Raw genomic sequence first — 72,089 nt, forward strand, 5'->3', positions numbered from 1 at the left:
CGTCTTGAGGCATCGTAGGCGGCAGGGTACGGGATCGAAGAGCCAGGGGCATCGAATGGGGGCCGAAGTTGTTGTGAAAGCCCAGCACCCTCCACCAAATTATAAAGACGTTTATTAGCGGGCACTCGGCGACGATAAACGACTGCGACAGTCAAGGCGGGGTGCCGACTCTGAGCGCGAGGAGCGTGCTGTCCCAGAAGAGCGGAAGAGGACGACCCACTAGTAAGCGCTCGAGAGGGCGACCCATTAGAGGCTTCCAACGCTTCGCTACAATAGTAATAATTGTTGGGGTTTTGTGGCCCAAAACCACGATATGATTATGTGAGACGCCGTAGCGAAGGGCTCCGGAAATTTTGACCGCCTGGTATTCTTTACGTGCACCGAGATCGCACAGTACACGGGCATCTAGCATTTTGCCTCCATCGAAATGCGACCACCGCGGCCGGGATCGAACCCACGACCTTCGGGTCAGCAGCCGAGCACCGTAACCGCTACACCACCGCGGCGGACGCAAGGAAAGCGAGGAAGCTGAAGACAGAACAGCCCTGGAAGACGCTCAACTATACCATGCACTCGTTGACGTGGTCCGCAACGTGGACCACGTTGATTGCGCAAAAGCCGGGGTCAATGCTTCCTACAATAGATCTGCCTAGAGAACCTGGCCTCTCATCATTACCGGTGACTTCAACATTGCTTTATCAAGACCCAACAACGCCTGGTTTTTACACTGCGTGAAAGACGGCTTGAATGTGTACGGGACATCAAGAAACTTCACTGCCACGTCCAGGACAGGAGGCGCCATAGATCATTTCATCGTAAGAGGCATACGATTTTCACCAGCTGTGCTATACCTCGCACTTCGCTACACTTAGAGCCCTCTTAGCCGCGATCACGAACGGATCCGATTAACAAGTCCGGTCGAGCTGCTGGTGCTCACTGATCACGGTGATAATGACCTTGTTCAAGAACTGTCAATTATCTCTTCTGCACATACGCACAGGTTCGTAAAACGTGCGTGCCTTCTCCGTGAAAACGGACAAGTGTAACAACCGGACAAGTATAACAACTCCAACTGTGACTGTAACGCACGTGCAGTGCGCCTGCGCGTGCCACTCGGCTGTCTGTATATCAAGGGAAACTTTCCTGAATGAAGCTTCGTTGCGAGTAACGCCTGTCCTGTTCATCTGTGTTTCTTCTTGCTGCTGTTCGGATTCGCGCTATCCAGTTTTGAAGAATATAAGCACTACATAGCAGCTTACCGAGTCCGGTGTTGGTAACGCCGATTGTGCTGTTGGCATCGTTTCGCAACGTTGTACAACTGGTTATATAATTCATATGCGACACATGAGTGTGTGTATACCATTTCCACATTTCTCTAGCGTCATTCCGTAAAGTTTCGCTCAATGTGAAAAATTACGCCACGGTCACCATTCCGCGCATGCTTTGCATAACACTGATTCCCACGGTACGTGGGATCTACCAAATTTTTTTGGCACTTGTGTGTTTAGAGAAAATGGTCGTTCTATATCGTCGATCATTCTAAGAGTACCATGTGACCATTAGAGACCATTGAGAGTACTGTTGGTCTGCTACGGGAGAGCAACATAGAGATCAAGCCCCCTATCGTGCTGTTTAGAAAAAATTGTGCATACGTTAAAGTAGTACTGGCGGCGAGATCGACCTATAGGTGGCAGCATCGCCTCTGCGTTTGTGTGGATCGTCGGCCGTTCGCTGTGCGTAAGTGTACGGGGCTGCTGTTTCTGTGTCGTCATTCTGCGCTCCGTAAGTGTCGAAAACGTTTCACTTTCCAAGCGGAATTATTGTTCGGTTCCGCAATGCCGAACATAATGCAGAGAGAGCCAGAGATAAGCTTTCATTCTTACCCCGGCAACGCGCAGCAACACCGTGCGTGGCTTGTCAGGCGTCGGAACGGCAAGGCCCTTTGCGATGTTGCGTAGCAAGCACTTCGATCACGGTGGGCTGAAGCGTTTGCTGACGAAAAGTGTTGATGCTCAGTCAAATACTTTAACGCGCTTCTTACTATCAGTTCGTAATATGTTCATTCATGCTTGCTGTGTGCGGAATTTCCGCGCGCTACGTGCGTGAACACTGTTGCAGTCCGCAAAAGGTCGTGGCGGCTTGGCCGGGGCTGACAGTCATGATTTCCTTGCGCTTTTGCGTACTTCCGCAAGTAAATGAATTGATTCTCCAAGTATGCAATGCGGCTTTCATCCTCCGTGCGTCACCTTCGTATTGAACGCAAGGTTTGTCCACGCTAGCTGCGAGTCCTTATAAGCGAGCGTCATTTAGCCTTACCTACTGTTGTTTGCGCGTTTTCCGTCGCGCTCACTCAACTACGAGACGCCTTCTCAGTGTTCCGAAGTAGAAATATGTAAGCGCCGAAACTCGTCCAGTTTGTGCATGAACTAGTGCAGAGTAAAATATACCGTTTCGCGAGCCAGAAATGGACGGGTGATATAAGCGTTGAACGAGTATACGAAAGCGAGCTGATAACCACAGCTCATGCTGATATATTTGTTTTTGTTTTTTTAAATTTTTTAAACGGATCTTCCAGTAATGGTTGAGGACTGATATAGTACCAAAGTTGAAGTTACCGCAGCGCGTATTTGATTAGCATAAGCTGCATCGCAAGGGGCGATTCAACAAATTGCAGTACGGGCCGCGACCAACCATATCCGAACATTGTTTTCTCTTTAGTCAATGTGACGTCAGCTTTTGTTTTTTTGGTCTTTGCTGAGCCCGGAAGGCTGGAGGACAAGCGTATGTGGGTAAATGTGACAACCGTATGTGGTGCGGTCGCATAAACAAATGCTTTTCGCATCGCTACTTAGAAAAGAAAGCGACTGGCTCTGCGAGCTTCCATTACAAAAAGGAAAGAATGAGTTTACAGAAAGTCGACCCAATCGTCCCCGTTGCAGCTTCCATCGCGAAATCTCCAGCAACAAGCACAGGACACACTGCTGCTGGAGCGGCGCCGGGCCACCCGCATCCACACTTCGGGGCTTCGTCCGTTCGCCGCTAGGTGTCGACTTTGTTCGATCTCGCGGCCAATATGCACACCACGACACTGTAACACTACTATGGGAGTGCAGACAGCCCTTCCGGTGGCCGTTTTTGTAATCGCGATGGCTACGCACCGAGCAAGCACGCCGCTTGGAGTGTGTGGTTAGCAAAATTTAATATTACAGATGGTTAACATCAATACCAATTCAACGTGACATTTGCTTTCTAAACAGAACCACCACGAAAGAAAGCGTTAGCGACGAGCTCACGTGTCGTCAGCATAAGGCGGCGAGCCTCGTGCATATCTTCTTAGGCGTTCGTTGGTTCTCTGGTTGATTACACTATTTGGGTGGGATTGTCTCGTTGAAAAACAGACAAGAAGAAGAACCTAGATTGGTAAAATGTCTCTTTTTTTTGTTCGACGTGTGTACTTTAACCTACTAGTGACAATAAGAGCTGAGCCTAGAAAATGTGTTACTTTGAAGCACCGCGCTCTCCTGTCAAGGCACAGCTTTCCAAAGGGTGTGCGCCAAGTGTTCGCACATCGAATATTGAAATTGCATGTATGTATGTATGTATGTATGTATGTATGTATATATGTATGTATGTATGTATGTATGTATGTATGTATGTATGTATGTATGTATGTATGTATGTATGTATGTATGTATGCATGTATGTATGTATGTATGTATGTATGTATGTATGTATGTATGTATGCATGTATGTATGTATGTATGTATGTATGTATGTATGTGTTATGTATGCACGCATATATGTATGTATGTATGTATGTATGTATGTATGTATGTATGTATGTATGTATGTATGTATGTATGTATGTATGTATGTATGTATGTATGTATGTATGTATGTATGTGTTATGTATGCACGCATATATGTATGTATGTATGTATGTATGTATGTATGTATGTATGTATGTAATTGCGTGGGACACAACTTAATGAAACCAACAGACAACGAGGCTAAGGAAGGTATAAGGGGCATTACTTGTATGTTTTAACTGTAGTATAAGAATTATGACATAAATGGAAAGGAATTAAAGTCAATGAAAAATCCACTTGTCCCAGGTAGGGACCGAACCTACAACCTTCTGGTAACACGTCCGATGTGTATGTGTGTGACGTAACGCGCGCTTATCCACCCGCGTCAGTTGGTCCGTCCAGATGCCTCGGATCGAGGGGGCTAGAAAATGCTACACGCGTTTAAGAACAACGATACCCCAATGACATATGGCAATTAAGCCGGTGGGCGTGCAAACACGGACACAAGAGACAAGTCAGGACAACACATACGGTTGTGTTGTGCTGACTTCTCTCTTGTATCCGTGTGTGCATTTTTACCACTTTTTATCATGAATTTCTACAAACTATATTTTTATAACGTAGCTTTCTGACGTTGTAAACATACAACATTGGCGGGGTGTGCATATTACCCTTAAGAATTTTCCGCGTGCAAGGTAGCGCGTTCAGGCGCTTTACGGGGTTTCATTTCGCCACGGAAACATTACCGCACTCGCTGGACGACATGTCCGTTTTTCGCACAGCACCAGTTTAGCGCGATGATCCTCTCGTTGATAGCGCACGATCGAAGCTAAGTCCTACGGTTAAGGATGCATGTTACTTCATCAACGAAGGACGATTAGCTTATTGAATTATTTACTTACCTACTCATTTACATGCCTGCTTCACTCACTCACTCACTCACTCACTCACTCACTCACTCACTCACTCACTCACTCACTCACTCACTCACTCACTCACTCACTCACTCACTCACTCACTCACTCACTCACTCACTCACTCACTCACTCACTCACTCACTCACTCACTCACTCACTCACTCACTCACTCACTCACTCACTCACTCACTCACTCACTCACTCACTCACTCACTCACTCACTCCTGCTAATCCGGAGTGAGTGAGCACTGCTGTTACCACTGCTGTAGCTTCCTGCAACTCATTCATTCACTTTTGATGAAAAAGTCGTAGCGCCAAACGACGCAGCGACAGACAGGTACACGGGACTGCGCACTCACATTTACTTAGCCTATAGGCTAAGTAATTGTAAGTAGGTAAGTAAGGAAGATGATAAATATACTTACCCTCTTACTTACTTACCTACTTACTTACTAGTCATTTTACTTACACACCCACTTACATCACCACTCGTATAAATACACGTTCTGTCACTAGCGTCATCTGCTCCTATTATCACCAATACACAATAATACCGTCGTGTAGGGGGCTCAGGGTGGAGGGGAGGGGAGGAGGGAGGTCACCGGGGCAAATGAATATACAATGCATATTGCATAAGGGCGCCACCCCGGTCAGCTGTATTAATCGATGCCGGTCAGCGTGCGCTTTGCACGACATCAGCGGCCAGATGCCATCGTCCGCGTGCATTTTTGACAAGAACGCGAGCCGTTTGGCTCCGTGCCCCCTCCTCCTCCTCCTTGCCGTTCTTATTACACGAGCTCATAACACTATATCGACGGCTGCAGCTCCGTCGTGCCTATACTGCGGGCCAAGCGGACACCGGTTCGGGGAAACCCAGCGCCCTCGATCTGGGTAGTGCGTCCGACGCAGCGCAGGCATCCGATTCGATTATTCATCTCCTCCACCCTCCCGCGTTTCCGTGTCGTGTTTGATGTCGCGTGTGCCGAACGTACGGCGGTAACTGCCCACCGCTGCGAGCTATCATACGTGTCCATAGACTTATGGCGATTGTCGTGACGTCATCTTTTACCGTAGCGCGTCAACCGCAGGATTGAAGGCATTTCCCAGGAAACATACTTTCGTGACTGAAAGGTGAGTAATTTTCTAGAGATTCAACTTACTCGAGGGAAGGGGCGCTAACACGAACGCATGAAAGAAACGAAAACAAATTAGAGCGCGGGCATTTACTAACAGCGGAGACGTTTAAGGCCTAGGTAAATTCCTGGGGATCCGTCGTCCGCACTTTCTAGCCCAGCGACAAAAGCGAAGCCTGACGAGGGGGAGAGCATGGGTAAAGCTAAGGGGGTGAGAGGGAAGCCTGGAGTAGCGAGCCTGGTAGAGAAAAGGCAGCAATGTGGAGAGGGTGATGCTGGGTAGAGAGGAGGAGAGCAAAGGCGGAGCCACGGTGGGAGAGAAGCAGGTGGCGTGGAGAGGAGGACCTGCGGAAAAGCTGAGGGTCTCACATTCGTTCTGAAGTGTTATTCGTTTGTTCTGGAATGTTCGGCAACGGCCAAGCTGAAACTGATGACACCAGCACCGCTGTTTAATGAGCTTTTGGGGGCGTTAAGTCAGTAGAGGCTGCGCATCTGAGGTCGCGATACTCGGCGGCGGCGCTTCCAACCAATCGTTGCGCCCCTTTGTCTCGTGACGTGGAGGTTGCGCTAGCGCTGTTATCAGCAGTTCGCCTTTGTACTCGCTATGGGACGGACGCGTGTCGTTTGCTCGGAGGAAGAACAGCGGGATTTGAAGGGGCGCCAATGTGCCCAGAAGTGCGAACGGGTGCGAAAAAGAAGTGAAGCCGCTGCAGCAGAACGCGCAGCCGCAGCCGCTGGCTTCCATCTTCAGAGTAGTGGAAGGACTCTGAGGTTTTGTTTGCTCGGAATGGATATAACCGATAACCGATTGCCCGCGTAAATTCGAGCCCAATAGTTTGTTATTTCTATACAAAGACAGACCATGATTTACTTTCCAATAAATGCATATTTAATTACACTCCAATTAGGACTAATTAAGGAAAATGCACAAGTCAACGTATTACCACGTTCTCTTTCATGCAATAGAAGATCAGGGGCCTGAAAATAAAGTGTAAAATTGGCGCATTGACCGAAAGTCCATCATTACTTGTGTCTGAAGGTGATAGAGAGCAAGGTGCTATTTTAGGCAAATCCGAAAGGATCGTTTTCTGCCTCGAACCTACGCCTGTGCGAACTGTTCTAACCAGGGTCTCATATGACGGCCTTCGTTGGCACTGGGCGCGTTTACGTGAATTCCGTAACTGACTAGCAGTACAGGCTTTCGCGTGGTCATGTTCTAGGGGACGCGAGGCGCACTGTTGCGCTAGGAAAGGGTCGATTGCAACTGGTGAGTCGACTCACGCGGTGCCTGCGATAGCATGCATCGCATGCAGGATGAGAAGGAAAGTGCTGTCCGCGTTAGCCCGCCTCCTCTCACCGACGGTACAATGAAAATTAATTGAATGAACTCACTGAAAGAGCGGACGGTTTTCTTGTGAGCAGCTGCGACCGTTGCGGCACATGGCGGAGAAGATTCGAACCCCGCGCTTCTTTGGACGTGGCCTCTAAGATCTGCTTCCGCTTCGGCAGTGCTACAAGACGCAAAATTAACCCAAGGAATACACCAGGACACACTAACGCCGACGTGCGGTTACCGCTGCCAGAACCGAAATTCAGTTATGAGGGTCGCCTCCTACATTTTCGTTATTTTGCTCTCGCAGGAAGACGTCAAGGCTGAGGGCTGGGCTAGTTGGTGTGGACGTGTCCGTAACTCATATTGTTAACGTAACTGATTTCTTATGCTTTGTATAGGAAGCTCTTCTGTATTAGAATTATTGTTAGGTAGCCTTTAGATTTCTCGGAGTGACTTGTTAATTTATTGTTTTTTTGTCGTTGTGCTTTTATGTATATGAAATCTTGCTGCATGCTGCGAACTTCTCCGTATTTGAGCTATCTCTGTCAAACGGGCTTCTGAATGTGAAAAAAAAAAGAAGCTAGACCTTGGTTACATGGTCAAGAAACATTACGATAAAGCACGAAATGCGGAAAAAGAAAGCGAAAAGAAACACGTGCCCGAATGACAAAACTCTATAGAGACCCAATTAGCGTTGTCCACCAAAATATTTATTAGGTAAGGAACGTATGCACTAACCGAGAAGACGAGAGAGCCGATATAAGGCATAATGGGTGTTGTCAATGTTTGTGCCTCTAATTGTTCCGTCTAAGCGAATGAATTTGCCGCATATCATTCTACTACGCCGCGCTTCAATCACGAATCTCGAGCAAGTGGCCGAAATTGCCAGATTATTGTAGATATGAGCCACAAAGGACTTACTTGTGGCGCCTGCTGAATAACCGTAGTAATGTCTGTATTTTATTTTTTGTTATTTTTTGTATTTCAGCTCAGTCGAACATTACCGACAACTGCTTCCGAAAAACGACCTCATGGTCCCCAAGTTAATAAAAGAGCACCTTATTAACCAGCGTGCAAATGCGACGCGACAAATAATATGTCCTTATTTGCAATGTATGAAAAAAAAAAACTATTATCATGACAACGGGAACCGTATGGGGCACGTGTATAGAAAGAAAGCAATATTGATCTGAATGTGGAATGTGAATGTGGAATCGAATGCACGTGGTTCTTCGAGACATTCTTTCTTGACGAGTTAAACGCATCGCATGACCATGTATACCCAGCTGATATCCCTTTTGCACAGACAAACGAAACGGAGTCAACGAGAGAAAGCTATCGAAGACATGGCGCTTGAACAGATGTATGACTCCGCTCTCTACCGCTTTCATTGAAAACACGCGCGCGCACACACCCAAACACACACACACACTTCGAAAATGTAGGCAATTTCCCAGTCATAATGTGCAGGGTACACAATGCTTGATAACCATGCTGGCTATCAATAGTAGGTGACTCCTCGGTATGTCGAGTTGGTTAATTTTTATTTGACTCTCTTGTCTACGAAATACCGAAGCTCAGTCAAGAACCAAAAAAAAAAGAAAGAAAGAAAAGGAGGAGGCACAGCGAGACCGTTAATGACATTTGCACAAGGTGCAGTACACTGTCATATTAGTGTAATCGTGCACTTCTGTAGATAGTCGCTGCTGTAACATATTGCCCATCCAACTTAAGCTGCCACAGCATAAGGAAACAACACACAAAAACGTTTGCTGGTACTAGTTGTTGATCCACACTTCATAGGTGTAACAATACAAACACATAACAAGAAAAACCAAGAAGACAGAGGACAGAGTGATTACTTCTACTAACTAGTTGAAACCAACGCCAGTTCAAGTCAGAAGTCAGTTAGTTGATGTCAGCACTCTGTGTCTTGGTTCTTCTGGTTACATGTTAGCGCAGTTACACTTACGCACTATGAATCACGCAAAAAACATGCCATTCGTTTATGCTTCGACACGTGGTCATGTTCAGTCTCTATGAGCGTACAAAAGTTCCTCGATTATGAGGTCAGTAGTAGGCAAAATAAAGTTATTTCTAAACGTGCAATGCCACGCAATACTTTGTGAGATGCGACACGGAGCACAAAATGTTCCCTCTTGGTGTCGTCCTTATACAGGCCACTCTAAGTGTAATGTTCTGTAGATAAATTCACAGAGGTTTCTGTGCACAGGCCTTCCTAACGAGAACTCCTTGGGCGCCATCTTAATGCGCTCTGGATTGGTTCGACAGCGCACAAGACCGCGTAAACATCCCCTGGACCCCTTCCCTCGTTATTTCCTTGAGCAAAAACAGCCATACTTTTGTGGCTTGTATTTCCTGCTTCTTTCTATTTGCGCTCTAAGTTTTCTTCGAACGCAGTGCCACTCAAACATCAACTTGCGTGATTCGGTGTCCGTTTCAGCGCGTCATATACGTACACAAATGCTGCCAAGCCGTTGCACGCTGGCAAGGTGAGCTTCCCAGTTTGGAAGCGGCATATCTTTGCACAACTTGGATATGTAAATTTAGCTCGCTACTTTAGTCACGATAACATTGACGTAGTAGCCGATACGGCCAGAGTATAGAACTTAGAGCAACATGAGAGATTGAAACCTTGCTCTGCTTCTCGTCCCCTTCTTTGCCCTAAAGCATGAACATGGGGCTGCAGAGACGTCCTCTAACTTTGTTCAATGCAACTATCTCGCGTCGGAAGTTAGAAAACGTTTGTTTTTTTCCTGGGCATCTGTGAACATGCAGAAAAAAGCAAGACTTGTACAGTTGGCGTCATCAGAACGACCAACGCACCTCGAAGGTTGCTTTTGAATGAACAACACAATTCGAAGTTTGCAGGTTCGGTCCCCGCCGGCGGCAAGTTGACTTTTCGTCCACTTTAATTTGTTTGCAGTTATGTCGTAATTACCGCAAATAACGTCCCCTATACTTTCCTCGGCTTGATTGTTTGTTGGCTGTCATTAACGCTGTGTCCAACACCTTCGTATGCAACTCTTACATATGTATTGGCTAAACTACATTCTAAAGAAGGAAAAGAGTTCTTTGACAACCTTTTTTTTTTTGAGACCCTACCTGCCACGTACATGGCTCTCTTTAGAGAGACAGGTGAACTCTCTTTGGAGTTGGAGATCATTTTATTATCTTCAGAGAGTCGTGTGACCCACAAGAGATTTAACGTACTTCTTCAAAGAGAGTCACATGTGGCAAATCAGTCAAAGACAGCAACATGTACTCTTTTTTTTTTCTTTTTCTCAGCCTGCATGTATCACGATTCTTGCCGCTGTGAACCGCTTATCCCTCAGCGATATGCTTTGCGGGTAGCCTGAGCAGCTTAGACGGCAGACCGGTTATCTGAATTAAATATCTTCGGGCAGAGCCATCACAGCGGTAATGGACTTCTCGACGGGCACTTTAGAAGAATGCACGTGTAGTTGTAGTACGTTCGTCTGTGCCTGTACACGCACCAACTATCCTTGTTCTTTCATGTTATTTAGTGGAACGAGCACCGAGTGACAGTCTTGTGTCTCTTCCAAGCACTTCCGATCCAGCACTTACTTCCGGTTTACCGAATATTCATAAAATGTCTTCTGACAGATATAACTGGTTCGAAATAAACGGTTCTGGATCAAGTTAACAGTTATATTGAATACATATAATATCAGAGCGTAAGTTTACTTAAGAGAACGGCCAATATCTCATGCGTGGCACACCTGGGGTGCGGGCCCCGTGAACACCCGATTAAATATTGCGACAACGTCGTGATACGTACCTGCGCTATTATACTCTTTCTATTTTGCCTCGCACGTGGCTTAAATGTTGGCATATCGCATAGGGTTCACTCAGTGTACGCTCTTCGCATTTCATGTTTATTACGCATATGATGTTTGCGACGGCTGATCCGTTTAAATATTTACTACATCTTACCAGGCTAAGCAGGGATTGCAGTTTTGAGTGAAACCCGTGCCTTGTGAGCTTTTCTTATTGGTTCTATATCTAGCATAGGGAACAAGATGAATGACGTGCTACTCCGCAGAATTACAAAAAGTTAGACAAACAAGTCGTCGCGATTCACTCACCGAGAGGAAGACGTTCCACTTTCACGTGGCCTCAGCCTGCGTGTGAACGTTGGCGTGCTTGCGGAGGTAGGCGAGCCTGCGGAACCTCTTGGGACAGACGGGACACGCGTACGGTCCCACTACCTCTTCGTCGGACGCCGAGGAGCCCTGCTGCTGCTGCTGCTTGCAGTCTGCCGATGGCGACGCAGTGCCTCCGGTCTCGTTCCTTGGCCGATGCCAACGGCGATGTGAGGCCAGGTTCGCCGGGCAGTTGAACAGCTTGGCGCAGTCTGGACACCGGTACTCGAGATGCACGATGCGCGAGCACCGGTGCTGGGCGAGCCCGAAGGCGTCGCCGAACCGCTGTCGGCACAGGCGGCACACGTAGGCGCCGATCTTGTTCTCAATCTTGGCCAGCTCGGCACGCGCTTCCTCGCTCACCACGACCGGATTGAGCGCGGCCGGAATGTCGTAGTCGAGCTCTTCGTCGAGCTCCAGGTCGTCCTCGTCGCTGTAAGGTCGGATGAAGGTGCCGGAGACCGGAGACAGCGTGTCCTCGTCGAAGAGGAGTCGCCGCACGGCCGACTTTGCGGCGCCGTTCGTCGCGGTTCCCGCGCCGACGTTGCTTCCCCCGCCGGCTCGGTTGTTGTGCGGCGAAGGCGACGCGCTGCAGGAGCTCTTGTGAGGAGCACCCACGCTTGCGCTCTTCCGCGGGGGACTTCCGTGTAAGAGGGGCGGCGGCCCCGCGGGAGAGAGCTTCTTCCTCTTGGCCGCATCCTGGGACGACGGAGGCGGAGACGCGTGTTCCGGCTGCAGCAGAGCGGTGGCCCGGAGAAGTAGCGACTCGCAGCTCTTGACGACGGCTGCCGGCGGCGAGGAGGCGAACCGGACGGCGTCGTGGTCGTCCGAGGAAGAGGACGAGTCCGAGCGGTTGTCCTCGCCGTCCGAGTTGTGACGAGTGTAGCGCTGGAGGAGGAAGCCCCGCGGCATGTTTCTTGCGCGTTTATATCGCTTCGCTGTCGTCTAGGTCTCGAAAGTGAATCGTCGGCAAGAATTCGCACTCGAAATTGTTTCGTCTTCTCGGGCACTAGGATGTTTGTTCGCCAGTCTCAACCCTCTCCCCAAGGCATAACATCGGACTAAAGTCTCTTTGCACTCTGTTGTTCGCACAGGAATAAAATGGACAGTAACAACTCTCCTAGTCAGTCTCCGCGTCGTAGAACTGTGTCGTCAGGAACTCCTCGTCCGTAACTTGTATCGTGCGTTCATGCGGTCACTCGTCGTCTTCGAGCGAACGTGTTACGTATTCGCAAGCGCCGTCTTCCGCTGGAACTCGCGAATTCCGAGCACTTCGCGCTCGTCGGTGTTTGAACCCTCGCGGTCGTCGGCAGCGTGGGCGCTGCAAGCGGCGGCCCGTCGCGGCTGACGCGCGTGAGTGAACGGGGGGTCCGTCGCCGGCTCTTTTTCGAAAAAGGGCGGCGCGGCGCCGCCAAGCGCCCGCCAGGCGTCGTTGCCGTCGATAGCATCGCGCCGCCCTCCTCTCCCAATCGTGAAACAATGACGGAGGAGGTGGGGATCTAACGGTGACGAAGGAGGAGGTGGGGGGAGAGGCGGTTTGAACCCCAGCACCTCCCCGCTCCACTGCGGCCAGCTGTTCGTCGCCACCCGCTGGGATCTGGACCGGCGAGTATGACCTGGCGGTGCCAGTTGGACAACGCGGGGTGTGCATGCGGGGTCGTGTAGGAGAGATGAAGCGTGCCGCCCGCTTGCGTTCCATAATTTTACGGCCTGTCAAACGCGCTCTGGCATAACTGAAGGTATTCATTAATCTATTTATTGTTCGAGACCATGGGCGCGCATGCGTTTGTGCCTGATAGCGCTTTTACTAGACCACATTTATGGCCATAAAGGCGTGCATCAGAACTCGCAAGCACGCACGTGCATATATATACATGGAATTGCATACATACGTTCACACGCGAGCGAAGCTTTGGACATCACAACAGCTAAAAAAAGAAAAAGAAAGCAGATCAAAATTTCTTCCCCGAAACTGTCCAATGTGAGAATGCTTCAGCGCATTGGAGGAAGGTGTGCGCGTGTTCACTTGAATTCATATAAAGGCTTCGTAAAATATTTCGAGGCAAACTGTCTCTCGTGTACATACATACATACATACATACATACATACATACATACATACATACATACATACATACATACATACATACATACATACATACATACATACATACATACATACATACATACATACATACATACGTACGTACGTACGTACGTACATACATACATACATACATACATACATACATACATACATACATACATACATACATACATACATACATACATGCGTGCACAAAGTATCTGACAAATTAACTATAGAGACGCCGTAGACACTTCACCGCAGGCACGCGGGATGCGAAAGTTGAATTGGTACAACCGATAACTTCATTTTATCTTCAGCGTACATAATCATTTCTTCAAGTCGCTCCTGCTGCCGCCCTAACACTCTGTGGAAATGTACATACTTACTCGTACCTTCTCGAACTCTCACAGCAGTCAGACGTTGAACCGTCTTTTACGTAGTTTATCAAAAGCGTATGGTTGATATTCGCTGAAAAAGTCGTCCATCTGGTTAATTCTGCTTTTACTGCCAGTGATATTGAAAGTTGGCTCTGTTTCAAGACAAGCTAGTCTCACAGAAAAGACCACATTGAGAGGGAGGTGGGCGAGTCAGTAAGCGATTTAGTGAGTGAGCACTCCCGCATGGTGTTCAGCAATGTGGTGGTCCGCGAACTAACGGTACTTAGAACAATGTCTTATTGTGTTGTACTGGCTGGGCATTGCACACCATTAGGTGCCTTGTTTGTTAAAACTCGTGATCACTTCTTGGGAGTCTTCTATTAACATTGCTGTCGCACAAATGGCAACAGTCGTGCGCATCGGCATGCATTAGGATTTGTTTAGTAAACACTTAAATTAAACTTCGGCGTCCATCGGCTCCCAAATGTACAGTACTATATTTTTTAGTGACGCGGTAGTGGGACACTCCGAGATAATTTTGACGACATGGTGTTCTTTGACGTAAGCCGACAGCGTGGCGTGAGAACGCTTCGTTTTTAAGGCGACAGCCTTAGATGCCTCATCAAACACGAAGACTGACCGTCGGCGTCAAGACGAAGTCACGTCATACGATGACGTCATCGCACGGCATAGTCGCCTGGTCAAATGTGGGCCCCCCACAGCTTAGACCCAGACAAACGAGCCAAATGCCACCAGAGGCATGCGAACCATAACCTCTGCTCCGCAATTTGTACAATTTTCACGGTGCGGAAGTGGCGGGACTTTTTTATTCGCATCTGTCGGGTTTTTTACCTACGCACAAAGCCAATTTTTCGCTCACAAACAATGCCGCCGACACTGACACCGGAATTTCTGCGACACAGGCTCTTTAACGCTATCGTGTTAAAAACAGCTGCAAACGTTTATCGAAGCTTGTGGCAGTCAATGCGGATGGCATTATCCTTGATGAAAGGCCGAGGATAGGTGCTCTCTTCACATGCCACAGGCCCGGGTTCCATTCCCCGTAGGGTCAAGACGTCCATCATTACTTTTAACTTCTTCATCATATGGAGGCCGGACATACAGACAAAAGTGCCTTAAGTCCAAACTCATTGTTTCCATAGTGTTACACATACACAGGATAGGTTATGTAGAAAGAAGGCCAGTAGTTGAAAACTGCAGCTAGGCATTTTGTTATGAGTTACATAATAACATACAGGTTGTACCAAGAACCGCGCAGCAAGAATAAAAACAAAAAAAGGAAAGACGTTAGGCGAAACAAACCTAAGAAATATTGTTCCCAGTTGACTGGAGTAGCGACTACTCATTTTTTAGGGGCGAAGTACCTCAAGGCCGAGGCTTGTCTGTCCGTTTGGTGTCCGTGCTCACGGCACAGCGCCGTGAAAAGAACCGTGTAAAATGGAAACATCAGGTTTAAGAACAGCCTAATATCAATCATAATTGTGACAGAACAATATAAAACATCTGCAAGCATAAACCCTTTGTAATAGTCGGCGACTTCAACGTACACATTATGGACCTCAGGACCGAGCTTTGTCGTCGAATCTCACTGTCCGCTGGAATATAGAAAACCGTTGCTATAGTCGAAACATATATGTGTGTATGTGAATAAAAAAAGGTTTACAATAGACGAACATCAATCAAACTTGTGACAGAACAATATTAAACATCTAGAAGCACAAATCCTTTATATTAGTCGGCGTCTTCAACGTAGACATTATGGACCTTATGACCTAGCCTTGTCGTCGACTCTTTATGTCACTTTAAGTGACTCAATTTACATTATATGGGGCAAAGCTCGGGTAACGTACGGTTACTCAGCCATATGACACCCAGAGCTTCGCCCACTCGTCACGATTCACTTCTTGGATATGCGTGGATTTTTTTTCGTTAATGAGGCTTAATTAAGTACTCATCATTATATTTTTACCTCTACGAGTACTCACCTAATCGCTGAAATATCAATTAGGCATATGCAGGCATGTTCAAATGACATCTAAGTGCACTGTTTTCAACGACGTTCTAATTGCGTGCCCATTTTTTTCGGTTGACGAAGAAAGCCTGCGAAATTTGAAAACTATTACGGAACTAAACCGCAGCGCGCATCAGGTAGCAGCGCTTCCAGACAGTCTAACTGTGAGGTAGCTAGTATCAAGAAAAAAATGCGGAAAAACAATGCAGCTTTGCACTATAGTGATGACAAGCCCGAAGCAACAGCCTTCCTCGCTTCTGTTAATTTTCTTCTCCTCTTTCTTCCCCTTTCTCTGTGTTTTTCTATCTCCTTTTTGTCTCATTACATTCCTAATTTTTCTTTCACGCTCTTAATATCTTTTTTTTTTGCCTTTCTTCCCCGTCTCCGTCGCTCTCTATTTCTCGCTTCCACTTTCTTTTTCTTTCTTTTTATTTGTTTACCTCTATTTCTTTAATTCTCTGTCTTTCTCTATATTTCTTCACATCTTTTCTCTATCTTTCTCTCTTTCCTTCTCTAGCGCAGTACTCGTTTCTCTCAACCATCAGAGTTATTCAATCTCTCGCCGGACAAATCGGCGCATATGTTCTGGGAGCGAAGCAGAAGATGACGAAGAGGACGAGCATAGCGCGTGCCGGTTCATGATAGCTTTCCGTTGACGGATTACCACCAATGGCTGGCATAAACAGCTCTTCTATTTACAAAAATTTGGGGAGGGGCGAAGCATGTAATGCAGTGTGCGTCGGTGTTTCCCACACCAACATCACTGCTAATGGGCAATTAGAGACAGAAGAGAGATTAGACACAGAGACCCGCATTCCGCTTTTATTAACGTGCACGCTGCGAATCTTTATTGTTCATATACGCACAACAGAAATCTCCCACCGGCACTACATTGCAGATGAAGATCCAGTGCCTATATATGCGCGGCGGCCGGTGAACGGTTGTGAAGAGCGAGCAGTCGGATTTTTCAGTCAAGAAACTCGCTAGAAGACGCTGCCGGCGTCGATGTGTGTTCTCGCCGTTCCTGGGTAAATATAACGTGCCAATCACCTGTGGCGCATACTCGCATACCACGGCCCATGGTATACGGGTATGTGCCACACGTGTCTCGAGCAAATGGTTTGACGACGTAGGTGACAGGATTTTCACACTATTCATGTCATGACGAGACAGTCATATTTGTGAAACCCTCTTACCGTCCCATGCCAATTTTGGTCTGCACCAAGTTAAGGAGGCGATTACGAGAGCACGCAGACGTAGATAGATAGATAGATAGATAGATAGATAGATAGATAGATAGATAGATAGATAGATAGATAGATAGATAGATAGATAGATAGATAGATAGATAGATAGATAGATAGATAGATAGATAGATAGATAGATAGTAACACTCAAGGTGCCTTTCGTTCGCAAGGAAGGAGGGAAACAGAAAACGAGAAAATGCTTCGGATTTACCATATATCTATTATAGTGCATCACTTCAAAACACGGTTGGGTACGTTGTGCAGGGTAGCCAAAGAAATACTCGCTCGTTTAAAAAAAGAATGGTGGAGTAACGCTCCATAGCAGTGGAGCAAGTCTTGTTTTTATTCTTGCCGCTGCTAATACTGAAACGGAGCATTTCCTTCGTGCTCGTAAATGACGCAGACAGCGCATATCATCGTCACGACCACTCTGGCCGCCCGGTACAGGGTGAGCCGAGCGCGGCTATACGAACGCGTATAACCCAAGCAGCCCAACGGACATCCCACAAACTGCAGGCAGCGGCTGCTGTCCCACGGCATGGAAACGTGGTGTCCCGAAACGCTGCTGTTCACATTGCATCACGTGCCGAACCTACGGCTCCAGCGATCCGGCGTGCAGCCGGCGGGGCTGCGTATGCCCCGCCGGCGCTTATACGCCAGCCCCTACAAACGCACACACACAGCCAGCGCATGTGGGAAAAACGGTCGTCGGCACGTTGTCCAGTGCACACCCCCTGGCCGCTCCCCTCTCTGCCGCCATGGACGGAAGCGAAAGCACCCCGGGGCTGTTTGAGCAGGCAGATTGAGAGAGTGTACGCTCGCTCCGCGGGCACCACCACGCCGCAGGGATGGGGCGTACAAATAGAGATTAATAAGGGCCGCCCCGAACCTTGTGCCGTAATGCCTGGGATGCTTGCGGTTCTTTGCTCCTCTATTCTTTTTTGTACCAACCGCTTATTCGCTTTTTTTTTTTTGCCCTCTCAGTGTGATATAACGAAGTAGGTATATCCCCGCGTCTAATTACTAAACTGTAATTGCTTGAACCTCTCCTTTCGCGAGGGCCTGATCCTCTTCTTTCCCACTTCTTTTTTTTTATGCCCCATATTGTTTCCCTTCCCTTCTCGCATCAGCATTCATGTATGTAGCCATTCCTCGTCTTTTCATATTTTGCTTTCGTACGTGCTGTAACAGGGTTCAGTGACGTTCCCTTCGGTTACTCAAACGACAGCTGCATGTGACGGCGTTCGCGCGTTCCTTCCGCGGGGCATGGCTCGCGGTATACCGACCACATGCCGCCGCCGCCATCAACCGAACCACCACGTAATTGAACAGCTGCGGCGACAGAGGATCCTCACCGGCGCAACCCGTTGTGGACCAGACATCGTGCGCCACTGTTGTTATACATGCAAAAAATAAAAAAAGGAAAAATAAAGTGAAACAAAAAGAGCTAAAGAAATGACACAGAACTGGGAAGTTCATCGTAGGCTTTGTTTTCTCACTTTCGATTCGTCGTGTGTTGTGAAGTTGTTCGTCTTGTTGCCCAGACAGTGCCTTGCGTGCGCGATGGTTTTGATTTAAAGCTAGCTCACTGGCTGATTGACTGATTGATTGATTGATTGATTGATTGATTGGTTGAAAACACATAATTTGGTATTAAAATTTTGCAAGTCCACATGATAAATGTACCACTCCAGAGTTTGTTAAAATCTTTCTGACGTTCACATTTATGCGGTTCCGCAAGAAACGGCACCCCATCGTTTTCATGGCTTCGCAAACCTTTCTCTGAACGTTTTAGAAGATACGGATACGCTGTGGAGAGAGAGAGAGAGTAAGCATGAGTTCACCGTTTGTCCTTTCGGCAAACAACGAATAGCTTTCGTTTACTAAACGAGTGCCATATGAAATTAAGTATTGGCGCATGAAAGACGCAAAAAGTGTGCGTCGCCGACATCACGCGCGTTATGCATGACACGTACCACGTTCGTTCTCGTCACACTAATAGAGAGTTTTATTACTGGGTACGCAAGCACTAGGGGGCCCCAAGAGCTTGGGTACGCGCGGATTTACGTATGCAAGCAGACATGCATTGTAGTTGCGCGTACACAAACGACTTGCGCTCGCAGCGCCATAGCGTCTGGTCACTTGTGGACTGGCGTCTATTTTTACAATTTAAAATGTTAAACCAAGCATAGATGGTGGCATGAAATGTATTGCTTGTAATAAATTATTCTTAATTAATATAATCAAAGTTATCAACCCGAGACAAGAAAGATTGTTGCGACTGAAGCCGGTGCAAAGCAATCCAGAAGGCTTGTCTGACAACGACATGATCGGTGTGATCGGCGTCGTTTTTTACCGTGTACCGTTCATTTTGGTCGAGCATATAGCCTCGTATTATGCTGCTTCGTCGGAGGTGGAATATTTGTTGTCAGTCCAGCCAGTCGAGCCATGATGTTCTGTCGCCTTTGCGCTCGGGAGGATTGATATGGCCGGCCTCGGCTTGGCTCGCCGCGAGAGTAACGTGGTTGACGTCATGGGCAACGTGACCTGCTAGGGACAGCGGATCTCCATTAGGAGGTCAGTGGTGGCAGCGATGTTTCTGGCGGTGCGCACGCAAGATCCTGGCGACCGGGGAAAGCAGGTGCTTGGGGCTTCGCGCTTGCGCAGTACCGCCCCCTCAACGTCTTGCATACGCAAGCTGCTTGGGTGCCCAGCGATAGAACCCTCTAATGTCTGCCACTAGTATTGTAACAACAAGGCACGCAGGCAAGAGGGGGGGGGGGGGGAGGCATGGCGGCCTGGCTCTTGTCCCCCGAAATTCGTCCAGCCTTCTATACTCCGGAGCAAATTTTTTTCTTTTTGCCGTGGAAAGGCTTTCTTACAACTAGGCCTTGTGTCCCCACCCCGAAACAATATCCTGGCTACGTGCCTGGTAACAACCACCATCTTCTTCATCAACAACAAATAGGTGAAATGTCTCATTTACTTTTCCTGTGAGTAGCGTAAACATATTGCTTTAGGCGTCACCTATGACGTTTTTCAGTCGTGCACTTGCAGATAGTTCAAGTATATCGCCGATGATTTGCATATGTATGAAAAGCTTGCATCTCAACTCTTTCAGCTTCTATTTCTAGCTCGTTGTTGCTAAGTGAATGGAGGCATTATGTTGTGGCCTTCCTTTTCGGTCGCAGTTGCAAAAGTCTGTTCCATCTTCCTTATTTCGCTCGCTGTCATACATGAGCTCTCATACACTACTACTACTACTACTACTACTACTACTACTACTACTACTACTACTACTAGTAGTAGTACTACTACTACTAATAATAATAAAGAAAAAGCAGGAAAATAAGAAAATGTCAAGTGCTAGAAGGATCGTGGAGTCTATCAAAGAGACATTGGTGCGTGTTAAACATATCTGACGTCTACTATGTCTTAGAATTAGTTCACTTTGGTCCTCTCTCTATTATCGCCATTTTTACTTGAACCGATATGTTGTCTGCACGACACATATAACTTGAGACTTCGCTCGCCATTATCCAAACAAATTATCAACGGAAGATCGCGCAGGGAATTCGTGCATTGGTTCATCCTGTATGCCTGGGTTCTGAATGCCTGAAGCAAGAACACCTCCGGTTTCTCCATACGTTGCATGGTTAAACGCATACGAAGTCGGGTAATCGACTGTTGGCACCAGTAGAAACCCTACTCTTTCTTCTATTCAATATGGCGAAACGCCTACGCGGGTAAACAAGATGGCTGCCGCAGTGCCTTCGACGTTGAGTCTCGCTTGCTTGTTATGCGCGACACCGTAACAATGCTTCGTCATAGGTTCCCATACCAGAGCATAACGGTATACGGCGCCGACATTGTGAAGCACGTACGCCGACACAAGACACATGCGGGCACACGACCCGCACTGCTCATGCGCACGTAACAACGCGAAGCCCTCCACGACGTACAACAATGGAGGAAGGGGAGGAGGGGGTGCGGGCGAGTGTTATTGCGTGCAGATTGTTCCTGCCTCCCCCAACGCTCCCCACTGCCCCCCCCTCCCCCCGCTCTTCCCACCCAATTCCGTGCTATCCGTAATACCTCGGCTGAAATATCGCAGCTCGAGTCAGCGTTGGCCTCGCGTGGAGCACGAGCGGGTCTTCGGGTGGTGTGCAGGCGCTATGTCACGTCGAAGTTGCATGCATGTAGCGTTATGACGGCACGTATGCCTAAACAAAGAATCAAGGGTCCATACAGTATCCTGCAAAAGGATAACTCGGCGAACTCATGGCTTTGGGATCGCTGCACTACGCGTGGGAACGGTGCGCTGTGAAGGGATTTCAGTAATCATTAAGCTCGTGCTTTCGGACGTTCTTACGGCTTAACGAAGTTAGACGGTTAGGCTACTTCGTAATCCACGCTGTAACTACGTAACACAAGAACGAAGAAAAACACAAGAGTAAAATTGCAAAGATGGCATCTGTCTTTGAACTTGGCTTTTCGTATTGCCCCCTTTTTTTTCACGCTACAAATTTACACCAAAGCTATCGCGGCATGGTATATATCATGATCCACGCTTCTGCTTTTCCAAGCGAGAATTTCATTTTCGATTTTGTACGGCACGAACGGGCAACAGGAACAAGAAAGTAAACGAAGACAAGGCGCCGTGTCCTCCTCTTTATACTCTATCGTTCCGGCCTCGTTTGCGCTGTGCACAAGCTACGCAATACCGAAGAGAGCTCCAATGTGTTCTCTCAAGATGCGTTTTTATATGAAAGAAAAAGCGATTGCTCTCTACGCGCATGCACGATAGTTTGGAACTGTTGCATCTTTGACGTATTATATATAGCGGAATATGATCAGTTTTCGAAGTCATGAAGCTACTTGAAGTAGGAAGGATGAAACGCCAGTAAATCCATGCCCTTTTCAACCATTTTCAAGCTTGATTATCTGCCATGTTTGCGTCTCCTGTAAGAGAGAGCCCCGAGTTAATTTTTGAAAAGCCCTTGGGGTTGACATAAAGAATTCAGCCACTTGCACGCCGTGAAAACCTTCGGACTGCGAAGCTGGAAGCGCGCGCGCGTGTGTGATTGGCTAGCAAGATCACGTGCATCATTATTATCATCACCACTTCAAATCATCATCATTTAGCATAATCATTTCAATCATCATCATCCTCATTGTGAGCGCTTATAACGGTGAAGCGGAGAACCTGCCCATGCACGGCACCGGGCTGACATGCAGACGGTGCAGGCTCGACTTAGATCGGCTCCGCTGTTAATAGTCAGGCAAGAATGTCCACAGATTCTTGCTGGTCTCGCAACAGCAAAAGGCACCCGATCGTAGGACGCGCTATCTGATGCGATATGCGGCGTGTCCGAACGACATATGGTTTTTCCGACTGTTCAAACCTGTTGAAACATCAGACCACATTGTCGGTTGAATAACTTGCGGTGCTAATGGCCTTCACTTGACGTGGCTGACGTGGCGTAGTACACGCCTATTTATGGGAACGGTGCCAAAGGGACCAACAACCATAGATGCCAGTGTGCTCGAGGTGAAAAAAGGGGGATCGAAGAAGGGGAAAGGGAAGACGGGGAGTGGAGAGGAGGTGTGTGGTGAGGGTTTCCGCATGCGCAGTAAGGGTGGTCACGCCGCACACCACCACCAGATTGAACTCCGCCATAAGATGATTCGCATCTAAAAGAAAGCTGCCACGTTCGGATACTAGAACCAACTAAAAAAATTCAACGCTCGAGCGCTCGCTCCGCTCGTGCCCTCTCAAACAACGTCGTCGTTCGTGCGTCGGTAAATTGGTGCTGGAATACCGGTATTACGACACCGTGACAGGGTAATCAGCCACGAGAAAAAGCCTGACGCTTTTTAGTCTATTTTTACCTGTTAAGAGACGAGCACGCATACAGGCAAACGTTCAAATTTCTATAGTGTTGCTGGCATCGCCTTATGTTGTGATGCTGGCATCGCCTTATGCTGATGCTGGCATCGCCTTATGTTGTGACCTGGAACACGGTCCATCCGATCAAACACTCCAAGAAAGGCTGGACTGAAACCAGACCTACCTTAAGAATACAATGGTTGAGTGACGGACAGCAGTTATGCAGAATTTCTGCCACCGTTTTTTTTGCGCGAAGCACGGCTAGAAGGTTTTTTTTTTTTTTTGGCTCGCATTCATTGCTCATATGCGTTGCGGAAAATACCCTACTGAAACGTTCCGTAAGCCATTCCGATAATTCCATATGTTTCCATACAGAATCCATATGTTTTCCGTATATTTGCCGTATGTTTTCCGTATATTTCCGTAAAATTCTTACGCAAACATACGGAATTATTGGAATGGCATACGGAACGTTTCAATAGGGTACTTTTGATTAAAACAAACCAAGAAAATGAAGAAACATGAAGCGCAGGAGCGTTTCAGTAAAAGAGAGAAAGAAATGGAATTAGAGCATAGGCACGCCATATTCGTGCCCTCTCGTGAAACGCAAGCATATGTCTTTTAATAAATTTACTTCCTGTAGGAACCTATCCTACGCTCCCACGAGGTGGCTTCGCGACGTCGACATAACTCGTTCCACGCTGCACGCAACTACCTAAGTCAGAGAGAATGCGAGCACGTGTCCCTCAATAGGCAAGGACAAGGCAGAATAGGAGCGGAAAAAGAGGTATAGGCCTACGGTAGAGAAACGCCGCACCGCGGGGCGATCACAAAGGCAGCCATGCTCGGCGAGAGCGAAAGTTTTCGGGCCCGCTCAGGGGCTGGGAACAACAGGCAGCGGTGGAGTATATGCGGACGCGGGCGCACAAAGCGGGGTGCCACGCGCGCGGTCAGGGTTTAGAAAAGATTGCCCCCCACATCCTCCTCCCCCTCTTTTACGCATTTATATCTAGCACTGACTCTGATGGGCTTGCCTACGGGCTGGCTGACTGGCCCCTAACCGGCGGCCCGCTAACCTCGTGTAGTTCCCACAGATGCTGGGGATCCTTTGGCTCGTGCCGGCCCAGTCAACGTCTGTAGCGGAGCGCCCGCATTCGGAGAGGAATGGGGACGAGAGGCAAGATGGAGTGCGCGAGGGCGAACCGAAATGATCCATTTCATTTCGCTTGTTGACTTCACTCGCATATACCACGTCGTCCTTGGACGTATTGGAGGTCTCTATAACGACATAGCTGGTGAGCTCGCGTGGTTCCGACCTTCAAAGCTGGAGACAAGCTAAAAGTAAATAATTACCGTCCCATCTATATAATGTGCACCGCATGTAAACTCCTTGAACATGTAATCAGCAAATATCTGGTCCAGTACGCATAAGACAATTTATTCTATCCTAAACAAAATGATTTTCCCGAGCGCTTGTCAACCATTACGCAACTTGCTTGCGTAATGCGCTTGTCAAACATTACGCAACATTCAGCTGACTTGCTTGCATTCATTTTCCAGCAATCCCTTGACTCTGATTGTATACCAGATGACTGGAAATTGGCAAATGTGGTTCACATCTTTAAGTCTGGTAACAGCAATCACCCCAACAACTATAGGCCGATTTCACTCACGTCTACTTCGTGTAAGTTACTAGAGCACATCATACACTCCCAGGTATGACACACCCAACATGGTTTTCGAGAAAAGTTATCACGTCTGACTCAACTTTTTGAACTCGTGACAGACCTGCACACAGCTCGTCATATGTCCATCTGTATCGACGCGATTTTCATAGACTTTTCTAAGGCTTTTGATCGTGTTCCCCATAACCGGCTAATGTTAAAAATACGTCACCTCAGCCTCGACCAGAAAACGACTGCATGGATACAAGAATTGCTAAACAACAGGTCTCAGTCAGTTAAACATAACCCCTGCATATCTCATCCAACTCGAGTAACATCTGGTGTACCACAAGGCAGTGTGCTAGGCCCTCTTCTCTTTTTTAGTATACATCAACGACATTGCATCCAACGTAAGTTCGTCAATCCGTCTTTTTGCGGACGATTGTATTGTTTATAGGAAAATAACTTCACAGATGACGTTGCAGAACTACAAGAGGATATTACCAGGTTAAGGGAACGGAACAACAATTGGCAGATGGAAATTAATGTCGAAAAAACCAAGCACTTAATGTTTGCTGATATCACTTCTGCATACTCTAGCTCTTATAAAATAGACGATTCGATAATAGAAAAAGCCACGCAGATAGGTCGTTGCACTTATCTTGATGCATCAAAGTTCCTGCGGTCAATGACAATCACTTGGAGTCAGGCCGGGAGAGCGGGATGCCGGGAGAGTTCCTGCGCCTCTCCCAAGAAGGGCAAGAAAGAGTTGACGGTGACGCATAATTGCTCTCGTCAAAACACACCAGCCCGGTTGGCACCGTAGCAACCCAAACAAGCCACAGCGGCCCATCGTGAAGGCGATGCCAGCTTTGACGTCGCCCCGCTGTTCTTGGGTGCTCACACCATTCTCCCCAATAAAGTTTGCATCATCATCATCATCATCATCATCATCATCATCATCATCATCATCATTATCATCATCATCTTCCCTTTGTGGGGTGACTCCTGCTCGCGGGGAGCCCGTCTGCGGGAGAGATCAAAACGCTTCAAGCCTTGTGGGAATGCACCGCCAGCCCGCTCTCAAAGACGACGCCTCGCCAGTGTCAGCCATAACGGTACTTATACAGGCGGTTGAACTTATGCAAAAAAATAGACGCAACGTTCAGTCTTTGACATGCAATGTCATGTATTGTAACATTGTCTGTCTAGTCACAGGTCAACATAATGTATATGTACAAAACTAGAAAACCGAGCTAACCAACTATCCTATTTCCATAAAATAAATACCATCCATTTGGGACGTAAAGCCCTAGCAATTATTATTAACGCATGTCGTGTACGGCCAGGAGCCAGATCTCGTTCTCGAGCTGTGATATCTAGCCTTTCGAAACAAACATTGACGTAACTTTCGCTGCTTCGAAGGCGGATAACTTATGCTCATGATGCAAGCACGTGACCCCTGATGTTGATCCTTCGCTCTAGTTCAAGGATCGGTACAACTGGAGGGATGTTAGTGTTTTTATGGGCACAAGATGGAAATTGGTTGAAAACTGCGTCAGAGTGTTGGTTACTAACGAAACGTATTTAGTATAATCGAAGTTGCTGAATTTACGCTTATAAAATGCTAAAAAAAAATCCCGATACGATGGACAAAAAGCGGCCAATGATGGCCGGTCTTAGGTACGGACCGGCAACCGGGCCCCTGTATAAAAATTGGCCGGGCCGGTCTACCGCGATTCGACCCCGCCACCTTCGGGTCAGCAGTCGAGCACCAAACCCACAGACCACTGTGGCGGGCAAATAAATAACTTGAAAAAAAAAAAAACCTAGGTTCATAAATAAGTAGTTCAGAAAAAGAAACAACTTACATATTGATGCTACTAAAGCGCAAACTTCAGAGACGAGGGACGAAAGAACACCACACACACGCGTCTCTGAAGTCCCTCGTCTCTGAAGTTGGCGCTATAGTAGAATCAATGGATTACCAACTAGCCCAAACATGCACATTGCTAGCTCACATAGATAGAAAAAAACACACATCGCGATCTAAAAAGAAAAGTGAAATTAGGTAAACAATAACATTAAATTTTTTTCGTTTGACGTACATTGTTAAGAATGGCGTCACAGACGCTCCTGTGGCTGATGCCCAGATACAGTAACAGCAAAAAAAAAAAGTACCGGAAGTGACGAATGCAAGGCCATCTTTCGGAGGAGTTCTTCTAGAAGTCTCTTTCTTCTATTTGTAAACCTTCGGCGAGGTAACCAGAAATGTCCCAGGTATTCACTCTCATTGCAGTAAAATCACAAAGGCGAATGTGAGTGACCCAGAGCAGACCTGTGCAGGTTGAAGCCCGATGGGGAGACTCGGCAACGTAGTCTCGTAATTGATATTTCTGCCCTTCTGTGGTCGGTTTCAACCTACGAATAAATGGGGATGTTTTTTCTTTAGGAGTCAAGTCCACTTTAAGCGAAAATGAGAAGAGATTATTGATCCCTCTGTCATAGGAATCGGTATAACACGAAATGAAAGCTGTCGTCACAGAAATAGTTGACTGCTTTAGTGCATTGGTATATCAGAGCTTGTATAATGTCTACTGTTGTTTGCCAGATGTAGCACCACCTGATGTGGACGCACGATCACGTTGACGCCTAGTGGCGCATCTCTGTATCGACGACCATAGGCGTGCGCACAGGGGGGGCAGGGGGGGGGGGGGCGGCCGCCCCTCCTAATCACCTAAGAGGGGGGCGCAAAATCTGCCCCGTACATTAACCCTTCTAGTCACCTAAGAGGGGGGGGGCGCAAAATCTGCCCCATACATTGACTTAGTAGGGTGGGGGGGGGGCGCTGCGACGAACCTTTGCCCCCCTAATGGGGAACCCTGCGCACGCCTATGTCGACGACTAACGCCCACGATCATGATTTAACCCTTGCGGTAGCTGAAGTTCTTAACACATACGTGGACACCGCATATGGGGTGAATCCCGCGCAAATATGGCATGAACAACAAATATAGCTCCTCCAAAGCGTCGTGAAACGCGAAGAGAAACGCTACGCGCGTTGTGTCTTCCCTCTAGCTTTGCAGTTATTTCTGACAGGGCGAGCGGGGAACGCGGTGCGACATCCAGGAGAGCGTCGGAGAGCTATTTTTCGATATGGACGGACGCCATGAGCGAGGCTTGGGCTGAAGCCACCACCTTGCGGTGTGCTAAACGAGATTGCACTTCTGTTGGAAACGGGCTGAATGGGACGGTCGCAGCAACGGCGCGTTTTTTTATTTTGTTTTTCGAGCCGGGTTGCACAGACGTGACTACCACGTTATAAAGGCGACGCTCATAGCATCCATCCATTCATCCATGCAAGAGCCCTGTGAGAGGAAAGTGTGAAAGATAAAAGCCGCGTTCATGTAGACCCCCGGTATGTGTTTGGCGGTAGCTCAGTGGGCTAAACGCCTGCCAGCCATCGTCGCGGACCGAGAAGTCATGGGTTCGACTCCTTTCAACGGAACTGTTTCTTATAGTCTGTTTTTCTTAGCCATTTGATGGCGTTCATTTTGCTGACGTATTTGCGTGACGGAAATACGTCATGAAAATCTTGACATAAAACACTTTCGTGTTAAAAACGCCGTTGTTCAGTAGTGACGATGTGGTCGGGCCTGCTCCAAGAATTTCTTGCCAGTGTGCTCATGTCACCAAAGTACATCAAGCGTATATTGCGGCTAAAATCTATGCAGCCCACTGTCGCCAGTATTCAGGAGTAAAACTTGTATTTGGCTCCTATAAACTGGAACATTTCATTTGAACTTGAATTAGCTATACAAAAGAAGACTAGATGACAGCGAATGAACGATATAGCAATATTTTGCGACAAAATTAACACGATCCGTGTGCTTTCGTCGGTACCGTCTTTTATTGCACGGGAGTAATGGCGATCACTAGACTTGAAGAGCAAGCGGTCTTTCCTAAAAACAGGCGTACTGAGCTGGACTGTCGGCGGGGTCTTCTTGATCCTGCCATCTGTTGCAGGCCTCCAAATAATGCTTCAGCTCTTTTTTTCTTCTCAGCTGGGTTTATACAGGGTCTTATGTCGCGCCGTATAGGATCACTTTTGCTTCTTCTTCAAGGAATACGTAGGTGCCAAGTGTCACCTCCGTTGTCCTCCATTTCAAATATACAGTCTTGGAGCGAAGGAAGAACATGATACTGTAGCTCAAAAGTTGACAATAAGCACTAACTGGCAAAACAAAGTAGGAAAGTCGGCCTGTCACTCCTTCCATTTGAGCTTTGCCCAACAATATCATGTCCTTCGGTAAGTTCCAACTCGCCCGAGAAAGAGTAATTGTGGAGCGAAAACACGACAGCAAGCAACCAGGTAACAAATGAAACAGATTGGACGCGGCCATGCTGGTTGTTTTGGTCACGATTGTTGACGCAGCGCTGGTGTAATGAATCTGGCTCAGTTTGATTCAAACAGGTGCGTGATTTGGCTCATTCTTTTATTCGAAACTGCTTTCTTGAGTCCACGTTGGAACTCAGGAATTGCCCTGCTTCGATTACTAATGCTTTAAAAGTGAAAGAAACCTATGCTTCACGTACCCGCGAAATTTAGCCCAGTTTCGCTTTTTGGATTTTTTTAGATGAGAAATGCCGCAAAATACAGGCTCCACCTCCAGAACTGCGACATGCCTGCCATTCGTCTGTGCAAGAGAGTCGTGCTAGTGATATCGGTTGTAACCGCGGTACTTTTTCATTGCTAACTTTAATACTACACATATTCTTAATTAAAAGTTTGTCCCTACTTAAAGTACTACGTTTCACTGAGCAGTGGCGTCGGAATATTTGCTCAAATTCGCCAAGAAATTCAAATTCTTGATCGAAATACAGCGACTCCAACATGTGTCTGCATGAGAAAATCACCTACCTGAAATACGCGAAAGGTGCATCACGTCACGGAAATGTGCAAATGCAATTGGATGGGGGCATCTATGCAAATTCTCTCCTGGTGGGAAAGCGACAGCTGTGGGCGGGGCTTGCATTTGTTCTTACGTCGTAACCGACTATAGTGAAGCATCATCGATTCCTCCGAGAACAGTTTAGCGAACCGGCTCCAAGTACCAGGTTACATCTCTGCTTTTTCCTTTTCATCTCTCTCTCTCTCTCTGTCTCTCTCTCTCTCCGGGGATAATTGGGAAAATCAGATGAAATCATGTTGGGGAAGCAAGTTCCACTCCCTCGCCCGCCGATCTTGTCTATAACGATTCTCACGCCTTCGTTCCTTTGAAAACCGTCAGTGCATTGCCTTCTCTCTTACTATACCTGAGACTCGCCTGCATGAAAGTGCGCATCCCCGCGCTACTTGGACGTCGATGGCAAGGCGTAGAGGTCACCGCGGCGGCATGTGATCAACAGAGCTTAACACGGGCGTCACAGCGCGCCCAGCGAGCCACGGATAGACACGGATGGGGACGGTTCCGGCGCGTGGCCGCCCCACGGGTCGGGGAAGTTTGTTCCGGTCGCTGTCCGCACGCGCGAACCGCGGCGTCGTTGCGTCCGCACGGTATACTTCTTTTGCTCGCTCGGCGCTTCTCTGCTTGTGTACTCATTCATTGATTCCCCTAGCGATAAGAGACGTGCCGCGCGATCGAGATTGAACTTTACGTACACACACACACACACACCCTCCCGCCCCACCGACCCTGCATCGCACACATAGCGATTCGTCACATCGATCAGATCGAAGGACGCGGTTTTGTATAACGCCCTGACCGTCACGTGCCTGCGAAACGCCGCTGGTTCGTGGGAACTATCTCCTTCTTTTTTTTTTTTTAACATCGAAGTTGTGTATACGATTTTACGTAAGACACATAAGTGATGTCACAGTGGGCTGTTAAACGAACGTTTTCTTATTTTTGTGTCTCGCAATCTGAATTCAGAACGTCATGGAACATAGAATGCACCAATCAAACCGTTTTCATGGGCACGAGTTTACCGTAGCACTGTTCGTTCAGATGAAAAACGTGAAAGTTAACAGCCCAATATGGCGACCCCGCCACCCCTCCGTAAAATATTCTATGTATAGGTTCTGAGGGATTGCGTCCGCGGACAAAATATTGTAGAACAACAATTTTTGGTTGGCTGATTTACTCGAATAATCCAGCGATTTTGCGTCGAAGCAGTGAAGGTGGTGTTTATGTAAACATAAATGTGTATGATTTCGCCGACACGGCAGAATGACGTAAACAATTTTGCCTAATAGACAAGACCACTTGCACAAGAAACGAACGTCGGGCAATTTTTGAACTTTCGAAACAACGGAGTTTCTTATGTTCTACAGGATTTAATTTTCAGACCGCCGTCGATGAGATAAAATGCTAGCGTCATTGATTATGACCAGTTTTGTCGTCTTTCAAAACACCCGCCTAATATCACTAAAACTAGCGCCGCACCGCGGTGAAGCATCGTAAGATCACGTGCGTTCATGTTTTGGTGAAGTTGAGAGCGCGCCTTTTGAATATTGGCCCCGCGTGTGTGTGCTATATAACGAACGTTACACAAGCTGTTGGTAGCACCGTGGCAGGTACGGCGCCCCTAGCCAATCATGACAGAGTGCACTACATAAATGTGTTCCTACGCGCATGTCGCATCCGTGAGTTGGACAGGTGGTGCCATCTGTGTGGACAAAGTTGTACTATTCTAACGAACTTTTTATTTTTGTAGCTGATAGGGCTTGTCACTTTTGTGATGTAAATGACGCATTGAACAAAGGATCGTCAGAACTAGCGACGACCTTAGCAAAAGGTGCCTGTGACATGCGTGCCGTTTCCCCCCGACGTACAGATTGCAGTATGCACGGTACCGGAGGTACCGTGTAGGTACTGCGACGGAAACCGGCAAAGAGTAGTTGTCGACGAAAACAAAGAGGTATGGCGAATGAGTCGAGAGGAAGGTTTCGCGGTAGTGGAAATAAACAGGGACGCGCTCAGGTTGGCTGGTTTCCGAAGAGACAGAATTCATTTCCATAGGATGCTTGGTCATCAGGTGGGTTGGCGACTGGCAGGACGCGCAGTAGCTTTTTTTTTGGGGGGGGGGGGGGCCTTCGGAGTGCGGGGTAGCTAATATAAAACAACCAGGGAGACTATTTGACAGGTAGTATTCGGAAAAACCAGGAAAAAGGTAGAAGAAAAAACGGAGGTGTGTGTTGCAATAAGTTACATAAACATGCAGGGTGGGAGAAAAAAATTGGGGAGGGGCGAAGCACATAGGGAAGGGTGTTTCAGCTCCCCTAACGTGAAACCTGGGGAGGGGCTAAGCATGCAGTGTGCGCCGGTGTTTCCCACTGTAAAATTGCTGCTAATATGGGCAATGAGAGGCACAAGAAGAAGAGACAGAAGAATAAGAAGAATGGCCCGACCGAGGTAATTCGCCACATTGTTTTGAGAGAGCTTTCTTTGATGAGGCACTAGTGGTGCCAAGCCTGAAACGGGGCACGTAGGGAAGGGTGTTTCAGCTCCACTAACGTCGTTGGAAAACTGCGTCGGAATGAAGGAGGAGGAGGTAAAAGTTACCCTAAGGTGCTTCTTCTTATTCTTCTTCGATACATGACCGGCTTCAGTTCCCTAGGGCATGTAGGGAAAGGTGTATCAGCTCCACTATCGCTGTCGCCTACTTGTTGGGCTCACTATTGCCTTCTTCATTTTTAGGGTACCGGTGGCGAGTAAAGCACCATCACTTTGCAGATATATTTCAAGAAGCGGTGTTTTAAACAGATGACTTTACCGCGGAGATCCACGTTTGTGTCTCTGTTTTCATATAGGAAACTTGAGCACCTTGGTAAATTGCGTAGGGATTTCTGAAACCGCTGCTAAGCCAACCATAATGTTTTAGACGTTAAAGACGAACCTTTAACTCATAATATGCATAGTGTGGACTGGTGGCGAGTAGTGGGATTTATCCCGTTTTTGTGGCGCATACCCGCTTATGATGGACCGGGACCGGGACCGGGACTACGACATGACACGCCGACAAGCCGCGGGACCCTCAGGTGCTTCGCTCCTAATATGCTTCATGGCAAGAGACACACCAGGATCTTTCAGTGTATGTCTCTCTATTCGCTCGATATAGTCAGTAACGGTAATCTATAAATTCACTATAGCGATATTCACTATACCGAACCCGCAATAGTCACAGCTTTGCTGGATGCCTCTTTAGCCCGTCTGGGACTAAGACGTATAGGCTGTATAGCCTTGATCGTCATTGACGCACTGAGTCGTAAGAGCCACTACAGCTCATTCTAAGACAATTGAGCGCTGTGACCATATGTTATTGCGCAATGGACATGGTTTACCGCACAGGTGAGCACATCACATTCTATCTTTAATTAAACCGTTTTTTTTTTTGTTTGTGTTCCCAAGTCCGTGCCCCCTAGTTTAGGATAGCAATTTAGGTGCTACCTGTACGGATTTCTGCTTTCTTCATTGCCTCTCATCAGTTTCTCTATCTGTAAAATGTGTATAACCTCTCCAGCAAGCTGCAAAAGAAACAAATCTACAGCGAAATAGCACAAATAACAGCGCCTGCAGTGTCTCACACGTAACACCCCGTTTCGCCTGTTTCCACGCTTGCAATGTGAAGCAGTGATATCGATATGCATCTCAGAACATGGTACACCCCCTCGCCTTATATTACCTCGTAACTTATGCATTTTATATAAATTTGAAGTGTACTCTACTGCACGTCAGTGTTAAAGTAAACGCATTCGATGGCTTTATGAACCATATGGGCTTTCGCGTCTGATATTCGTTTATATATCAACGGCGAGCGGGCACTCTAATGATTTCCTTTTCAGAGTTGAAATGTTTAGTAAAATACGTTGGAGTATAGTTTTATTTCTAAAGAACGGAACGATATGGAGTTACCATTATGGCGCAAGCATACATATAGGAGTCAAGCTGTGATACAAGGAAGCGGCATTATCAAATAAAGCGAAAATGGACCTGCAGCGGCAACTGCACATGCCCTTGACGAACATATATGCGCATAATTGATGGGACACGTTCATGTGGAACGTATGAGGACAACGGCAGCTATACAGTATTAACAACTTGAAAACTACCAGTGCATAAATCTATACTCTGCACCGGATTATTTCAATGGTGATGTTTTAATAAATCATCTAGGTGGCCACAGCTGGCGAAGTGACGGCGCACAGCCGAATGAAATGCAAAATTTTAGGCTGGAGTGTGGGAGGCCCTGATTCATTCTAACACAGCTGCGACGACGACGTTCACTTGCATTGTAAATAGCGTCTTGATCGAACGTGTGCTGCTGTTTCAAATACTTCATTGAACGATGCTCAGAAATATCTTCTCGGAGATTGTGTCTTCAAAAATAACACATGGCACACGTAATAGCGTTTGCGGAGAAGCTATTAGGATGGAATTACTATGATTATTTCATAAAATTTTCTATATACGCCTCAATTATAATACTTACTTGATTTATGAGATTTGACGCTCGATTTTGTTTTGCGAATAGACAATATTTAAATTAATTGGCTTCGCTACTGTAATAAGTTAGCCTTCTCGCGTACACACAAGTATACTCATGTAATCCGTGTTTCGCAAGCGCTTCTAAACTGGCAATATTTTAAGGGTTTGCTACCGTAGCTGACATGACTAGTTTTTGTGGTGTTTGCAGATGTTAAAAAACATTTGCATAAAGCAGAATTCTACGTTCTGGGCAAGACTTCTACTCCCACCCCGTACCTGCCCATTGAAAAGCAAAATACGCTATGTATTAGATCTCAAATATGATAATCAATTTTGTAAATAAATTGCATATGCTTTACAAGTGCTCGCATTAGCAGTAAAGGCAAAGACATAAACTGGACTCGGACATCCCAAGCAATGTTGTCTTTGCGATGAAAGTGAGATCGCTACTTTTCATTTATTTGTGATTTTCACTAGATGCGACTTAGAGTAGCAGAGTAATCCTGTCGTATTTGTCAAGTGGCAGTTGGCACAGTACTCGAATTATACGCTCAGAGTTCCCTCTCACATCTCCTTGGTCGCTCGCCATAGCCATTCTCTACTCAGTTATAACAATTGTCTACTAAGCTTATTCAACTAAACAATCTAAGTATATCTTTTGCGACCGGTGCAATGCCAAAATTTCCGACTCAGGGAACAGTGGGTGGAACGGTATTTTTTTCTCGTACAGAATGTAACGGCGACAAGCTCATTTTGCGAGGTCTTATCTTTATGCTCGAAGCAATAAATTCAAACTTTGATGCAGGGAATTTGCCAGGAATACACCACAACTGGCGATACTGAGTGCGACAAAGGAGACTTTACAGCGGCAGGCACGAAGGTCACTTACAATAAAACAGGCCGCATCAGCCAATACCGAATACCTACATTCCGATTCTAGATTATTTCAAGTAAACCATGGCTTAGTAGCAAATCTGTCGTAGTATACGAATGACAACAGCGGTTCGACGAAGTTAGTTGTTTAAAGGCTATACAAGCAAGCCTGCATTCTCTTCTGAGTTATTTTAAATCCTCTGGGTCAATCAATCAACGGAGTTACACAGTCGACGAACGACACTTGTGATGATATCAGACACAGCTGTATTTCAATATAGTTACGAAGAAAAAGTTTGTTTCGATTGTAATAAGCGCTTAATCAAACTTATGCTGCTTCTTTATTCGTTATGAAGCTATTCTCTGAAATACCTCACTAGAAATAATGTGTCCAATTATCAATCTGCACACGTCGTGTCGCGTAAGCCCATATGTTGCAATTATTATTGAAGATGGCGGTGGGTAGCGATAGATATTTGTGCAACGAATGAGAATATATAGCTATTCTATAATTTTCAGTATACGCCTCAATTATGCAGCCTTCTTCCGCAGCCTCATTTCTTATTTTTGTTTCGTGAATAGATAATGTCCTGGTGTTTGGATCCTAACTGCAATAGCTTGAGATCGATTTTTGACATAAATCCCGCTCATACAAATGCATTCAAATATCGTCACCATCGTCACCATAGTCGTCTTATAATAATGACTGTTGTGGTTTTACGCCCCGAAACCACGGTATGATTATGAGGGACGCCGTAGTGGAGGGCTCCGGCAACTTCGGCCATCTGATGTTTTTCAACATGCACCTAAATCCAAGTACACGGGGCTGTAACATTTCGCCTCCATATAAATACGGCCGCCACGGCCAGGATCCGAACCGGCGACCTGCGGGTCAGCAGTCGAGCACCATAACCACTACACCACCGCGGCGGGTAGCCATCGTCGTCTTCGTCAGCTTATTTTATACGCACTAAGAATGAAGGCCTCTCTTAATTATCGCCAACTCACCCCGTCCTGCGCGAGCTGTTTTTTTATGACTGCAAGAAAGCGGACATTTGAGCTAGTTGGTATGTGTTCATATTGATGAAAAAAAGGGGGGGGGGGTAACAGACACGGACTAGGGAAGAAGACAGCGGCGACACGGGCGCCTGTGTCGTCGTTTTACAGCCGTTACAGCAGAGCTGTTATAGTGAAGATTTGCCGTGTGTCGTAGATATAAAACTATCATCATCATGATAAACCGGCACGCGCTCAATCACTGCCAAAGCACTCTGTACACATGGTTATAACAAAGGAAGCTGCAAGGTGCGGCCCCTAATCGGTGTTTGCGCCAGTGTGTTTCTATTGGTAACTGCAAAATGGAAGATAAAAAAGAGAGCAAGCATAGCCATGTGTAGTATAGTGTAGCAAAGGTTGGGAAATCGATAGGCGAGACGGTAAAGGCCTGAGCAAGCCAGAACCAGCTAGGTGGCCACCAGCTCTGCTGTGACCAAGCGTTGTGCGACTTGGTGAACGCTGCGCTATTTCTTTCTTCTTTCTTACTCCGTGTCTGTTAGTGTACCCCCCTCCCCTCTTTTTCTATCATAATGACTGCAGATTTCTTGATTTCGTCACTCCACTTAACCCTTTGTCGTCCTCTTCCGCGATTTCCATCTTTTGGTATCTATTCCGTCGCTCGAATTGACCATCAGCTATCACTTCTAATCGCGTTAGGTGCTAAGGTTCATTTCCTGTCTTTTAACATCAGCTAGGACATCGGCTGCCCCTTTCTTTCTCTGATCCACTCTGCTGTCTTCCCATATTCACCGGACCGCAATGTGGTAAATTCGTTTAGTATTTCGTTTTCTCCTGTTTGCAGCTAGACACAACAAAAGCCTTTTTTTTTTCCCACACTAGTGCCGCTTCTTTTGTTAAAATTTGAGGATTTTTCTGCAAAGCCAGTAATGAGGTAGGTCGCTACCTTACAAAGGATGTACTTTTTAGGAGTTAAGTGCAACAAAGTTAAAGGAAAGTAGTCCGCATTGCCTGAGAATAGTGCCGACAGGCCCGACACGCAACATATGCAGCGCAGTACAGATTTCCATGTAGAGCGTTGCTGTGAGCTGGAATTTGGGCATGCAGCGGCTGAAACAGAATGCGCCAGGCTAATACAATATAATTGTCGTTCCATTCGTAGACGGAAAAGTTATGGCTTGCACAGAACACAGACATCACACAGCCACTTCAGCCTGTCTGAAGTAACACAGCTGTATGTGAATACATAATTTTTGTGCAGAATAAAAGTGGCGCTCATTAATCATTTTTAGTTCCTTAAGCTACTTACGTTTAACTATGTAACGCAATCTCTTTTTGTCTTTAAGTTGCTGAAATTAAGAAAAGACATGTGATGACGCCTCATCCTCAGCGGGAAAATATGAGCGTGAAACTTAAGATTGACATTATTACAATGAAATATGAGGTCGTTTTTGTTTCTGAGCCATCTGCTCAAACATGCATATAAGAGTGTGTGGATGTCAGTCGTAACGTGCAACAGTTGTGTATCCTTAACGATGGCGAAGGTTTCGATCTACCGAATGATTCTCTTTGCGGCCGCATATGCCGTTGTTTTGTCCGCGATGCTAGATGAAGGCACTTTGTGCGCCAGTGCAAGAATACAAGCTCCTGCTGGCCTTGCATCTGGACCTGGAGCTGCACCGGGGCCTGCACCTAGGTCATCTGGCCTTGGATCTCCTCAATCTTCTGGATTTTCTGGAAACGGTAACCCTGATAGGACATGATTTTTGTTCATTTTTCAAGTAATAAGTTAAAATTCTGAAGCATATTTGAAGTGCAGCAATTAGAAATTGATACTACGGCCCATCGGATGGGTGAGAGGTGTAACGAGAGGCTCAAAGCATTGTATATTTATCTTGAATGATATATGTGCAGAAATTTTCTCAAAATACTTAAATTTGCTGTTGGTTTTAGTAACCGAACTTGTTACAAGCTGTTTTTATGGAGAATTCAGTATGGAAGCGTACAAAGTGTTTAGAAGACTATCCTTGACTCTTGATCTGTAAGTACAGCGTTTAACTTTTGAATAACATGACGTTCCTACATTCAGTATTGATCACAATTTTCGAGAATTCTAGTGCAGACCATACGTTCATTGTTGAAGTGAGTCCCGTGTAATGAACGGCCACAATAGCGTTCAGGCACGAAGATGATACTGCCAGTAGAGTGTACTAGAGCAGGGGGTACTCGGAACGGCCGCAGCACCAATGTACAGAAAGTGAAGCTCAAACAGGGTCAATCCACATGCGGCGCTGTGATCGGTAGTCTGCAATATGTCGTCGTTTAAGAGTTGCGCGCGGCTCCGCCAAAGTGGTGCAGGGGTAGAATGCCCGCTTCCCACTCCTAAGGCCTGGGTTCGAATCGCAGCTGTAGATGCTCGGTTTTTATTCTTAGGGTAACCTTTTATAACTATGTTGGCCTTCCTTTGTTTCTTAAAACTGGCTTCTGTTGCTACGTATTGCTACAAAAAGAAACGTAAAATGTGAAATCTAGTTTCGAGTCTCGTATTCGCGAAAATCTCGGAGGCCATACTTTACGTTTTTGATCAATTCCGGGCGGTGGCGCTAACTGCGCTCACTGTCAAATTTCTTCTATTTTACTTCACATCTTGCGTTACTTTTTGAACCAACACGTAGCAACTGAAGCGAGTTTTAAGAAACAAAGGAAAACTAATACAGCTATAAAAGGTGACACTAAAAATAAAAACCCACCATCTACAGCTGCGGTTCGAACCCGGGCCTTTTGAGTTGGAAGCGGGTTTTCTACCCCTGCACCACTTCGGCGGAGCCGCGCGCAACTCTTAAACGACGACACATTGCAGACTACCGATCGCAGCGCTGCAAGCGGATTGACCCTGTTTGAGCTTCACTTTTCAAAGCTCGTTCCGGGGCCCTCCCATGTTCTAGTACACTCTACAGCCAGTGTTCGAGCACCATCGTCTGTGATGTAACGCAGCCCCAATATAATTCACTTCCAGCGTTTTAAGCTAAACAGGAAATAAGCGAGACAACCAAGAGGAAAGAAGAGGTAGCGCGCCATCGAAAACGCGAGTATCTATTATCAGCTCAACAGCTTGGGTCGCTTGACCTGAGAAGAAACGTCATGTGTGACGTCATTGGTAGAGTGGTTGGGTCAGCTGCTTTTCGGAAATAATCTCGTTGGTGTTGGCGGCACGTCGCTGTCGAGTCTGGTTCTGGCAGGAATTATGTTGAAAAGATAGCGAGAAGCGTGAGGTGGCGCCCCGATGTAGGGTGCCTTAGGGTGGCTTGATGCGCGTTTTGTCCGCTTTAGGGCGAGGACATCTGCGGCGTCTACTGCGGTGCGGCTGCCATATTTGAGCCCACGGCGTCTTACCGGCGTCTCACCGCTCTACGGCGGCTGCGCTGAGAGGCGCTAGACGCGAGGTAAAAAATGGTGTCGTGGCGGCATCAGCCCCTTCAAAGAATGGCAACGTCCTAAGGGGGGCGGACACATCGAGGCACACTATAGGGTGCCCCGATGCCACCGTTCGTTCGACCACGGGTGGTGACGCCAATTGACTGCGCCACCGCCATATTGGGTCAAACAGTGAATGCGGACACATGTGCGTGTGTTGTGCTATCGCGTTGTGTGATGTTGCCAGTTTAGCGCCTCCTATACGTGCTCCTACACAATATGGCGGCGCGTGTCGTCACACTGTCCGAAGGAATGCTGGCAGCGAGGCACCCTACTCCGATGCTTACTGGCCCCCAAGTGACACAGGCCAACCACTGACACTGGCAAAATAGCATGCTTGCAACACCCGCTATACAAATGACGACGTCAAGTTTGTGCTCAGCTCACGTGACCTGCCATTGTTGAAGAGCATATAGATCCTGCCTCCGAGCTGACGGTTTTCTGCAAGCTATTCTTCCGCATTAAGACATTTCGCGCGTTTACAGAACGCTAACGTTTTCTTATCATTCTCATCCATTGCATAAATAGTAGACAGTTTGAGAATTGGGGCCCCAAGAAGCTTGCGGACCCAAAAAATTTGCGAGCCACCAGGGCGCAAGCGCAGAACCCAAGCCACTCTTGAGCTCTTGCGCTCGCGTTAACGCAAGGCCCAAAAATCGAAAACTAGCGTGGGTCCCCAAGGCGTCTTTGGTAGCGAGCGAGACGACGCAAACTCAGCGCGGGTCACGACGCAGTATGGCCCGCGTCTAGAATGATTTCAACTTCGCCACGTGTGACGCCCCGTGCGTTTGACCCAACGCAGCTTGTGTTTGACCCAGTTCTCAAATTCTGCGGCTCCTCTGAACGCAAGAGCACCCTACCCAACGTGGCTTGGGCACCCAGTGTCTTGGGCCAAAATACTGAAACTCTCTAGTACCACGCCCTTGATCACTCATAGTCTAGCGTAGCTTGACCCGTTGGGAACCTCCTTGGTTGGGACACGTTTACGAACGCTGGTTACAACGGAGATTTTAGGGGTGAAGCTCCTTAAGGCGGCACCCATTCGTCCCTCGTAGTCGTAGTCGTAGTCGTAGTAGTCGTAGTGCGTAACCAGTCTTACGCTTTGACCTCCAAGGTGGTGCCGGTGGGAGATTTTTCCTGTGCGTTGTTGAACAATAAAAAATTCGCAGCGTGCGCGTTAACTAAAAGCCGAATTTTTCTGTCTCTCATTCCCCATTAGCAGCCATTGGCATGTTCCAGTAGGAAACGTTAGTAGAAGTAGAAGTGTAAGTGTTAGCTAAAAGCCGACTTCTTCTGTCTCTCATTCCCATTAGCAGCCATTGTTTACCTCCAAGGTAGTACCTGGTGAGATTTCTCCTGTGCGTGATTAAACAATAAAAATTTTGTTCAAAACGCCGTTGATTGATGAAATAAACCAACGAAAGACGCCAGATGTTTTGTAAAAGCAAAACGAAAGAACGCCAGATGTTTCTAAAGCAAAACGAAAAGACGCCAGCTGCTTAACGAAAGACGCCAGATGTTTTCTAGAGCAATGGTTTTCTAAACAATGAAAATTCACAGCGTACATGTAAAATTAAAGTGAGCTGCAAGTCGTCATAACTCATCGAACCTTTAGTATAAACGCGCCCGATCTCACGTCGGTGATGATGTACTGGGCAGAATTCACGGAAGATTCACGGTTTACCGATGAACCTCCGCAGCTTCGCCCACTCATCATCATTCACTCCGTGGATATGCTGTGATTTTTTTAATCCCTCTCTGATGTAACTGACGTGTGCGCTCGAACGCGAGTGCCGACAATGTGCCGGACTATAAACTAGCCTTTGGGCATCACTCGTAGTAGGTGAACCCGATATGCTTGGGTCACGCGCATACCTCCTCTATTTAGGAAATACGCCGGCCCGTCCTTTACCGCACCACTCAAAGTCAAAGCTGTGTGGACTGTTTTGTCGGCCACCGTTCCATTTGATGACATTCATTATATATATAGGCTATGACTGCCTCCAACTATTCGTTGTTCCGGGCCAGGGGTCCGCAACTTTTTCAGGCGCAGGGCCACCTTGCATGAAGCTCACATGGTGAGGACCGGAAGGCCAATCGGAGGGTGGGGGGGTTGAAGAATTCGGCGAATTAATTAAAATATTGTATAAAGCTACAATAAATTCAGGTTTATTTTGAGCTCACTTGTCACAAGGTTTCAATTTACAAACATAGGCTCTAAGAAAAACAAAACGAAAAAGAAGGACTCTTTAAATGCAACTTTTGGCGCGAATATTCTTAGACAACTCGCAAATGTCCCATCTTTCTTCACCCTTTTTTGGGCCTGTGCAATAGGAGGGAAGTGAAGACGTTATTTGGCTAGGTGTGAACATGGGGAACAATGCCAACTGGAAGCGATCTTTCTTTGTTCCTGTTTAAACCCCTTTCAGATCAAAACTCCCATGTCGGCATTCAGATAGGAAGTGACAAGGGGAGGGGAGGGTTCTGACGTCGTGGCGGGAGCCTCATCATACTGCCCGCGGGCCGCAGGTTGAGGACCCCTGCCCTAGGCGACCAATGAATTTAGAAAAATTTTCAATATTTTGGTTGCCCAAATTTGTTCATTTATTATACATCGCCGGCTGCCATGGCATGAGTGAGTACATTGACACTGTAAGCAAAAAAAAAAATATTTATACATTACAATCGTTCAAGTCGACAAAACGGAAAATGATAAAAAACAAACACGTAAGAGAACACATATTGAGCAATAAAAAATTGGAGGATCTTTAAGCTTTGGATTTGAAGGCCAAATCTTGCAGTCGTGCGCAGCAAGGAGAGTCCACAAGCGTAGCGCGAAGTTGCCACTTTCTTGAGTACCGTCTCTTCATCCAGATGCCTGTACTGACACTCTTCGTAGAGCTGTCATACAGCTGGTTTTGCGTCACACAGATGATGGCTGCTATTCGCCGACAGTTGCCATAAAGCAAGAGGGGCGTTTGGATCAGATTCACTTCTTGCCCCGGGCTGCCGCCACGTGCCAGGCGTAGCGCTCTGTAGTGTGCTAAAATTACGCAGTAGTGACACTTTCGCCTACCGGAGTAATGCGGGAAGAGAGTGATTGCGTTTCATGACGCGCGCGCGATGCACATTCGTTCCCCGTTGTCATCCCTTCGTGCTTAGCTTCCAGCGCGCTCGTCAGGACGCGAGAAGAGAAGAAGCGCTTACAGCATGCCACAAATGCGACGAAGGAAAAGGGGAAAAGAGAAGAATTGACGCTTCTGCACATCTACGCAACAATGGCAGACTGGGCGTGTTGGTTCAGCATATCTCGAAGTGATGACGACAACGGACAAAGGGAGAGTCATACACGGGCGCTCCGTGTGTGTGACTCTCCCTTTGTCCGTTGTCGTCGTCGTGCCTCACACTTCCAAAATCCCTGCAACTCCGCCCGTACTTGAAGGATTCAAAATTTTTTATGGAAGTGCTCGATTCGTGAAGCGATAAACTCCAATACTGAGGTCAATCACTCTCTACGTGAAAACGTGGTTCATGACCCATTTAAGTGGAACGCGATAGCGTAATCGGGCCTTCTTCGCATAACCTTCTCATTAGCTTGCAACGCATCGCTTCTCGGTGGGCGATTGAACCATGCCGCTAGAAAGAGAACGTCTCTGCGCCCGACATTCGCAGTCGTTAACGTTGTCCTAGGGTGCCTACTTCAGGTGCGGTTGCGAAGTGCCCACTACGCCGTAATTCATCATTTTGCGGATTACCGAATAGCCCACTAAGCTTCAGTGAGAAAATACGCGCACCTACGTAGCTGCACATCATGTTGATGCTGTAGCTGATGATGATGAATTGTGTCTGATCTTTTTTTAATGGGTGGGCCTAGACTACCCACTTGTTGCGCTTTTCATACGGTGTGACGCCTTGAGCGGTTTTACGCTCCTGCAACGCCATATTACATGTGTTAGCGCGAGTCCTCGCATTACATGACTCCTGCGTAGCGTTTTTTATGAAGCCATTTCACGTGTCTCTGCGGTAGAACGTCTGGCTGCCGCGCCGAATGCCTGGGTTCGATTCTGGCACGAAGTGCCAGTTTGTATTCCTTGCTTACATCGGGATATTTCCCTCACGGGCAACGCCGCCAACGTCGACATCAGAGTTTTTCTGAGATGGGCTCTTTAACGCTGTCGCTTTAAATAACTTAGCCTTAGACCACTCCTACGTCGGAACACCCATAATTCATGTGCCCAAGCACCTACCACGTTGCACTGTGAAACTCTTTCTGACAGTGATCTTTCACGTTTATCAATTAAAAAAGGCCGGCTGGTTTCATATAAAATGCAAACTATACGACCGGGTGTTATGTTTACACATTATAAATGGACGCAGACGCATCCGCTTATGATTTAACGTTTACGTCGAAATAGTCGAAAATATGTAATTGCATTAGGGAGCTCACTGTGGCAGGTGCATAACAGGTAATGTACGCTTGTAGGAGGCATATTGTGTTGTTGGACCATTTTTATGTGGTACTTTACACTTTTGCAAGATATCTTAGTAATAGCGAAAAAAAAAACCGTACTTTGAGCTACAGGGCGCGGTCGCCTGCGTTCGCACGCTTATCTTTTGAGGGGTGTTCAACAGAGCGAATAGCTTTCTACGTGTTGTGCTTTGCTGTCATAGCAAAGTTTGCGGTGAAGCCACAGACCGTACCAAGATCAATTTGCTCGCTGCAGCGGCCGTGTTTGCTAAAGGAGCAAGGTGCCAGCCTTTCTTCGTATGATATTCCAATTTGATGCTATCGCATTCATTGCTTCATCCTTGCAACGGAAATGAGATTTTTCTTTCTTTCTTTCTTTCTTTCTTTCTTTCTTTCTCTTTCTTTCTTTCTTTCTTTCTTTCTTTCTTTCTTTCTTTCTTTCTTTCTTTCTTTCTTTCTTTCTTTCTTTCTTTCTTTCTTTCTTTCTTTCTTTCTTTCTATAGCATTGCGAAATGCTCGTACCTAAGAATTTTCCTTTCTCCATGCCGGGAATCGGACCTTCACCTACAGCGGCTCTTGAGTAGTTTAAGCTCGTCCTCTCCCAGCGCCCGGCCCATGCCGATCTTCGTATGTATACTGATATCTTGGAATGTGTGAGGAGGATTAGCACTGGCATCGGCGGCTTCTGCACTGGGCGTCACCTGGACTGGAGCCTCTCGCAACCGGATGGGATCCTGGACCCGCCGCTCGAGATTGTCTTCTCGTAGCTTGCGTTTAGATTCGCTGTGCGGGCTTCGCACTTCACGGTTAGCTGCTGGGCACTGGGTTTTCGTTTGTACTTCTGGAGACCTGAACTCAGGATCGGCCCGCCATTGTGTTTTCGCTTCGACGTACGCCTGTCTAACTTTTGGAGCGGCCCGTCTTTGTCTTTGTGCTTCCGCGATCGCAGCTCTAACGTGAGGATCGGCCCGTCGTTGGCGTTTCGCTTTCACTTGCGCTTGTCGATACTGTGGATTCGGCCGGTGAGCGCGAGCACGTTCACGGGGCCGTTCCCGCTGCCGTTCCTTCAAGCCTCGGAGCGAGACGGGGTTCCGTGTTTGCCTCCCGTTAGTTCCCTTCTGTATTTTTATAAGATGAGTGGTGAGTAGTGGGACTTGCCCAATTTCTGTGGCCCATACGCGCTATGAATTTTTTGTGAAAACCCAAAACGCCTTCGCTGACACGAGTCGGGCAATGCAATCTTCGCTTGAAAAATTTGAACAAAGTGTTGATGTAACGACAGCCAAAAGCCTCGAAAGATCTCGGCTTGCTAGCCAACTGTATCATTCGCATCCAATAATGAATATCCTTACATCTGATTCAACAAATTATTAATTTTTAGAGAATACAAAGGTGCCCCACAGTTGCTTAACGCTCTGCTACTTAACGCTGCCTATTTTTGCTGTACTTCGCTATGTAGGCAAACTCAATAATTTGACATAGTATTCCTTCGGTTTGTATCGTCCGCTAACAGTTCGCAGTTGAGAGGCGTTAAAAGGCATATACTACTCTACCATCCACGTAGAGAAGTCACATCTTGATTAATATACGCGTGAGAAATCAGCAAGAACTCCTTCGAATAAAAAAAACATGAAGTATGACAGACTTTTTCGTCATCATGTCGTGCGCAACAGATTGTAGGCGACCACACTATATGGCAGCAGATATACCATAATCAAGGAATACAAGATGCACAGTCTTTTCGAATGTTTTTTCATCTGATCATAGGTCTGTCATCATGGAAAAAGCTGGTAGCTGATGAATGAATATCAATCGCAGGTTTGGGCCGCAGTTCTGCATCTGGCGGTCGTGGCTACGAGGACCCTCGGGGCCGCTTAGGCTACGGTGGTGATCCCGGCGTTTCTGGCATGCATGGCATTGCTGAGGCTCCTGCCACTTTTTAATCGCCAAACGTATACTTCATGTCCTTAGAAAATTCCTGCCGACGGCTAAGCGTCATTAAAAAACTTATTGCCACAGCTGTGTAGCCCCAAAAAATGTAAATGTGGAAATAAATATGTCGCGTCCCCATGATATACGCCTTGTCCTTTATGAACTAAATAACTATGCTGTCTATGCCGATGGCAAAGTAGCAAAACTTTGCTCGCGCAATCTGAGCATACAGCGCGAGCGCAGTAATTAACTGAGCGTTCCTTGTTCTGCACATTAAAAGACCACATTTTACCTAGCACATTTGTACGCAGTTTCCAAGAGGAGTATAACAACGATCTAATCCGTTTCATCTTTAGTATGTTAAGGTAGACCCTGAAGCACTTCTTGAGTACAGTCAGGAAACGCTGCATATGTCATGTCAATATTTGGTCCAAATATTAATATAATGCGTGAACAACGACATCTACAGTTTCGCGTCAAGATCTATCTATCTATCTATCTATCTATCTATCTATCTATCTATCTATCTATCTATCTATCTATCTATCTATCTATCTATCTATCTATCTATCTATCTATCTATCTATCTATCTATCTATCTATCTATCTATCTATCTATCTATCTATCTATCTATCTATCTATCTATCTATCTATCTATCTATCTATCTATCTATCTATCTATCTATCTATCTATCTAGCCGCCTACGTCTGGGTGCTCTCGTGGTCGTATCTTGAACTTGGTTTGAAGGAAAATTAGCATAGAAGGACATGAACGTATGACGAACGCGATTCGCAGGTCATGAAATGAATATCGTGACATGCTTGTCGCGTACGTCTTGAAACAGTTTTCCTCAATCATGTGTGGCACATACCCGCCTACCACGGCCGATGCAGTACGGGTATGCGCCACATGTCATTTGCAGTTTACATCAACTAAGCAATGGCGAAAAATGGCGAAAACAGAGTCTGTAAATATTCAAACAATAGTGTTATGGAGCCGGTGTCGCAGAAATCTGTACAGGCGCAAAGAATGAAATGCACGCTCGCAGCCGAAGTCCACCCCAGGCATTCCAGGCATTCCGCGATAGTGAATTATCCTACCACAGAGCCAAACCAGAGCTTGCAACTAACTGCTGCACGGGAAAAAACCTTATGCAGTCGTCATGTCAGGGCAACGTCAATCGTTTCTGCAGCTAGTGTTAGCCAAGCGCGCTGATAACGACGTAATAAACATTACATATGCACTCCTATTGGCCGCGAGATCGAGCGGAGTCGCCACCTCGCGGCTTCTGACTAAACCGCGCCTAGTGTGGATTGCTCCATGCGTCGTCTGCTAGCGACGCTGTGTTTGCATGTGCGCGTACGTCATGCAGGTCCTCAAAAGACGGTTTGTTCCGTTGCGTTAGTGCAACTTTACCCGCTCGTACGTATGCCTAACACGATGTAAAGAAGCATTTGGCCGTGATCGGCTGTATATTGTACTGTATTAAGATCAGTGAGTGCACTTGTAGAGAGTGCTGTGTGTAGTCGTCGTACCCTCCGTTCACGAGAGTTATATTGGTGTAGGTGCCGCTCTGTGGTTCAAGCGCATTGTAAAGTGCACTTGGCGTTGTCCTAAAGATGAGAAGTATTAAATCTAACGTGAATTTAGCCTTTTAGCGGCTCGGTGGTAAAAAAAAAAGGCTCTCATGCACTTGCGCGTTGTGGTTTGGTGTATAACTTCGGAGCTGCCGTTTATAGCTTACGCAACGAGCTTTAGTTGTGTATGGTCCTGGTCACACTACACATAAATATTTCTGTCAAGTCATGTCTGACACTTCGGTACTTAAATTGCCCCTAAAAAGAACAGAATATGGAATGTACGGAAATCGCAAAACTGAGTTGCCTTGCGCAGTTTTACCTTGTAGCGAAATTTATACAAAAACACCCGTGTACTTAGGGTACGCGTTAAAGAGCCCTGATGGTCAAAATTAATCCAAACGGCGTACTTTACATTTATGTGGTAGTAATTTCACGCGAAGCGACATCTTTTTTTCTTTACGTTATCTTGAGCGTGTATGTTATGTTGTAATATATTGGCGGAAGGCAGCGGACATTATTCGCGTGAAAAAACGTACTTTGGTCCCGTGAAATAACCGGGCCTTTGTTCCATTACTGCCGCGCAAGTAATTAATCGAAGAAAGTTCCGTGCTGTACAGTTACCTCTGTTACTGTTAGTGGAAAAAAACAAGCGTGTGCGTGTTAAACGCTTCTGTAGCGCTGAAGCGCTGTCAGCCACGTAGCTTTCCTCAGTAAACCTATCAACTGTCCTACATTGGAGAACTGAATAAGAAATGCGGATGAATATTTGAGCACACAGTGCACAAAGTGCTATTTGAACTCATCGTGCAGGAATACGGGCTTTCTTTTTGTTGGGGGGTATCCAGATGAACAAGAAGTAAATACTTAATTCAGTCGCGCTACAGCAGTGCGTAGTAGGTGCAACACGAGGTGAACGTGTACCAATAAAACAGCAAGAAAACGTCACCCACTGCGAAAACGCCGACTGTTGCCGAAGGCGAGCAACCCCGTTCATTGCCAGAATACGCTTCTCTCACAAGTAATAGTAACGTTCGGCGCGCTTCGTGCATTAATTCGGGAATGAAGAGCGCACATATTACCAGAAAACTGCAGTCAACGCATTTTATTTGCCGGAAATCGGGTCAAATCGCTCACAACGAAGCGCTGTGGTGTGCGTTTGTATAAGCGCCGATGACCGCCTATCCACACTAGCGCTGCGACGGTGCTGCCACCTGTAGCCCGATCTCGCGGCGAATGGCTCAGCAAACTATGGTCGGCACGTTCCTAGAATCCTGAAAGAGATTTTTCAGTCCGTCTAGATCTAAGATAATAACTAGGGGTGTGCGAATATCAAATTTTTCGAATACGAATCGAACACGAATATCCACCTTCGAATATCGAATCGAATATCGAATATCAAAGGAAAAATGCCTCCGCAGTAACAATATTTTATTTAACATGTAGCTATTTGAAAAACAACAACATTAACAGCCTGACTGGCAACACAACATACACTGCTATCTACAGAACACAATGTGCAGGCTAGCACAATGCACATCACAACACAAGCAAATATCACGGCACAATGAAAGTAATGACTAGATGTTAAATATGAGTTGCTCCACATGATCAGGCAGCAGGCGCTCCCTTCTAACAGAGACAACCCCCCCCCCCCTTGCCACTGAAAAGGCACACTCGCTTGGAACAGAAGTGGCTGGTATAGGGAGGTACATGGGGCAAAGCTTTGCCAGACTGGGGTACCTGAAAGTGCCTACAGTCCGCCACCAGTCACATGGGCCACTGTCCTTCTTCAGAAGTGGTCCCGCATAGTGAACGAGTGGTAGTGCGGCACGTTACGGCCGCATAATATTGAAAATTTATGGTTACATGATCGCCAACAGCGCGGCACGTCGGGGATGCACCAGCAATAAATCATACGTATTGGGGAGCTCGTCGCAGGCAGACATCGTGCCTCCATGTACTTAAGATGTTTATCGCTCCTCTCGGCAACGTTTTTAGCTATACGAACGCAGCAGAAATGTGGAAGACGAGTTATCTTGTGCATGATAATCGAATCACATATTCGATTTTTCGAATATTCGAAGTTATTGAATATTCGAAACTTTCCGAATACACGATTTTCGAATCGAATACGAATATTTCGAATGTAATATTCGACGAATATTCGAAACTTTCGAATATTCGCACACCCCTAATAATAACATACTGACACCGAACATTTGCCGTGACATTGTATTAATCGCAAATTCACGCAAAAGTCCGCAAAAACAGCCTGGACATGCAGGCTCCCACGTCACCCGGACATGAAGCCTCTCATGTACGGGAGGTGAAAACCAAGCAAACGGTCGCGCCAAGCTATCGCAAGGCTGCCGATATGCAATTAAAGAGCGAACGAATGCAGTGCATGATTGCACTAGAGGGCTGAGCAAGAAAATTACGATCAGTGCCATCTGTCGGACAAACCCTGAAAAAATAAAAGCAACCACCGTAGTGTTCTTGTGAGAGCATTTACCCCTAGCACCATCTGACACGTAAGAGCCCTACCTACTGTTCAGTTCGTTCCACGCACGTGCGCTGCGTGTAGGTTGGTAAAAATAAGGCTAGGGTCGTTACCAGGGTGACCAGGTGTTTTACGGTTTTACCGCGAAAGCTTTAGGGCGCACGCTCACAGAAAAACCAGTCCGTACCAAAATTAGAACGAAATCACCGATTCTTTTACTGATTTATTTCAGAAAGAAAGTTCGATAAATTGGTTTTGGTGTTAGGCTAGTTTCGTTAAGTCGGGTTGATGTCGACATTTTACCCTATGGATACTTGAGCGGGCATGGAAATTTCTTCGTTAGATCGGGAACTTTGTAAAATCGGGTTTCGTTAGACCAAGCTTTAGCAGTATCACTTCCTGGGTAGACTTGGTCGAGCAATCGCTAACGATTAGTCACTTGAGTTAGACAACAGATCGCATGCTATATTATTTTTTTATTTGCGACATAGACTTGCCCTTAAGGCATAATATTTGTTGTGTATATTTCTGTCAAATGTGCGCCGTTAGGCCGGTGTTGTGTATGAAGTGAAGAAGTGTCTTGATGAATGTGTTGTCATGTATCCACCGGTCATAGCTGTTTGTGTCACTGTAGCGAAGACCAGCTTGCAGGAGATGACGGGAGCGTTTCGACTGTAATCCTTGGCATGTCCATATAAGGTGGTATGCATCTGCTTGCATCACCGGAACAGAACAGTACGGGCATGTAGTACCAACTGGTAAATGCGACCAGTTCCATGTTGACATAACAGCTGGTGTAAGGGCCACCCCTGCCCGAAGACTCCTAAGCACAACTTCCTCCGCCCTAGTAAGGTGAAGGGAGAGAGAGCAGACACACGGTGGGATAAGAGCGCGTGTATCCTGCCGGAGAACGTTTTTACGGGCACGGAGTGTATTTAGGGGTTGAGGTGGAAGGGCAATAGATGGGAGGTCCGTATTAGGAGGGCAGTGTGTCTGTTGGTAAGCAGCAGTATTGTGAGGATTCGCAGCATGGCCTTGAATCCAGTGTACCCTGATGCAAGTGGCTGTATTACGGTTCACCTTATGTATCGCCTCGCAGATTTCCATCCCCTTGTGAACTTTCTTGAGTTCCTGGACAGCCGCTAAAGAATCGGTGAATACGTCAAGTTGCTTAATTGTAAACAGCTTAGAGGTGACATCCCGCTCTGCGTCATGGATGGCTTGAAGTTTCATTACAAGAGGACTGGCTTCCGAAGATAGATAATGCTGGTGACCACTGATGAAATTATGCGTGGTACTTAGGAATGATGTCCTTCCGCCGTCTTGTAGGATGGCAGCATCTGTATAGACTTTGCAGACGTTTGCGCATGGTGCTTCGATGACAGAGCATTCGTCAATAATACCAGATGTATCGCTGCGCCGTAACTTGGTTGTCTTATTAGATGTGATGGTGGTGAATTCCCAGGGAGGCATTGTATCGGACTGGTGGTCAATGGGAGACCTGCGTTGAAAGTGGTCACAACCGGAACAAGTTGCTTTTTAAATACGATAGTCTTTCTTGGGATACTTAAACGAAGAAATTTCGGTCTGTCTTTCTGTTTGTCGGCACGTCACTCGATTCAGCCACTCGGCCAAAGTTGAACCACTTGCCCAAGGGCCAGCCATCTTGAACGGCTAACTAGGTTCATACTTGTGTGCATTGTCGATCAAAAAGCAAACATTACGCATATCTGAGGCGCAATATCACTAGGTAAGTGTTAGGTGGTGTGTTCCTTTAATAGAAAATGCATACATACGTAATTCTAAAGACCCTGGTTTCTTAAGCTGCGCTGAAAATGCGACTGTGCTGAAACTTGCCTTCCTCCGTGCCCTCTGCACGAGCTCATTGTTGTGTTTCGGTTTCGGCTCTGTATTGCACTGAACGAATGCCATGGGGCGCCGCTCTGGCATTCCTGTTTTACCCAGGCGACGTGTAAATAAAAGAGTGTGTGGAGAGTACTCGTTAAGTGCGGACGTTTCTTCTGCTTCAGCGCTTCGCGCCAAACCGCGTGTTCGGGCTGGCTGGCGTCCCCGCCGGTCGCGTTGGTCACCGCCGGTCTTCGCCTGCTGCTGTGCCGGGACTACTAGCCCGCAACACAGCACTCATGTTTCCCGACGTATTGCCAATTGGCGTCCATATCTCACGCAGCGCCTTTTCTATCGTCTTTAGACAACATTTGCAGCGAAGCACGCAGATACGCGGCCAATTTTTTATTTCACGCGCTTTTTCCCTTTGTGAAAATAGCTCTGCAATTGTGTTAAGCTGGGCGTGCTCCTGTAAAGTTGGTATCGGGGTGATGCGGGGTAACGCTGTTATTGTGCGCATGGCATCACGGTTAATAGTCTCCAACTATGCCAGCTGTGCCAAAAAAAAATTCAACGTTTAACTTCAGCTATATTATTTGCTCGGCACGCATCACTGCTACCTTCAGTTAGCGAATACAACGGAAAAACTGCGGGCGAAATGTTTCTTGTGAGACAAGACATTTCGCCCGCAGTTCACGGACTGCTGAAACATTAACGCGAAATGCGACTGACCCTTTCAAACGCGCAGATCGGTGCACTTCTACTCCAGGCGGCGCGTCTGATGGCAGCTTTTATAACTATATAAAACTTTGGCGAGAGCTTATCAGATCAGATAACTTTATTGAGTGCCCTGCGAATTGGTGGGTTAGTCCTGGTTCCCGCCTAGGCTTCGGCCAAGGGTTGATGACCAGAAGAAAAATATGGAAGGACCCAGGGAGTATTCAAAATTGTTCCCTCTTTATTCCAAACACAAACACACCGTCGTTAGTATTGTCATTATTTGGGGTGATCAATATCTCAGCTACATTGTGCAGCAATAACAGCGCCTGGGTGCTAAATTCGGAGGCATTTCTACGCCGACTGAACGAAAAACCTGCACGTCCGACCATCCGTACGTCCCTCTCACGCAATACGAACTGCTATAAAACATAAATGTGCAAAACGACACAAGTGTTCTTGGCGGTGGAGGGTTACGAACCTAGGGCCCCACGTGCCTTACCTATTGATTACCCGCCATTTCAAGGAGAGGGTGAACGTATCTGGACCATGTGAAGACATTGTACCGGCATCACAGAAAAGTAATGTAAAATGACATATTTATGAAGGCTTTTTGAAGCGATGGTGGAATCAAAGCCCTCTCCGAGATTACATGTGAAACCGACATGGATCATGTACACAATAGGTAAACATCCACTTTGCGAAAGTTTAAATGCGAAACACGCGCTTCAGTCGCCGTGGGATGCGCCTTCCGTTGGCCCGTTCGACAAGCTTAAGCAAAAGAGGTCTGCATTACCTCCTAGTAGTGCCTACATGCAGCACCTTACGAAAAAGGAAGAATCATCCTAGGGGCTTGTTTTTCTGAATTCTACACAACTAATGAAACCGACAGACGATTAAGCCAAGGAAAGCACACGGGACATTATTTAAAGTTTCTTAACTGTAGTCTAACGATTCTCACTTAAACTGAAAAGAATTGGAGTGTGCGAAAAATCTCCCTTGCTGCGGGTGGAATCTGAACCCAAACCTTCTGTTGACACGAAGGTCGCGGGACCGAATCCCGGTCGTGGCGGCGGCATTTTCGAAGGAGGCGAAAATGCTTGAGGCTTGTATACCTATATTTAGGTGCACGTTAAAGAATTCCAGGCGGTCGAAATTTCCGGTACCCTCCACTACGGCGTCCCCCCTAACCATATCATGGTTTGGAACGTTAAACCCCAACAATTATCAAATTCGAAGCGTTTCTTAGCGAACCTTTGGCACTTTGAGCGTTTCTATCTACGTATCTATCTGCCTATCTATCTATCTAGCAGCCTACGTCTGGGTGCTCTCATTATTCCCTCCTTAACTTGGTGTAGACAAGAATTGGCATGTGAGGGTAAGTGGCTTTGACGAATATGGCTGTCGGGTAATAGCATGAATAACGCGAAAATCCTGTCGCGTACGTCGTCAAACCCTTTCCTCCAGACACGTGTTGCACATAACCGTTTAACACGGGCCGCGGTGTACGTGTATGTGCCGCAGGTGATTGGCAGTTTATATCTACGCAGGAACGGCGAGAACAGACATTGGTAATTTAAATTCGTGAGCGTTAAGAAAAACCGACATCGGCAGCGTTGACCCGACGAATGGAAAGAATAGAAATTAGGATCGATCCCAGAAGGAATCGAACCCAAGCATTTTGCATGGCAATCAGGTATTCTACCACAGATCCGCGCCAGGGCTATAAACTGGTTTGGAAAAACAGCCCATGCTGGCGTAATCGGTGCGACGTCAATGGTGGTTGTTGTGCTGGCTATCTAATTTGACAAGAAAGCAATAAACACTACATATGTACTTCTACGATACAGGCGTCATGTCAGATAACCGTTTGAGGTTCCAGTGTTGGCTCCGCTTTTATAGCAGCCTAATAAACATTACACTTGTATTCCTATGTTTGAGCAAGCGATATCGAAGCATTGCTCGACCCCGGAGGAATACATTAACGAAAGTTACGTATGATATTCACATGATTGCACCATAAAGTGCACTTAGTTTCGATAATACTGACGTATGTGCTCTAACGTGATGGCTGACGTTACGTCGCACCATAAGTTCCCTTTAAATGCCAGTGTTGTCGACGCGCCCGGTAAGCGCATGATGTGCACACGACTACTACACTTACAAAAACACGTCGATCCATCTCGTAACGCTTGGTTCAAAGCCATAAAATACAGCATAAAAGTAATCGCTGACTGCTTCGCATGAAACCGATTCCCACAACGCGTGGGATCCGCCGAATTCTTTTTAATAACCCAGAACCTTCGAATTACGCGTCCGATGCTCTATCATTTGAGCTACGACGGAAGTCGCTGCCTCGTCCACTTTTTTTAGGGTTTTTATGCGCGCTAAATACCTGGGAGTGTTAACCAGCGCCCCTCGAAGCCCAGGCGGCGAGTGTGGAACACTCTTTTCTGCCAGAGGGCGCCACGGGGCACGTGATCTTCGCACGAGGGCTACGAGTCGCGCTGGCTAACACTCCTAGAAATACCCTACGAAAAAGTGGACGAGGGAGTGCCCTTCGCCGTAGTTCGAATGGTACAGCACCGGAAACGTAATTCAAAGGTTGTGGGTTCGGATCCCTCCGACGAAAGGGTGATTTTTTTGTCCACTTCAATTCCTTTTCATTTAGGTGAGAATCAAACGACAAATAGTATCGCCAGTGCTTTCCTTGGCTTAATTCTCTGTCGGTTTCATTAGCTGTGTATAACACGTGCAGCACAGTACAGATTTCCAAGTAGAGCACTGCTGCGAGCAGAAATCTCGGTAGTAGGCCGTTGAAACAGAATGTGTCAGGCTAATAAAATGTAATTAACATTCTATCCTCATCGGAAAGAAAAAAATGATTACTCGCAAAGAATGCAGATGTCACGACGACACTTTAGCCTTTCTGGTAAAATTACAGCTGTATGCAACTGCATTTGCTTTGAGTAGATTCAGAGCTGCGCTCATTAATCATATCTATTTTTTGCGCTACTTCACAGTGACATAGGCAAAAAATGTGTTCTTGTTTTTAGGTTTCGTGGTACTGAGAAAACGTATTTTATCGTGCGTCGTATCCAGTGCAGAAATATAGGCTTGAAAAGCGAGATCAACGCTATGGAAATGAAGTCTGAAGTTGTTTTCGTCCGTGTACAATGTGCTGAAAAAGGCGTATGAGTGTGTGTCACAGTTAACCGGAAAAGGCAGCCTTTGAGGAGCATTAACGATGGCGAACGCGTCGCGCTTGCGTGTTATTCTTGTTGTGGCCACATGCGCTGTAATTTTATCCACCATGCTAGACGAAGGCATGTTGTGTGCGGGTGGAAAAGTTCACACTCCAACTAGTCTTACATCTACACCTGGACTTACAGCTACACCGAGGCCTACACGTAGGCCGAACGGGCTTGGACCTCCTAGATCTGCTGGATCTCCTTTATCTGCTATGTCTCTTGAGACTATCAGTGAGTAAAAAAAAAAAATATATATCTATATATATATATATATATATATATATATATATATATATATATATATATATATATATATATATATATATATATATATATATATATATATATATATATATATATATATATATATATATATATATTATTGTTGAATAGGCATGCAGAGCGTGGGAGGAACACCTAATACGTGGTTCCCTAGTTCGTGGCTCCTGACAAGACAGAATACATATAAAAGGCCCAGTCTTCTGGGCCTTTTATATGTATTAGTCCTAATATGACATAATTTGCGTTGTTCTTTCCAATATATGACATCAAAATTATTAAACTTATGTGGTTCAGCTATCCGAAATGATAGGACGTTTTTTAAGGTGTGACTAAAGGTTCAGATACTCACACACTTATCTTAAAACAAGCCTATGCGAATGAGTTTTCACAGAAATTTCAAGTTCCCAGCTTATTCAGTTCATCGAAGCCGTTAAAATTATTTTATAGAGATTTTAGTATGGCTTGGTATATTCGAGGACAGCTCAGCTTCTATTGGCAGTGGAGTGGCAGCTGCAGAATCGAAACACATGCCTGCTAGCACCCCGACAGGTAGTGCATAATCTTATTGCGAACTTTCTCATTTGCGTTGATAAAATAAATACTGGCTTGTTTATTATGAGACGACAACAGACGTAGCAAGTAGTTGGTAAAATAAAATTATCGTTCAAGCAACAAGAATTTATTCTTTTATTAATTTCTTGGAAAGCACCACATTTTCTGCAAACCTGCTTTCCAAAGCAAACATGGCATCCATGACGTGTTTTGGTCCGTGGGAAGCCGCAACCTTGCCGTTTAGTTCTCCAAGAAAAAAAAAATACACTGGTAATGCGAGGCTGAAATGTACAATGAACGACCGAAATGCCTTACGCCCTTTTGCATTTTTCTGACCTATTTTCTTTCTAAACGCGTTAATGCTAAGAGCAGCCAAGATTGAAACTGGAATTAGAATCAGATGCACGCTGCCGCACTACTAGCGGAGTAACACGAATGTGAGGAAGCCCTGACTCCGTGGCCTTCGCTCCAATGCCGAGATGACCTGTCCGCGAGTATATCAAATGTGTAAATAGTATTTTGTCCTCTTGATCCGCGAGTAAAATCAGTCATAATTTGGGACACACGACCTTGCTGCATTCTGTATGGTTGAGAATTTTCCGGAACGCTTGTGCAGATCAGAACTTTGACCTTTAGCCTCTGAAGCGTATCACGTGAAATGAACGGGCACTACAGCCTACCGCCTGCTTTTGTCGTATGATTGCCGCCAGTGTTCACTGGTCATCGTCTGTTACGCAGCGAAACCGGAATGTAGTGTATTTCCAACGCTTGAAGGGAAATAGGAAATAAGCGAGACAATAAAGACGTCGTAATCCTTGACGATATTCATATACATTCATGAGTTTACCATGACAGGTGAATAACAAATAATGTACGTTTATGCTACACCTCTTTTCTTTTGTTAGCGCAATTTTATGCAGTATTTTAGGCTTAGATGTGATGTGTTAAGAATATCGCAAATAAGCAACAGTCGGAATCTGGAATGCGCATCCTTGATTATCCTAGAAACAACTGAGGCAGTATGAGTCGCTCAATTATGTATACAATGCGTCAGGGTAACTTCTATGCATTGTCAGTAAAATATTTTGAAATTTTTTCCCCGTGCGCATGAAAGACACGTCTGATATGAGTTCTTATAGTACATTTCAATATATTGTTCGTTGATGTCACCATTTTCTGATACTAAGGCGAAAGCCTTATATGCCTCATGAAACGCGAAATTTGATCGTCGGCGTCCCACGTCGGCGGCGTCGGGAACGAGTGGTGCAAAAAATCATCACGTGATGACGTCACCATATGACGTCACAATGACTTCATAGATCGCAAAAATTTGGGACGACATCATGACATCACAAATTCTGGCGTGACGTCATGTGACGTAACGCCACATGGCGCCGTTGAAGCGCCCTCGTTTGGGCGGCGAACAAAGCCGGATAGCGCGCGACCTCAAGAGAAGTAAATAAAGAAGGCGCTTGGCTGTGGCACGTGAAGCCACGGCTCGTGTTCCCTGTCACCGTCGATTCTGGTTCAGCCGTCTCGCTCCATCGCTCCTGCGGCATAAGCCTACACCGTCATCACATGGCATAGTAGCTTGGTCAAAGGTGGACTGATCACGGAGGCAGTGCAGAACCGGGTGAGGTGTCTCTGATCCTAGAGGCCGTGCGAAGCCACGCTAGGTGCACAAAGCTTTCGGAGGTTGGCGGGGCAGGATAATTACATCTAGACAGCCTACTTGACCGGCTGTGCATGTAGGCCGCCCAGTACATCGACTGAGAAGTAAAAAATGACTTTTGCCTTCGAGTCGTCCTAAGTGAACGCACAAGGGATCCTGTGATTTTTTTCATCTTGCAATTCTGCAATAAAACTCAGTTATTAATTATTGCAGTGTCTCTCTTCCTCTCGTTTTCTTGTTTATTCGCGTTGTTAAACTTTAGCATTTCGAATCAACTCGCCGCAAAAATTCCTCCCCAAGTTAAGCATTGAAAGTAAGCTTCAGGCAATAACTTCTTGGGCTAAGACGACTCTGACGGCAAAATTGTTTACGCATTCACTTCATTTCATTTGCAGCTGCTATCTTCCTTTCACGTGTGGTATACCATTATTAGGTATGACAGTGTTATCATACCTTATAAGCTGTTACCGGTTCTCATAAGTCTTATCTATGCCCTCTTACTTTCGTGTCTTTACCTATATTCACGTGACTCTATATGCCTTTGTGGCAGACTTTTTTTCTTCTTCTTCTGGCGCACCTCTTGGGACATGAACTGGTAGCGGGGAGTCTGCTTAAGAAGGGAGGAAGAAGTAGTTCGGAGATGGCGTAGAAGTGAGAATAAACCGCGCTGTGTTTTCCTGAACCGTACTTCAGAGTGCTACACCTTTGTACACTTTTATCTACCGTTATCCTTCATTATTCAACCTTATTTCTCGTTACCTTCGAGTCGTACTTGATTGCGCAAGGCATCATCATCGCAGCTAGGGACGTCACGTTAGTTTTATATTTCGCACCACTTTCTCAAGGCCTGCGTTTTGTTGATGCTGTGACCGATGATGATCACTATATTTTAGGTGGGGGCCTCCTTGATGTTGTACCTCACGATGATTATGATGATGATGATGATTTTTTGTCTCATCTGTTGTCGACGCCGACGGACAGTCACAATCCACGTTTCCACTAGAAATTTGTGTTGCGATGATAGCGAAACGCATTGAAAGAGCTTGGATTGCTAGTCCACCGCATCGTTCGCATCTAATATGGACATCTTTACATGGCTTTCAACAAAACCAGTGCTTCTGACAGAATAGGAATTTGCGAGGAGATTCTCGGTTAGCTAACAATGTGATATAGACCGCTGCATATTTTAGTTTACCTAGCTATGCAGGTTAAGTTCAATACTTTCAAATAGTGGTTCGTTCTCTTTCTATCGGATACTACTTTCTGAATACTATTGTATTCAGAGCGCTCAGTAGTTTAGAGGCTTTAAAGGAGTCACTGAAGGATTTTTCAAATTAATCAATATTCAGTGTGAATTATTTATTCATCATAACGCTGTACTCTAAAGAATGTACGCGACTAGACTACATGCGGCAGATACACAAATGAACAAGGTATACAAGATTCACAGTATTTTCGAATGTTTCTTTATATGGTCACAGGTCCTTCAATATGACAAATTCTAATAGCTAATTAATTATTGTCTATCGCAGATCGGGCGCTTCCAAGTTTCGCATCTGGCGTTGGTGGCTACGTTGGCATACGGCGCCGTTTCGACTTTGGTGGTGATGCCGGCCTTTTTGATGTTCTTGGACCTGCTGGCATTTCCGAAGATTCTTAATTTCCTCAACATATAAATCTCATTAGGAAGTTCCCATGCACGGCTAAGCATTGCGAAAAACTACTTGCCGCAGCTATGCGAACAAGAAAATTGCGGAGACGCATAGCACTTTTTCAGACCTGTCTAATGCTGCTGAACGTACTCCTCGTGTTTTGCGCTGACGTGATTTTTTTTTTCATTTTTCTTTACCCATGCGAACGCCACGAAGACGAAGTGAATGAATCACAGGGTAGCTGGTACCCTCACACGCAGCTGGCGCGCTCACATTTTTTTTTTGATAGTTTGTTTTGGAGTACAGGTAACCTGGAAATTTAAGGCTTTGTCCTTAAAGATAGAAATGAGGAAAAAAATTTTCGCATCATTGATGATGTACGTCTCTTTGCTTAAAAAAAATCCCGCCAGGCCTGCGCGGAAAGCGCAGCACAGTCACAGCGAAAGCTGGAAGAGCGGCATTTCGAGAGCCTGTTATAAACTCTCCTGTGGCTACTAATACAGGTACATTAGCAACGTACCCACTATGCAACAAAGCGTAATTTTTGGGAAGTTGGGAAGCACCCAGCACGACATTATTCGTTGTTATGCGGAGAAGCGAGGTACCATATGTAAGCGATTATGTGCAGTTTGTTGATGCGGCGGTTGATGACGATGAATAATTATGGTGCGCCCTTTGTAATGGGTTGGAAGCTTTAAACGACCCACTAGTTACGTAATGCATATTGTGTGACGCCCGGTCGTTATTTAACTGTCCTACCACGCTTTATAACACACTTTAACCAGAGAAACGTAGAGCGAGAGAGAGAGAGAATTGACTTTATTGAGACCCTGAGGAAATGGATCATGGGAGCCTTATGGGCTTCCTTGGCAACCAACAGAAGTGCGCTTGCGAGGAACCCACTACGCTATAAATCATTGTAGTTTTTGAGAAGTAGGGCAGTAGGCACTGTGCCATTTTTCGTCATTCTACAGACAGCCGTGGTACCTGCTAAACGCATGTAAGGCATTATGCGCACTTTGTTGATGCTGTGCGTGATGACGATGAAGAATTATGGAAGAGCTCTTTGTAATGGGTTGGAAGCATTCAACAACCTACTCGTTGCGCAATTCGCATTGTGTGACGCCTGGTTACAGAATTCGCGTTGTGCGACGCTTGGTGCTTATTCTACTCTTTTACCACGCTATATTGCATATGCTAATGTGGTTCCTTCCCGACATGAAGCCTGTATAGGACTTTTTGCAAAGCAGTTTCATGCACCGGCATGGCTCAGAGGTTGAATACTGGGCTCCCACGCAGAGGGCCCAGGTTCGAACCTCGTTCCATCCTGGAATTTTTTCCTTATTTAGTTTTTTTCTTATTTCGAGCGATACTGGTTACGGACACCGGCGGCGGCGGCGGCGGCGGCAGCGGCGGCAGCGGCGGCGGCGGCGGCGGACAACTACGGCACCAAAAACGGCCGGTGAAATGATCTCATAACAGCTTTCGCTGTAAAAATCCGAGTCTGTGGCGATGTTTAGGTACGAAATTCTTGCCCACGTAGTCAGAGTATATAGCTTAAAGGCAGGAATTATAGGAGCGTTCCTGGTCCTGGTCATTACAGACCAAATTTTATCTCTCACAATTGTACACAGTTTCCTAGAGGAGTTAGCAACAATCACGTCAATTTCATCTTCATAATAATAATGGAGACACTAAAGCACTTTTCGAATATAATCAGGAAACACTGGAGATGTCGTGTTCATATCTAGCCCAAATGATGTTGCGCTGAATTAAGGAGGGAATCTACAATTTTGTGTCACGAACTACCACGAGTTGCTTGCTAACTCGCTATGTCAACTACGCAGCAGGCAGGCACGTGGTCTCCTAGACGGCCGATGCCGGCGCAGCATCTCGGAGGCCACGTGCCGCATCTTATGAATATTAGCGCCGAAAACGAACACTTGCCGCGCGGCAGTCGCGGCAATGTGACGTCATAGCAAGGACTAGCTTGCTCCGAGGCCGAGGACCCGCCCTTTCGCGATACGGTGGTGATTACATCATTACGATGAAAATCTCCCTAGGTAGAAGGTGGAAGTCTGTACTAGTAGCGAACGTTAAGTAAGCTGTAGAAAGTTTGGATAATATAGCTTATAATTGGCAAATTCCCGTCCGAACGGAAGATTCACTGTGAAAATGGTGATGCAGGACAGCAAGACATTCGTTGTTTTTACTGCGTACTCCGAGACATCGGTGCTAAAGAAATTACGCTAATGGGTCCAACTTCATTAAAACTTGGCGCAGACTCCATGGTTAGAACATGCGTCCTGAAGAATTACAAATGAAATTAGGACGCTTTCAATTCACTAACTACATTGTGGCTTATCGTACAAGTTATGTCTGCCTTTGCAGATTATCTAGGTGATTTGACAGAATTGCACTTTCTGCTACAGGAGACTTTAGATGAATCTGTCTATCATAAAGAATCACTTAATACATCCGGAGCATTAAACAACACAATACTGCCATACACACAATGGTTTCGGAAATACTGAGATGTTACTATACTTGGATTATGTGAAGATTTCTTCTCAACACTCGTCTGGGATTATGTGGCTCTATACCATGATTTGCATCAACTGCAGGTCCGATCAACCACCGGATCACAAGCGGTAATGTTAAATTCTTGTGGGAGCACTGTTGATAGCAATTGTCTGCGAAAAAAAACACCTGAAAGTCGAGTTGAGCGTTCTGAGCTGTTTCGATGGCGCTCTCAGCGAGGTGGCCCACGTAATAATTAAACGTCCTTCGCCTCAATGAATCCCTGAATGGTCTCGCACGTCATGTCCGCATAAATTGGTGGTGCTCAGGGGTATATCAAATCCAAGGAAAATAATTTACGAGCTGGCTATCTAAACTACTTGTACAAGTGTAACAGCGCCATTTCTGCGATGCTGCATAAAGACATAATCTGACAGCAATAAGAAGTTTTCGAAATTAACCTCAACTTGTTTTTGTGGTGAAATGAAGCCCCGAGATAATTGCGAGGAAAACGTGAAACAAAACAACGCGATGTCTGAGCGAGTACGCAAGAAAAACAAACAACTGTGACGGTATTCTCAGGCGAGCGCTTTCGAGATATTTTGCCAAACTCAATACTGCATGCGTTTTCGTAATCGTGCGCGGGGCTTGGCACACCGGCAAAAACGCTGTCCGCAGATCGCGGATACGTCCGATGCAAATGAAACTTGTGGAGGCGAAGCCATCATATTTTTTAAAGGAATCGCCCGTGAGCAACGTAACCTAATAATGTGAATAAGGTGTCTTGCGTGCCAAGACCACGACATGATTGTGAGGCACGCTGCAGATTATTGCTGACCGCCTCAAATTCTTTAACGTGCTCCTGTATATAAGCAGAGGGATGCTATTTTTCACACCCATTGAAATGCGGCTGCCGTGGTCGGGAATCAGAACGATCCCCGAGGTTAGCAGCGCGACACAACAACAAACCTGATCACCCCTTTCAAAGTGTGCACGACGGAGCGCGGGCACCGTTGACGACTGTGAAGAAAAAATGTATAGCTTTTTTTAGTTTTACTAGGAACATTATCGATGCCGTTTTCGTCATTCATCTGAAGCTTGAGACAGGAAAAAAGCAAGCGCAAACAGCGGAACAGCGTACGAAGCAAGCGCATGATATGCCGGCGCATCACGGCGGTCGTTGAAGAGTCCGTGCCGTGACGCCATCCAGCCGTCCCGCCAGGCGGCGCCACCCCAACTTCTCGGGGCTAATAGAAAACGTGCAATGAGCCGGTGGCGCCGCGGTGCGGGAGTGAGCAATAACATCTCGAGTGCTCCGTGCAGCAGCCGGCCCATGAGTGGACCCTTGTCAGGTTGTTAGCGCTGCTTTGTATAATGTCGCGTATGGAGTACTGCGTCGTATACTGAACTATAGGAACTGATCGCCTGGAACAAACTTTTCAGTTTTCCAGCGCGGCAATGCTTCAGAGACCAGGGCAACCAGGGGGGACACTGGATTCGCCACGTACGGCGTGTGAAGCAAGCGATCCTGGGCATGTTTACAAAGTACATGACGTCGCTAGTTCGCTGTGAATTTACGCGCCAGGCAAGTTAGCTGATACATTTAGAGTGCTAACGGAACCAAGTGGCAGCCGGAAAAGTGATCTCGAGTCTGCATTTAATTCGCAGAAAGCCATCGACGGATTTCTCTTTCGTATGCTCTTGCTGTTTTTCCGACCACGTACCACATTTCGGATGAACTGTACGGAAGAAGCCCCGGATGGGTGGCACATAAGAGAGCACGAATTTTGTCATTTGCTTCATCTGTACAGCATTTTCCCTTTGACAGCACTGTGCGTGCATGCGAAGCCACGTCCCGCCATTCGTAGTGCTAGGTGCAAGACAGATAAGACATAGACTTTTAGTCTAACTTAAATTGGCAGCGACATGTTGACTGTATATAACAGGCAAGGCTGAGAAGGCACTTGGGTTGCTTCGCCGTAACGCGAACAGCTTTATTACGCCAACTAAAGAATTGCTTCATAAACATACGTGCGTTCTGTTCTTGACTATGCTTGTGTTGTTTGGGAGCCCTCAACAGTGCGCGACACAGAAACACTTGAAAGAATGCAGAACTTAGCTATTCGATTTGTTTGTGGACGTTATGACAGAAACTTCAGCCTACACGCATAAAGGAATTATTGCAATGGGATAGATTACATTGTCGAAGACGCAGACTTCGCTTGAGGTTTTTTCACAATATCTTTCATTCCAAAGTTGGCACTGACAGGAATTTTTACATAAAAGCACCTAACTACTATTCCATAGAGTTGACCACGAGTATAAGGTTTTGGCATTCCCGTGCAAAACACACTCATTTAGCATGTGTTTTTTTTTCCCAAAACAATACATGACTGGAATCTATTAAATGAGACTGTCGTAATTACACAATCTAATAACATATTTTTTGCGCTGGTAAAATAATTACTCCTCTATTAGAGTCATTGATCGCTCATTTTATTGCTTGTGATTACTGCTGTATTCTTTTGTTCTTGTAATTTTATATTATTGTTCATGTAATTATGCTTTATGGTTACCATAATGCACTTTCTGGTTACATTAATGATATTGATACCAAACAGCGTGGCTGTATGAAAGAGGAAGACGACGTCGCTTTCTGGTTGTTGCTGGACTGCCGCCATCTTGTCCACCCTGCGCTGTGCATTGGGAATAGTTATTAAACAAGCTACCTGTAACATTAATGGTGGAGGTGCGGGGTATCGATTCCCGTACCTCTCGTATGGCGCTTTTGTGTAGATTATCGGCACCTCAACAAGATTACAAAAAAAGATGTTTATCCTTTGCCCCGCTTCGACGACGCCCTAGACTGCCTATATGGTGCTACTTATTTTTCAACTATCGACCTTCGGTCTGGCTACTGGCAGATAGCCGTCGATGACATGGACCGCGAGAAGACCGCATTCGTCACTCCTGATGGTCTTTATCAGTTCAAGGATATGCCCTTCGGTCTCTGTAATGCGCCGGCCACCTTCGAAAGAATGATGGACTCATTGCTCCGAGGGTTCAAATGGTCCACCTGCTTGTGTTATCTCGACGACGTTATTGTTTTTTCACCCACATTCGACTCACATCTCGATCGTTTAGAGGCAATTCTTGACGTTTTCCGTAGAGCCGGACTTCAATTGAACTCCTCCAAATGCCACTTTGCTCGTCGTCAAATCACCGTGCTTGGCCACCTCGTCGATGCCAGAGGCGCGCGCCCAGATCCAGAGAAAATTCGTGCCGTTACAAACTTTCCTGTTCCGAAGTCCCCAAAGGGTGTTCGAAGTTTTGTGGGGCTGTGCTCCTATTTCCGGCGCTTTGTTAAGGACTTTGCGACCATTGCACGCCCCCTCACCGACCTCTTGAAGAAAGACGCCCCTTTTTACTGGGGCCCTGATCAAGCCTCATCCTTTTCTGAACTTACGACCCTGCTTACCACTCCGCCAGTCTTGGCCCACTTTGACCCATCAGCTTCAACCGAGGTCCGCACTGACGCCAGTGGGCACGGCATAGGAGGAATTTTATTGCAACACCAACGTGGACACGACCGTGTTATAGCCTATGCAAGCCGACTGCTATCTCCCGCCGAGCGCAACTATTCAATCACAGAGCGCGAGTGCCTCGCTCTTGTGCTGGCAGTCGCCAACTTTCGTGGATACTTATACGGGCGCCCATTCCGTGTCGTCACCGATCATCACGCGCTCTGCTGGCTAGCCTCACTCAAGGATCCCACAGGACGACTTGCTCGCTGGGCGCTACACCTGTAAGAATACACGTTCTCTGTAACGTATAAAACAGGGCGATTGCATAAGGATGCGGATTGTTTATCTCGCTTCCCTGTGGAGGAAGCAACCGATACTGACACCATCGCCGCTGCTCAAAATTGGCGAAGAGCAACGCCGGGATGCATCTTTACGAGCCATCATTGACGAACTTGAGTCAGCACCTCACGACGCGCCTCTACGAATGTATCTCGTGAAAGACGAGATCCTATGCCGCCGCAACCTCGATCCACTCGGCTCCGACTTACTCCCCGTCATACCGGCAAATCTACGTTCGACTGTCCTTCACCAACTTCATGACGCTCCCTTGGCGGGCCACTTGGGCGTTTCCCGCACATACGACCGTGTACGTAGTCGGTTTTTTTGGCCTGGACTTGCCCGTTCTGTTCGACGCTATGTCGCCGCTTGTGAGCCCTGCCAGCGCCGCAAAAAGCCGTCTGCCCTTCCAGCTGGCTGCCTTCAGCCGTTCGACGTTCCCGCTGAACTTTTTTTTCGAGTTGGTCTCGACCTGCTTGGCCCTTTCCCACTCTCCAGCTCCGGAAATAAAGGGATTGCTGTCGCCACCGACTACGCGACGCGGTACGCTATCGCACGAGCACTTCCGACGAGTTGCGCTACCGACGTTGCGGACTTTCTGTTGTACGACATAATTTTAGTGCACGGAGCCCCACACCAACTTCTCACTGACCGTGGCCGCACCTTCCTCTCAGCTGTCGTTGAAGAAATCCTGCGGTCTTGCAATACCAAACACAAGTTTACAACTTCGTACCACCCACAGACGAACGGTCTCACGGAGCGCCTCAACAGGACCATAACCGACATGCTCGCGAAATACGCTGCGGCTGATCATCAGGACTGGGACATTCATTTGCCGTATGTCACGTTCACCTACAATTTCTCGCGTCACGACACTGCCGGCTACTCGCCATTCTATCTCCTATACGGGCGAGAACCCGCGCTACCCTTGGACGCTTTGCTGCCCTCCGCCACCGAATATGCCGCCGAAGCCATCGCCCGCGCCGACCACGCGCGCCAACTGGCCCGTAACCGCCTAGAGGCTTCGCAGGAGCACCAAAGACAGCTCTATGATTGCCGTCATAGAGACGTGCAGTTTTCCCCGGGTTCTCTTGTGCTTCTCTGGTCACCCACTCGGCGTGTGGGGCTTTCTGAGAAACTGCTGTCATGGTACACTGGACCATACCATGTCGTTCGCCAGGTGACTGACGTCACGTATGAGATAATGTCAGCTGATCCAACAACGTCATCGTCAGCTACGAGCGACATCGTTCACGTGGCTCGGCTCAAGCCTTACTACCCTCCTTCGACCACATGCCTGTAGGTCAAGCACCGAGACGGTGCTTCTACCGCCGGGGGGTTATGATACCAAACAGCGTGGCTGTATGAAAGAGGAAGACGACGTCGCTTTCTGGTTGCTGCTGGACTGCCGCCATCTTGTCCACCCTGCGCTGTGCATTATGAATAGTTATTAAACAAGCTACCTGTAACAATATGTATGTTTGCGCACTTGTAATATTGTATTGTTTATTACTGTTCGCATAAGCATTCTTTAATTGATTACTATAACACACTTTCATGTTGCAGTAATGATATTCTTGTATACGTAGTTATGTACGTTGGCGTGATGATGCTAGTGCTTGCTTCCACACTGTGCGCTTTGATTATTTTTCTTTTCCCCCCACTGTAATGCCATGAGGTACTGCGGATATGGAATAAATAAATAAATAAATAAATAAATAAATAAATAAATAAATAAATAAATAAATAAATAAATAAATAAATAAATAAATAAATAAATAAATAACGAATCACGGGACAAGTACAGGTGGCCTGTGAAGAAAAACTTTGACAAACGACACATGTCAAAGACGCCTGATATTATGCCTAGAGACATGGTCCTGGTGCGTAAAGGTCTGCATGCAGACTGCGTTCATCGGTGTGTACAAAGCGCTTAAAACGGCAAAAAACAAAGAATATAAAGACAGTGTACTACGAAGGTTTGAAAGGAAAAACACACGAGACTTCAACAGGAAGTTTTCTTGCGTGCAATATCAGAAAGGAAGACAAAAGTTTGGGAGGATATAATGTCCCGCAAACTTAAGCGATTCAAAAATGAAAAAAACGCCAGGCCTGCGCGGAAAGCGCAGCAGAGTCACAGCGAAAGCTGGAAGAGCGGCATCTCTAGAGCCCGTTATAAACTCTCTTGTGGCTACAGATACAAGTACACCAGGAACGTACCCACTACGCCACAAATCATAATTTTTGGGAAGTTGGGAAGCACCCACCACGACATTATTTGTTATTCTGCGGAGAGGCGAGGTATTATCTGTAAGGCATTATGCGCACGTTGTTGATGCGACGGTTGATGACGATGAAGAATTATGGTTGAGCCCTTTGTAATAGGTTGGAAGCTTTAAACGACCCACTAGTTACGCAATTCATATTGTGTGACGCCCGGCCGTTATTTAACTGTCCCACCACGCTTTATAACATACGTTAACCGGAGAAACGTAGAGCGAGGGGGAGAGAGAGAGAGAGGGAATTCACTTTAATGAGACCCTGAGGAAATGGATCATGGGAGCCTTATGGGCCTCCTTGGCAACCAACAGAAGTGCACTTGCGAGGAACCCACTACGCTATAAATCATAATTTTTGTGAAGGGAAGCAGCCACTATGCAATTTTTCGTCATTCTGCGGAGACCCGTGGTAATCGCTAAACATCTCTAAGGCATTATATGCACTTTGTTGATGCTGTGGCTGATGATGAAGAATTATCGCAAAGGCCTTTGTAATGTGTTGGAAGCATTCAACAACCCACTCGTTGCGCAATTCGCATTGTGTGACGCCCGGTTACGGAATTCGCGTTTGTGTGACGCCTGGTCGTTAGTTTACTGTTCCACCGCACTACATACCATATGTTAATGTGGTTCTTTCCCGACATGAAGCCTGTATAGGGTCTTTTTGCACCGCAGTTTCAAGCACCGGCATGGCTCTGAGGTAGGACACTGTGCTCCCACGCAGAGTGCCCAGGTCCGAACCTCGTTCCATCCTGGAAATTTTTTCTTATTTCCTTTTTTTCTTATTTCGTGCGATAGTGGTTACAGACACCGGCGGCGGCGGCGGACAACTACGGCGCCAAAAACGGCCGTTGAAATGATCTCATAACAGCTTTCGCTGTAAAAAAACGCGCAAACACAGGACGAAGGAAGGTGACACGAGGATGGGCACTGACTACCAACTGAAAATTCTACTGAAGAAGCCAAGCATATAGAGATGCAGGAAAGGATGAGGAAAAAAAGATTGGGTTATAATGTGTGTCAGCGCTCGTAGACGAGAACAACGACGACGGGGTGCGCTCACAGCACGCGCTCAGCGGCCGCTGGCAGCGGGCAGTTGCGGCCGAGGGTCGGGGGAGCAAAGATGGTGGCTGGTCTGTCTTGGTCTCGTCCCTGAGGGGTTTCTGGGCCAGCCGCAGCCACGAAGTCCCCACATTTGGCGCCCAAAGGCAACGACCCCGCCCCGAGGTACCCGCAAGATGCCCGCCCGACAGCTCCCACCGCCACCTCCTGACTTCGGCCCACTACCGGGTGATGTCGCGTACGAGGAGCTGTCGACACTGTAGAGGGTTTTCCTTGCCCTGGACCTGTACGGGACCTTCGAACCGTGCGAGATACAATGGCTGGTCTTGGCCGTCCAGCGCAGGCCCGTAGCCAGGAATTTTTTCGGGGGGGGGGGGGGGGGGGAGGCACTTGTTGAAAGCCTTCACTATTTGAGAAAAACGGCTATTTTCTTGATTTACTTTCGATAAAACACCATGTGTCATCAAAATTTCGGGGGGGGGGGGGGCTGGGACCCTCCTGGCTACGAGCCTGGTCCAGCGCCATTATGTCTCTGGTAGAATGAGCCGCGACGAGAGGAGGCGCGTCCTCATGACCCTTGAACACCTCGGCCCATACATCGGCATCACGGTAACACCAAGCGGCGCGACCACCACGCTGCCGCTGCCGACGAGGGACGCTGCCGACGAGGGTCGCATGCCTGCCGCGACTGAGGCGCGCACCGTGGACTCCATCGCGGTGCGCGCGCAGGCAATGGAGGGCGTGGCGGGATCGTGCGGTGAGGCGGCACCGAAGGATGACGACTAAAGCGGCGACGATGCGTGGGCTGACGAAGGCCCAGAGAATGTGAACGCCGCGCAGTCCACGGCGGCGATCCAAGAGATCTCCGGGAACGAAGCCGATGGCTTACGAGGCTGTGAAGATGAGACCGGTGAGTGTCGGACCGGCGAGCGGGACGTCGACGAGGTCGGCGTGGCGGCGGACGCCGTGTGTAAAGACGCCGCGGTACGAAACGGCGTTGCGGACCCGGAAAGAGCAGCCGATGGCGCAGACGGTGAGGTTGAGAAGGAGAAGAAGAAAAGGAAGAAAAAGAGAGACAATGAAGGCGATGCAAACGGCGCCCGATTACGCTATCCCGTCCGAATGGGGACAATATTGGACAGTCGAACTATAATCTTAATTATTGTTCTCATTGGTCTTACACAAGTTTCCGTTTGACGTCAACGCCGTTTGCAGGGAACATTTGTGGAAATAAACGACATAGACCGTAAAAAAAGCATATGGTAAAGCGCCACACATGCGCGAAACACGCAGAATTATGACACCGTAAGCTGAAAAAGGAGGCCCTCATAGAGCCCGCACTAAGCTGTCCGAATGCTCCCAGTAGATTAACGAGGCACCCACTTTGCCATTAATCATCATCATTTTGTGAAGTAAGGAAGTACCGTATGCAGTACGCCCAGCTACGTGGCTGCACACCGTTATTGATGTTGTGGCTGACGGCGACGATGAAGAATGATTGTAGTTGAGCCTTTTCTAATGGGTGGGAAGCTTTAAAACACCCACTCGTTACGCAATCCACATGGCGTAAAAGCCGGGTTGTGCTGATAATCATACATAGTTGCCGCGTGAGCTATCGATAATCACCAGTGTCATGATCGAGACAGACATTTTCGGCTTGGCAATGGTATGTGCTGGACGCATGCATGCACAGAACGCATGCACAGAACGCATGCACTTCTGTAACCAGAACAGGTGAGGTTGTGGAACCCAGGTTGGCTCAGAGGGCTAATTAATAGATTGTTGCGGAGAGCGACGCTATGGCTACGTGTGGCTGTGCAGTGTTATACTGTGGTGGCTACGTTAGAGTGTCCGTGAAAGGCGCGCGGTAGTGGGCAAGGAGACAACCGTTAGTAGTCCCCTTTGGGTTAGGGCTGTGGCCGATTTGTTTCCGTTGTTCCAATAGATGGGATGTGAGTTGGACATGCAAGAGGCGGAGAGGCGGCGCATGCAGGATACGATGGCGACGTGTGCTGGAGGGCAGCGCTTTATCGGCTAGCACTTCTTCATTTTGAGGTTGACAAATGCGACCTTCTATGGTAGGAGGTCCTTACGTGATCGTGCTATATGCAGGCGCATAGTGCTGCTGCCACATATTAGTGCATCATCTTGTGTGATTACATTTTCTGGTCACAGGTATAAAAAAAACTACATTTGCCTTTGCACTGCGATGCGAGATGCTGCCGGCATATAGTAACCATTATTTTTGTTATTTCACGAAGCTTCACGCTGGGCGGGCACGATTAAGACTTTATTCTTTTAAAAGGGAACAAGGAAAAATGCGTATAGGATCCGGTGCGGCTGGAATGTAGCACAGAAGAGTTGCAAAAGCTACGAGGAAGCTTCCCT

The 72,089-nt window shown here is 46.9% G+C and overlaps 1 protein-coding gene and 1 long non-coding RNA gene across 2 annotated transcripts; one reads left to right on the plus strand and one right to left on the minus strand.

Annotated features, from left to right (window-relative positions):
- Positions 1 to 11,332: 11,332 nt before the first annotated feature.
- LOC119388905 (insulinoma-associated protein 1) lies at positions 11,333 to 12,300 on the minus strand. Its single transcript, XM_037656269.2, has one exon. It carries the CDS (start codon positions 12,289 to 12,291, stop codon positions 11,344 to 11,346), a length of 948 nt encoding a protein of 315 aa, XP_037512197.1. The 5' UTR covers positions 12,292 to 12,300; the 3' UTR covers positions 11,333 to 11,343.
- Positions 12,301 to 37,479: 25,179 nt separating this feature from the next.
- LOC119388906 (uncharacterized) lies at positions 37,480 to 46,061 on the plus strand. Its single transcript, XR_005182894.2, has 2 exons — positions 37,480 to 37,796; positions 45,814 to 46,061. It is a non-coding gene; the product is annotated as an uncharacterized LOC119388906 (long non-coding RNA).
- Positions 46,062 to 72,089: the final 26,028 nt, after the last annotated feature.

Source organism: Rhipicephalus sanguineus, chromosome 4 (assembly GCF_013339695.2).
Source record: "Rhipicephalus sanguineus isolate Rsan-2018 chromosome 4, BIME_Rsan_1.4, whole genome shotgun sequence".
NCBI lineage: Eukaryota > Metazoa > Arthropoda > Arachnida > Ixodida > Ixodidae > Rhipicephalus > Rhipicephalus sanguineus.

What these genes read in the sequence shown, in the direction of transcription:
- LOC119388905 (XM_037656269.2), bottom strand. Translation starts at nt 12,291, where the DNA reads ATGCCGCGGGGCTTCCTCCTCCAGCGCTACACTCGTCACAACTCGGAC.